Source organism: Impatiens glandulifera, chromosome 3, assembly GCF_907164915.1.
Source record: "Impatiens glandulifera chromosome 3, dImpGla2.1, whole genome shotgun sequence".
NCBI lineage: Eukaryota > Viridiplantae > Streptophyta > Magnoliopsida > Ericales > Balsaminaceae > Impatiens > Impatiens glandulifera.
In genome coordinates, this window is record NC_061864.1 from 4,197,409 (window position 1) to 4,267,735 (window position 70,327).

Sequence of the window (70,327 nt, forward strand, 5' to 3'; positions counted from 1 at the left end):
GGGGTGGTTTTGTTTTTAATTAGGGCAGAAAAGTAATATATAGGACTAAAGACGCGATTTACCATGGACGCGATTTAATCTGAATCGCGTGAGTTCATCACCGCGATTTAGATTAAATCGCGTGCATGGTAAATCGCGTACATTTAAAAACGCGAATTACCAATCACGCGTTTCATCTAAATCGCGGTGATGAACTCACGCGATTTAGATTAAATCGCGTGATTGGTAATTCGCGTCTTTGAGCGTAAGAAATGGCGCCGAAGGGGTATTTCCGACATTTCGCGGGGCAAAAGGGCCCTTTTTGCCAACTTTAGTAGGCGGGGGCCCTTTTTGGAATTTCCCCTGTTATGGGGGCCATTTCATCAAATTTCCCAATACAAGATAACCACTGTTTTGATACATGGGTTTGACCCAAATTAATATAAACGGTTGGATCGAATCCCAGACATTAACGTAGGTGGTGCCCCACGATTTTAAAGGTTTGACCATAAATAATAAACTGGTTGCATTGAGAGAATTAGAGTATAACTTATAAAAATGTAACAATTAATTTGAATTACCCAAAATATATAGGGGGGGTATAAACGTGAGGTGCATATATATTTTAAACCCCCAATTGCTAGTTCACGGGTGAATATGTGGCGAGATATTGCCAGATATGATTAAACAATTGGACCTTCCATTCTTCAGGATCATATAAAGATGGATCAACCAACGGACCTTTCTCTTCATTATTCTCCTCCTAGCTCAATCTCTCTCTCTCTATATATATATATCCCTTTTAGATTGATTGATAATAATAATAATAATTATTATCTCCAAAGGCAAAGGAGCTGGACAGAATTTAAAGGTTTAATCATTTCCCCCTAATAATGGAAAACAACCTCAACCAACAACAACAACAACTCCTTTCAACCGTCAAATCAAGATTCAAGCGTATCTGTGTCTTCTGCGGGAGCAGCCCCGGCCGAAACCCAACTTACCAACTTGCTGCGACTCAGCTTGGAACTGAATTGGTACTCTCTCTCTCTCTCTCACTACATATCAACTCTGTTCAAGAACAGAACAGAACAGAGTCGACTCAATCATCAACCCATTCCAAGATTGAATATTTTGTTAATTGCTTTTATGATTCATAGAGGATGGATGATGATTGATTGATTATCAGCCTATACTATTATTAATACTAGTTAATAATTAGTATACTAAGAAGAAAAAACATGCTTCTTTTTCTTCTTTAATCTGGTATGAGAGAAGAACATATATATATATATATATATATATATATATAAATATGCTAGCCAACTGAATTGGGAATTCAAATTTGACAGGTTGAGAGGAACATAGACTTGGTTTATGGTGGAGGAAGCATCGGTTTGATGGGTCTGGTTTCTCAAGCAGTATTTGATGGCGGTCGCCACGTCTTAGGGTATAATATGTTATGTTCTTTAATATTTAACTCTATGTAAATTTTGAACTTTTACTTATCTTCCCATATTTTTAATTTTAGGGTAATTCCAAGAACACTCATGCCGAGAGAGGTACAGAAATCCATGTTTTTTTTTTATATTTTATTTTAAATTAAATTAAAGAATATTTTATTGGGATTCGATTTTCAATTAATAAATTTAGAACCGCATAGACCATGTATATTCTCTCTCTCTCTCTCTCTCGACTTCCATAGATCATTGGGTCGGTCGTAGGAGAATCAAAACCACCCAGAAAAATGTCAGGTCTAGGTCTGATGAGATAAGAAGATAAGATAGGATCAGAACTTTTGTTATATATTAATAGAGAGATGAAAATTAATATCTATATTAATTAATTATTTAATTAATTGATCATTAGTTTGATTATATATATATATATATATATATATATGTATGGGGGTGTTTGGTCTTTATATATTAATGCATGCAGATCACCGGAGAGACGGTCGGAGAAGTTAGAGCCGTTTCAGGCATGCACCAAAGGAAGGCCGAAATGGCTCGTCAAGCCGATGCTTTTATTGCTTTGCCAGGTTTCATTTGTTAATCAAGTCTTGTTTGTTTGGATCATTAATTTAATTAATTAATTAATTATTAATATTGATTTCAATTTACAGGTGGTTATGGAACACTAGAAGAACTTCTCGAAGTTATTACTTGGGCTCAACTTGGAATCCACGATAAGCCGGTATATATATAACTAATTAGAAACTAATTATTATTTTTTTCAAATAATTAATTAATTAATTAAATTAAATAAAATGAAATGATTGTAGGTGGGGTTATTGAATGTGGATGGTTACTACAACTCTCTCTTGTCCTTCATAGACAATGCCGTTGATGAAGGCTTCATCACTCCATCTGCCCGCCACATCATTGTCTCTGCCCATACTGCCCGTGAACTCATTTCCAAGCTTGAGGTGACTAATTATTATTTAATTTAATTTATTTGAATTAAGTATTAATTAATTATTAACCATCGATCCTTAATTGTATGTAGGATTACGTTCCCATGCATAGCTCTCCCCTCAGTTGGGAGTTAGAGCAGCATATCGGCTACAGTACCAGGTCAGATATTATAGGCCGTTGATCTCGATCGATCAATTCCATCACAGCCGCAGATCTTAACTGCCTTCCTGCCTGCCTGCCTGCCTAGAGGAGGACAACAACAACAAGTATAGTACGTACGTACGTAGTAATCTAGACTTGAGCTGCACTGGATCCATTATTTAATTAATTATGACGTCGTACGCGACTAATTAATTAATTAATTAATTAATTAAGGAAAACAGGGCATATATACATATTATTATTATTGTTTACTTTACATTATATATTGTCAAACACTTAAATTGATGTTCATGAATGTATAGCTAGCTAGCTAGATAGGACTTGCATTTTTATTTTATAAAGTTGTGTATTATTATTATTATTATTAATCACATGCGTGAATCTTACTTTTATTAACAAATTAATTAAGGTACTCCAATTTAATTGTGTCACACTATTTCTGTCTAAATGATTCAACATCGTATCATGTCATATATAGTTTTAGTCCACCACGTGAGATGAACACGAGTCATTTTGGATCTTTCTTTGTCTCAACTCCCAAGAGGGAAAAATCTAATTTTTTATTCTTAAATAAAAATTATTTTAGTTGTTTTCTGCTGCCTCTGTCTGCCCCCCGTTTCCCACCACCAACTGATTTTATTCTTTTTCTAATTTAAAAAGAAACAATGAAAGAAGGAAAAAACACACACACACTTACAAGAAATATGCCGCAATAAATGGAGTCTTATTTTCTTTGCTTCCGCGTTACATTATTATTATTATTATAAGAATGATTTTTTCATGTAACTCAAGTCATAACAATATTGTCTAAAATATCACAAGTTTCAAGTTCTATTCTTGTCTTCAGTTAAAGCGGAGACTAAAATTCAATAAATAAAAAGAACAATCTTCGACATGTAAAGGAATATGATCATATTATTATTGAGAAAACAATTTTCAATTTATATATTTACTAATGTTCCAAATAAAATGGTGAAAACCTAACCAAATATAAGTTATCGACACAATTTACAGCACCTCAATGCAAAGTCATACATGAACAAAAGTTAGTCGAACTCAACATGATTGAATTAAAAAAAAAATGAAAATAGTTAAAAGCATGTAAAATTAATAATAACAGTTCTATTCAACACGGTTCCGAATGGAAGTGTTAAACAACAAAACTCTTCATCGGTATCAACAACAGAAATTAACCACAAGAGTTAATTTATTTGTAGTTACTTTACTTGAGTATATCAAAGGTCGCATTGATTAATGTGTATATTTATTGATCATTATATTATGTATTTAATCATGTATTGTAACCACACATTCTTATCAAGGAAAATAGCCAAAACTTATTTACGGCTAAAATAATTCTATCTATATTTTATTTCTTTCTTGGTATCAGAGCATCTCTTGGACTACTCCTTTCTTTTTCGATCCTATGGCTGATTCAAACAAAAATCAGTTGTTTCCTAACTTTCTTCAATCGATCTCTGTTAAACTTGATCAGCACAACTTTGTAATCTGGAAAAGTCAAGTTATACCGGTTCTTAAAGGCAACCGTCTTTTCCGATTTGTTACTGAATCCCACCCAGCCCCCTGTGCAACGATTACTTCTGTACAGGACGATGAAACTGTTGTTGACGATGACGAAGAGAAACCCACCGTCGTCGCAAATCCTGAGTTTGAAGCATGGGAGGAGAAAGATCAGCGAATCATAAGTTGGCTCCTCTCTACCTTATCAGATTCCATTCTTGCTCAAGTTGTTGGCGACGCATGTGAGACCTCTTCGCGTCTTTGGGCTACACTTGAAAGAATGTTCGCAACACAATCTAGAGCTCGTTTGGTTCAGTTGCGACTACAACTCCAGACTCAGAAGAAAGGTAATAAATCAATGAATGAATACCTTCAATCTATAAAATCTATAGCAGATTCGCTTGCAGCAATTGGTGAGAGAGTTTCTGAACTCGATTTGTTCACTCATACCTTGAGTGGCCTTGGACCAGAATACGAGGCCTTAGTGGTTGCTGTAACCACCCGTTTCGAACCGGTGAGTGTCGAGGAACTCACTGGACTTCTGCTCAACCACGAACAACGGCTAGAACTGGCACATTCTGTTGCCAACAATGCCTCAGCCAATATTACTTTCGGACGACATAAAGGAGGTGGAAGAAACTCTCGCGGGAATCCATCGCCGCGAGGAAGGGGATCAAATTCAGGATCCTCTGAATATTATATGGCTAAAAATTCTTATGTCAATGGACCTGAGTCCGAGTCCGGTGGATGCTGGAGCGGGACGCCTTTATATAGGTCCAACAATAACATAAATAATAATTCGAGTCGAGTTGGATCGAATTATGGGCCCAATAATCTTCAATTTGGAAACAATTTATTTTCTCGTGACGGGAACCGTCGTAGAAATAATAATGGTGGTAATCAACGTCCGAAATGTACCAATTGTGATCGAATTGGACATTCATCGGATAATTGTCGCTCTCACCAACAATGTCAACTTTGTAATGGTATTGGACATCTTGTCAATACTTGTCGGCGTAGGTTTGATCATAACTTTCAACCTTCGGCTCCGCCTGCAGCTATGATGGCCAGCCCATCAGTGATCTCAGATCCTGCTTGGTATCCAGACTCGGGTGCTACTGATCATATTACGGCTGACTTAGAAAATCACCAAACTCACTCGGCATATCAAGGTACTAAACGGATTTCAGTTGGTAACGGTAACCCTCTATCCATATCTCACATTGGCAATTCTATTATTAATAGTGGAAATCAAACTCTACATCTACGAAATATTTTGCATGTTCCACAAATTGTCAAGAATTTGATGAGTGTTGCTCGATTTACCGCTGATAATAATGTATTCTTTGAATTTCATCCTTCTTACTGTTTGGTAAAGGATCGCTCTACGAAGATGGAAGTTCTTCGAGGCAGACTTAAAGACGGGTTATACTATATTTCTCCATCAACAATCCCTAAACATGCTCTTACAACCTCTCGAGCTTCAACGTCTACTTGGCATCATCGTTTTGGACACCCTTGTGCTGCCACCACATCTTATGTTATTTCTCATTTTCAGTTACCTATGTTAGGAAACAAAAACTTTAATGTTTGTGAAGCATGCCAGATTGGAAAAGCTCACAAATTACCTTTTCCAATTTCTATATCAAAAACTTTTGCTCCACTTGATTTAATTCATTCTGATGTTTGGGGACCGGCTCCCGTTTTCTCTACAAATGGTTTTCGTTATATGGTTATTTTTGTTGATGACTATAGTCGGTATACGTGGTTATACCCACTTCAAAAGAAATCGGATGTGTTATCTATATTTGTGAAATTTAAGGCACTTGTTGAAAACCAATTCAACCGGAGTATAAAAATGCTTCAGACTGATTGGGGTGGAGAATATCGTAATCTTGGCTCATTGACAGAACTTCATGGTATACAGCATCGACTCTCGTGCCCATATACGAGCGAACAAAATGGAGTTGCTGAACGAAAATTACGGCATATCACTGAGATTAGCCTCACCTTAAGGGCACATGCATCAGTACCTCCTCAATATTGGGATGATGCGTCTCTCACTGCAATATATCTTATCAACCGACAACCATCACCTTCTCTAGATCATCGCTCTCCATATGAAATATTATTTCGGTGTGTGCCTGACTATATTTCTTTGAAGACTTTTGGGTGTGCTTGTTACCCTCTTATAAGACCCTACAACCAATACAAGATGGATTTTCGGTCCACCCGATGTATTTTTCTTGGGTATAGCTCGGTTCACAAAGGCTATAAATGACTCCACCTACCAACCGGTCGTATATACATCTCTCGACATGTTACCTTCAATGAACAAATATTTCCCTTTTCTACAATATCACCTTCGGCACCTACTCACACAACCCAACAACCATCGTTATCTATCCTCACATATTCTGTTCCATCTACAACCTCAACCGTTATTACTACACAACCTACCACACCTACCACACCTACCACATCTATCCCTCCTAATAATCCAATTAATCCAATCACTACCCCACCTCAATCTTTTTCTAACTCATCTACTCCCCACATTGGTTGAATCCACACCTATTCCTAGAAATCCTCTTCCTCGTACTTCACCTGTTCGTGCCCCTACATGCTCCATTCATCCCATGGTCACTCGAGCCAAAAACCGGATTCATTCCTTAAATATTAACTTTGCCTTTAGTGTTGAACCTACATGTGTTTCATCGGCTAATAAAGACCCTGCTTGGAGGGTTGCCATGACATCTGAGTATAATTCACTACTACATAACAACACATGGACTCTTGTTCCGCGAACTCAGGCTCGCAATGTGGTTGGATGCAAATGGGTTTTTAAACTTAAACGGAAAATTGATGGGTCAATTGAACGACACAAAGCACGACTTGTTGCAAAAGGTTTTCATCAACAATCTGGAATTGATTATGAGGAAACCTTTAGTCCGGTTGTCAAACCAACTACTATACGAACCATTCTCTCACTCGCTGTTACACGACAGTGGCCTATCCACCAACTTGATGTGAGTAATGCTTTTCTTCATGGCACATTACTTGAAGAAGTTTATATGGCTCAACCGCCTGGATTTATACATCCTGATTTTCCACATCATGTATGTCGTCTACAAAAGGCCATTTATGGACTAAAGCAAGCCCCGCGTACTTGGCACTCCACATTATGTAGGGCTTTATTATCCATTGGCTTTATTGAATCCAAATCCGATACATCGCTTTTTATTTATCACAAAGGCGATATTTTGGCTTATCTACTAGTTTATGTGGATGATATTATATTTACGGGAAACTCTTCACCCCATCTTATGTCTACGATATCTAAATTGTGTAAACTATTTCCTATTAAAGACATGGGTGATATTCATTATTTTCTTGGAGTTGAAGCTACTCGAACTCCCACCGGTTTGTTTCTTAGTCAAGTTAATTATATTTCCACAATCCTTAAGAGAGCTAATATGGTGGATGCAAAGCCACTTCACACTCCTGTTGCCACTGGGTCTTCTCTTTCCAAACATGATGGTGAACCCTTGAGTGACCCACTTCTCTATCGAAGCATTGTTGGCGCTCTTCAATATCTTACTCTCACACGTCCTGAGCTCGCCTTTGCAGTTAATCGAGCGTGTCAGTTTATGCACTCTCCCACCACTACTCATTGGGCAGCTGTAAAACGAATATTACGTTATCTTCGACATACACCGTATCATGGATTACAAATTCGGTCATCGTCACAACTTTCTCTTACAGCATATTCTGATGCTGATTGGGCCGGATGTCCTGATGATCGTCGATCCACCACTGGCTATTGTGTATTTCTTGGAGACAATCTCATTTCCTGGAATTCCAAAAAGCAACAGGTTGTTGCTCGTTCTAGTACAGAGTCTGAATATCGTGCCTTGGCTCATGCTACTGCTGAACTTTGTTGGCTCCAATCTCTTCTAGGAGAACTTCACGTCACTCTGAATCGTCCTCCTATTCTATGGTGTGACAACATTGGTGCTGCATTTCTCTCTGCAAACCCTGTCTTTCATGCTCGTACCAAACACATTGAGATTGATTTTCATTTTGTTCGTGAACGTGTTGCTCGTAAGACACTTATCATTCAATACATATCAACTCGTGATCAGATTGCAGATATCCTTACTAAAGGTCTTTCATCTAAATGCTTTTCACTTTTTCGTGACAAGCTCACAGTCTGTGCCACACCGTTTCGCTTGCGGGAGGATGTTAAACAACAAAACTCTTCATCGGTATCAACAACAGAAATTAACCACAAGAGTTAATTTATCTGTAGTTACTTTACTTGAGTATATCAAAGGTCGCATTGATTAATGTATGTATATTTATTGATCATTATATTATGTATTTAATCATGTATTGTAACCACACATTCTTATCAAGGAAAATAGCCAAAACTTATTTACGGCTAAAATAATTCTATCTATATTTTATTTCTTTCTGGAAGTTATTACAGATATATCCTCCTGTTAACTACGGCTAGCCATAGCCAACGACTTGAATAAATAATTTATCGGGATTCTTCATATGGAAGGAGAAAATCTTCTTGAGTTCATGAACAGCTAGCCCTGATTTCGAAACCGTGATGATCCCTTCCCTCCTCTTTGGAAGATTGATGGGTCATTTATACATTGTGTTATCACGGCTATCACAAACTTGACAGTGGATCATGGAATGCCTCCAGTTTCTGATTTTTAAGAACGGACTCTGGGATTCAACAACCATCGACACAAACGCGATGAAGATTTCTCACGTGAAACTATCTTGGAAAAAAATGAAGAATGCGGTATAAAGAATTGCACAGCATCCTGTGACTGTTTCCCGTAATGAGTGGATCTTTGATGAAAATGAGATCAAGAAGTTGTTGTCAAGCAAAATTGAGTTGGATAAGATGATCGGTGACCTGGAGCAAAACTTGACTATATGAGACTTCGAATGATTTTAAAGATAAGTTAGATAACTTTGCACGTACAAATTGCAGGTTATTGCATCGACTTGGTACACTCAATTAGGCAAAGTGAAAATGGAGAATTTGATGGAGGATGTGTAAGAATTTAGATGATTATGATGATAATAAGGATGATAATGCTAACAAGGATGATCATAATCCAATATTATTCAGGTTGTTTTATCAAATAATTACATTTGTTTATATAAGAGTTTCCCATAATGAGTGAATAAACGAGAGAATTTGAGTGAGGGAATAAGAAGGAGAATTTGGGTGAAGGGATAAGAGAATGATTTTTCAACCAATGAGGTTATGTTAAGTTATTTTTTCTCTTATTCTCTCCCCAAATTCCCGGGTTCAAATTTGCTGCTCCAAAGGACATGTTCTGTACTTTCACAAAAATTAATTCTTTTATAAAATAAGTCAAAAATAATGAAAAAAAAAAGAATGAAAAGTCCACCTATTTCCTAAAATGTTACAAAATGAAACATAAATTTTGACACTCTACATTTAATTTCCAAATTTCTTCTCTATCAGTACCCCTATATAGTAGGAAAGAAAATTGTTCCCAAAAATGGGAAAGTAACATGTTTTAAAGATGAGACATTTATAGCATTATTGATAACTTGTGAATAGTGGGTGGGACTGATCTCATGAGATTGTAGGACATAATTTAAATTAATTAAACAAATAAATAATTGAAGTTGAAAAGTACGAGTAGTAAGTACTACTATTTGGAGAGGGGGTGCAAGTGGGAAGTGATGGCCTGTTTGGTTAATTGTGACTTATTTGGATCTGTTCTATTATTATACTAAAAAGAGGTTGGTGTGTCTTTGTCGTAACTCGTACGTACGAAGAAGAAGAATACGATCCAGCTAGCCTTGCCAGGTCATGATCGAGGTACTGTAATTGTCTTAAAAGTGACAGCTCACTGGACAGCTCATCATATGCCCTTCTTATGTGTACTGCCGATCAGTCACCTTCCATCTTTTTCATCATCAGTATTATATATTAAACCTTAATTAATATGTTGTTTTTAAACTCTTCCTATATCCTTCTCCTCAACATAAATGCATGAATCAATGATGACAAAAGTATTAAACACACGAAAAAAAGTCACTACTTAGACTATATAACCATCCACAAAATAAACATAACATTGAAAACTAGTAGATGACATAATTGGAGCTAGTTTAAAGTGTGTCCAAATTAAGAGGTCGTGACCCTTCAAGTTAAAGACTTGAGGTTTTCAGACTAATTAAGTAAATGCTTTGATCAAGCATTATGGTAAGAGGAGGATTAGTGTTTGGAACTCAACATTAATTTATCTAATTCATAAGGCTCTTCTTGGAACCATTGATATAAAAGATTTTAGACCGATTAATCTTGTGTCGTCATTCAATAAGATTGTTTCTAAATATTTGACGAATATGTTACGTGGGGTTCTTGAACAGGTAATTTCAGCTAATGAAATTGTTTTTACCAAGAGTCAACAAATTTTTGACGCAACACTGATCGCAAATGAATTGACTCGGCAAACTATAAGGGAATAAATGTGCATTTATTAATAAGTTGGATATCAATAAAGTATATGATCACGTAAAATGAGAATTTTTATTTGATGTCATGGGTAGAATAGAAATTGGGGATAAGTGGATCGGTTATATTAGATTCAGTGTTTCGATGACCAAATTCTCTATGATTGTAATTGAATTTCCTAAAGAATTTTTTGAAAGTTTGAGAGGTATTAGACAAGGTGACCCGTTGTCTCCATTATTGTTGGTCAGTGTCATGGAAGCGTTTACTAAAATGTTGAAGTTTGCGAAACAAGCTGATCTCATGAGAGTAGAGAAATGATGTCTCATTTTTCCATTTATCTTATGCTATTCGTTGACGATACATTATGCATGATACATATCAAATGTAAAAATATCAAACATATGCGTGATATCGAGCATTTTCTGAATTGCGGGTCAATGTCGGTAAGTCTAATGATTTTTCTCGTACTCTATTTTCTATAGAAGGAATACATATTTGGTAAATATTATAGGCTTCGATATTGGAATATTTCCGTCTACTTATCTTGGTATGTCTCTTGGTGTTAAATCCCGCTCCAAAATCACTTGGAACCCAATTATCTTTAAAATGAAGAGAATGTTAGTTATCTAGAAGAGTAAGATGATTTTAAAAGGGGCCGTTTGATCCTCATCAAGACTATGCCCAATTTTATGATGTATTTGTTTCTTATTTTCAAGAGTGTGGTCATGAATATGGAAAAAATTGTGTGCAATTTTTTTTTGGATCCTCCATGTCTCCTTTAAAAATTTGGTGAGTTGGGCTAAAGTGAAGAGATTAAATGATCTAAGGGAGTTAGGAATTAGTGATTTAGATTAATTTAACAAAACTCTCTTATCAAAATGGTGCAACAAATTTTCTTCGGACCATATCTATTTATGGGTTGATATGATCAAATTCAAATATGTAAAGAATTGGTCTAGATGGTTCACCAAAGCTAGCCCCAAACAACTGGTTGTAGCGTGGAGAGACATCTCTACTATGTGGAAATCTTTTCGTGGGTAGTGCAGATTCTTGGTAGGATCAACTTTTGTAACGATATTTGGTGCAATGTTAGATGTCTTGCATTGTCATTCTCAATCCTCGCTTCGATCACGATCAATAGAAATGTTCCGGTCAAAGACATGTTTGATCAATATTCGAATAGTTTCGCGAGTAAAATCAAATACATGAGAAGACTTAATGATGGAGATATAACATTAAATTAAAGGATGTTGCTCTTAGTGGGTCGCAATTTGGTGATTCATTTTTCGCGTAATATCTTACGTTGGTAAGATATGTGTTCTTTTAAGGTTAATCATTGTTACACATTATTTGCGGAGATTGCCCCATATGACTTCCTATGAGAGAAGTTGTGAGATTTTAAATTTTCTTCAAAATTCTCATTTTTTTTGGATAGAGTGTGATGCATAGAGGGATCTTGATGGATTAAATATGCATGAAAATGGTGCATTATGGTTAGTCGTTTTTGAATGTATTGCGAAAAGTGGAGACAATACATCACTTGTTTTTGCATTGCAAATGAGTGACTGCGATTTGGAGTCTACTTTGAATATGATTGACATTGAGTAAGTAGTGTCTAAATCAATTATCGATTGTTGGGTGTTTGAATAGAAATCGCGAGCTCGATTGTTGGGTGTTTGAATAGAAATCGCGAGCTCGGTTGGATTGAGTCGATTAGTCACTATCCCGATTATTTTTTGGTAAACTATTTGGCTCGAATGAACTGAAGGACGTTCAGTAATTATGGTAGACCACTGTCTTTTATTCCACAATTCTATTATTATGATTATATCTCTTTTGGAAAACCAATGAAGGTGGTCGGTGAACTCATTGATGTTTTTGAGAATCTCCGAACTTGTTAATGTTATATTTTATGTTATGCTTGTTGAATGGTGAACATTTTTTATTTATGTTTTTATTATTTATTTTAAATGATTAATCTCATTGTGTTCGTATTTTATTATTATTTTTAATGTTAAACTATTGGTATTTATGTCTTATTGTATAGATTTTAAACAAAAACTATTAAGTACTTAGGTTTTAATGTTGATTAGTGCAATAATAAAGTTATTTAAAATTTATTATTATCAAAATTATAATTGTTTTTAAATTTGTTAAACGTAATCAAAATCGAATAATTTTGTTTATATTTGATATAATAAGTTTGATTAAATTAGATAAAATTCATTTTTAAGATAAAAAGTGAAGAAATAGTAATAATAAATATTTAAGTTAAGTTTTATACTAAAAAAATTATTTTGTCAAACCTTTTCACAAATGGAATATTTTTAACAAAGATAATTCTTTTTGTGACTTTTGATAAAAAAAAATAAAATAATTTAATTTAAAGTTTAATTTCAAATCTCCATTGGAATATCTTTTCTTAATTTATATGTGGAGTAATAGAAGATGACCTGACAATTAAAAAAGAAAAAAGTGTGAAAAAAAAAAAATCATTTATTTTTTTAGTCATTCAGAATCACTTCTCAAATTCTCTCGCAATGATTTCTCAATTTATATGTCTATAGAAAGGGGTGAATAGAAATATGAATTGAATTTATTAATAATAACTTACAAAATTAAATTAACTTCTAACTGTTTTGGGATATTTTATTAACCAAAATTAAAAAAAAAAAAAAAACATTTCACCACATTCCTAAGTTTGAGTTCAAAATTTCATAAGCTAAAAAATTCCAAACCTTAACTTTTATTTAGTTATAATGGTCATTTATATTGTTCATTGCATAATTTAATCATACTTAATTTTTAAACTTGGATCATTTAGATTTAGAAGAAGAAAAGTTTTTTTAAGCAAAATTAAATCACTTATTTGGATTATTGGATCAATTCACATCTTTTACATAAATATTTTAAAATGCTTTATTATTAGAGTGAGTGAGTGATGTTTATAGGTTAGTGAATTAACTCTAAAATAATTCACATCAAACAAGCCTTTAGTTTTCAAAAAATACATTTTTTTATAATTAATATTAGTAATTTAACTTACCATTTTTTAAAATAATAATATTATTTTATTATATATTTTATTTAAATACGTATTAATAAGTTATTTGAAAATAACCTAGTATTGGTTAAATCCAAATAAGAGAAACCCAAACGAGGCCTTAAAGGGAAGGCGTTTACATTTTCTGAGGTTTGAATAGAGGAGGGGGCTAAGCCAAGACTCTAGAGCGTGATTAGGGTTCGGAATATCATTGAAATCATCGCCGGCGATATTGACACTGCAATCCTTCTTCTTCTTCTCTCAATGTCGTTCGATCGCATGCCATTCATAGGTTTTTCTATCTCTCTCTCTTCATATATCTGTGATTCTGTATGCATTCTTCTCCTTTTGTCTACTAATCAAGGTTTAGGTTTCTTTAAATATAATCGATACCTTTCTTTTGCTTTCTTATGTATCAGTCAGTGCCGCATTCTTATCTGTGGCTTTACAAACGGAATGCCGGATTGGTTCTGTAACAAGTCTAGAATCTAGATAAAGCTTTTAGTAATATAAAAAAAAAGTTCACGGAAAAGCCCTTTGTGATTAACTAACAAAAAGTTATTAACTTTATGTATATGCGTTTTACCCGATTCTTTCATCCAAAAAAGGAAGAAGACGTCCAAATGAGATGTCATAATCCCCGGCCCTCCTTGGATCATGATCACAGGGACTGGTTCTATCTTTTGCATTCTTCTTGCTTGAGAGTTGAATGTATGTCTTCCATAGGTTTAAGTATTTTAAGTAAGACCATTTAGTGTTTTGAATCCGGTCTAAGGGATTAGTTTACTTGCTAGGATTGACTGATATCATAACATCTATACTTTTGTTTGATTTGTTTGAATGAATCTGTTCTTTTATTGCATTTATTGTGACATTTATATTTGTTACTGGTTGTTGAACAGTAGGCAACATGAATTTGCAAATGGAAAGTGAATCAAATGAGAAGCAAATTAAGCAAGAGAGATCAAGAACTAGATGGACAACATCTCAAGATAAGATATTTGCGGAATTGGTTGTCGGGCAGATTCAACTGGATAACAGACCAGACAGGGTTTTCGACAGGAAAACTTGGAGTATCATAAGAGACGAATTCAACAGGCGGACAGGTGTTAACTTCAACAACAACCAATTAAGGAAGCATCTTGACGTCCTTCGTGCACGCTACTACAGTATTAAATCTACCTTAAATCAGAACAACTTTGTTATGGAGGATCCAACCTCCATTAGTTTTGACCTGTGGGAAGACATTGGGGTATTTATATTTTCTTCTCTGAAATCTGCATTTTTCTAAAATTTTTGTTCCTTGTTTAGTATTTTGATTTGAGAAGAACTTCTGATGAGTTTGTAGTTCCAGGCACAACCGAAGCAAGAGCTGATCAAGATCAAGGACTGCCCTATTTACGATCAACTGTGCTTAATATTTGCTGATTCAGGTGTCGATGGGAAGTACGCTCAATCGAGTCACTACGAACCGCTTGCTATGTTAGAGAACGGTACTGAAGATCCCAAGAATAATAAGCCGGGAAGTGTTAACTCTGTTCAAAATACTATCGACACTATACTGGCAAGGAAAAGGAAATGGTCATCTGAGAACAGTTCCACTTTGGAGCAAACAAAGAAGGACCAAGAAACTAACGATGTCATGGCCAAGACTTTGAAGGATATGATAGCTGCTTCAAAGTCGAATTTTGTTGCATCGTTCAAACAAGACAGATATACCATAACTGAATGTATAAGATCATTGGATGGTATGGAGGAGAGGGTTGAGGGTCATTTATACTATGCAGCTTTGGACCTGTTTGATGAGCCTAGTCTAAGGGAGATGTTCCTTTCTCTGAAAAGCGATCAGATGCGGTTGGCATGGCTTCAGGGTAAATGCTATCATACTACTACTACAGCTAGGCTATGGAAATGATTGATTAATTGTTGATGATAGTCTTAGGTTTTCTAGTTGTAGAATCCTAGGTTGTCAAAAGAATGTATATAATTCTCTCTTTCTGACACATGGGTAAGTAAGATCCTCCTCCTCCTCCTCCTTATATGTTTTGTTTGTTGTAAACTGCATTTTTCCTTGTTCTTCCAGAATATAATTAATGGATGTTGGTAAAATCTGTTATTTGGTACTACAGAATTGGCTCAATAATTTGTATATGTATAGACAATTTTACAACACATATTTGGGGAGTGGGGGATTAGAGAAATGAGAAAAAATAAACAGAAGAGAAGAAATGGCTGATAATTGTTAACCCTCAACACAGCAGTAAAGGTGGATCTCCTTGCTCAATTGAAATTAGTCGTCGTCCTTGAATTCTCTGGCCAAATAAAACATGCTTACTGGTTTAGTTTCTTATAAAAATTTATAGCATAGAATATAAATAATCTGTGTGTGGGCACATACCTGCGATCTAGGTAGCGAGGTTGAATGCCGGTGCCCTGACAGGTGGTGCAGGTGAGAGAGCCACCAGCATCACAGTTGATGCATTTAGACACTTCTTTCTCACCTCCTCCAAGCTCTATTACTATACTGCCAGTTCCTGTGCAAAACCTGCATTTCTCTGGAGAGAAAACCAAGTAGTAGTAGTAGTAGTAAGTAAACAAAAGATTGGATTTTGATATCAATCAGGATGATTGGGAAAGATATGCTCACGAGCTCCAGAGCCATTGCAAGGGAAGCAGGGTTGAGTATTTTCTCTTTTGGACTGTGAAAAATAAAAACCCATGAGAGTTTTAGAACCATCATCACGTATTGGAATGAAGGAGAAGGGGTGGGGGTGGGGGATTTACCGCATTGTCAATTTGAGATTCATAGAAAATAGGAATTCCTATCCCAACTGCAACACTCACAACCCCAACAGAAATCGCCACTACCTGTTGTTGGGAAACAAAACAATATTTTATATATACTGACAATCAATCATTCATCTCAAGGACACTAACCAACCGTGTTTTGGTCGATTTCAGATCTGACGCAAAGATGGGAGCGCTGATTAACTGACGATTTCCTTGTAGAAGAAAGCCTCAGCGGGCTGCTGCTGGAGACGAAGGGAGAAGAAGAAGAAGAACTAAGGTGAGGAAGAGATATTATTAACATATCTTTTTCTTTCTTTCTTTCTTCCTTTTCCAGCCAGCTAGCTCTATCTTCTTAAAGCAAAATCTTAATTTCTTCTTACTTACTTACTTAGATTGTTTAGAGAAAGAAACAGGGATCAAAGGAAAGGAAGAAGATGACCACTCACCACTAGAGCAACGGGATCATGTGGGCTCTCTGTTTCTATCTTATTAACTCCAGCAAAGATTTTGCCACGCTGGCTTCAAATGTGCCCACAACTTAATCTCTTTTATTTTATTTTATTTTATTTTTAATTTTTAGGGAGCTAGTTCTACTTCTACCCAATTCAATTATGATAACTGTTTGTCATATAATCCATAGATTTTCATAGATTCCTTTGAAATATGTGAACAGACAACAGAGCTTGTTTCATATTGGGTTATTTGATTTTTCTTTGTTTTATAATAATAGTAGTAGATTATTTGAGTTTTTAATAAATAGAGTTACTCTAATATTTATTTATATTTAAAATTTAAAATAAAGTATGAGTATTTTAATATTTTACTTGATTAATTGAACAATTTAATGGTCTAAAAAAAATAAGACTGTAATCTGCTAGTTTTTGTTAAATAATAAATAAAACCCAATATCAAACAAGCTCTTAAGAGGTAGAATCTAAGTATTATTATTATTATTTATTTATTTTGCTGAAAGCCATAATGTTAAGTAGTACTATATTTAATAATTAGAGCTCGTTTGTGGGTTTTTAAGTTTTATATTTTTATTATTTTATTCAGTTTTTTTAGAAATTGGTTTTGTATCACATAATATTATATTATAATTATAATATTTGTTAAAACAAATTCTCATAAAGACAAGATCAAACAAGCTCACAAACCCATGATCAAGTGACGTAAGGTACACTTATCAGCTGAAATTACTACGTAATTTAGCCGTTATGCTTTGTTGTTCATAATTATAACGGGAATTTATTAATATAACGGACTTGTTTCAAAAACAAATTAGATATTATTGTATAGTTTTTAAAACATTATAATGCTTGAAAATGTTGTTGTATAACTTGATTTTAGTCATTACACATATAATTGTAATTAAATTATTAATCAATAAAGTTCTGATTTGAATTAAAAAAAGTGTAGAAGATTGAAGTTGAATCTCACAGCTCAAAGCGATAAATGATGGAGCTTTCAAAACAACAACGTGTCAAGTCTGACTTCACTCTCTCTCTCTCTCTCTCTCTCTCTCCATTTTACATTCTCCGTAGACTTACCAACGGTTCGCCGACACTCTGCGGCGGCGGCGCTACTCCTCGGCATTGGTATCTTCCAGAAGCGTCTTCTTCAACCACCGCATCACTGTAATAACTTACTACTGTCTTCTCTTCTTTCTCTCCCATCTCACCCTTGTGCATTGATTTGTTCTCTTGGCTGCGACTACTTTAAATTCTGGTGCTTTTAGTTCATTTTCACTTAAATCTGCATAATACAGTTCTAGGTTTAGCTGACATTTTGTACAGTTTTATATTTGATTGTTCATCTATCATGGGCAATTGGGCATTTAACATTTTGTTTCTGATCTGAGTTCACTGTCTGTCTTGAACTTTTTTAAGGAACCCATTATCTTGATTGGAAAATCCTCTACTTATTGCAGGTCCGATCTTTAACTGTCTTTTTAATTTCTCATTGTTCACTATTGTGTTTAACAAGCAGATAGATACTTCGTTTGAGGGGCTCCATTACCAGAATAGTCCACTTATGCTAAAACATTCAATTTACTGGCTTATTTGTTTCTGTTTTCATTGATTTAGGCATATAAAATGATTGGATCATTTCTCACCAGAGGGCTCGGGTAAGCAGTCGATAAACTTGTGATTACATTTCTTATAATGTTATTAGTCTTTAAAACTGCTCTGGGTTCTTTCTTGTATCTCCAGGATGGTGTTTGGTTATGCATACCCAGCTTATGAATGTTTCAAGTGTGTAGAGAAGAACAAACCAGACATTATGGAGCTTCGCTTTTGGTGCCAGTATTGGTATCAAATTTGAGCACTACTTAATCTGGTTTGAGTCTCATCTTGCCAAGTGCATCATCACTAAGGACATCATAATTTTGCGATTGTCAGGATTTTGGTAGCTGTTTTGACAGTTTCTGAGAGAATTGGCGATACTTTCATTTCATGGTTAGTCGTGCTATCTATCTATAAATGGTTTTGTTCCAATTTGTTTTTTCTTAATAATCGAGTTTTTACCATTTTGAAGGGTTCCAATGTATAGTGAAGCTAAATTGGCATTTTTCATATATTTGTGGTACCCCAAAACTAAGGTGTGTGTGTGTGTTCACTCCTCTGTGCAATAGTGATGACTATGGCATATATAAATTTTCGTGTTGTTTGGTTATAACAGGGTACAACATACGTCTATGACTCATTCTTTAAGCCATATGTAGCAAAGCATGAAACAGAAATTGATCGCAATTTATTAGAACTGAGGACTAGGGCTGGAGATGTTGCAGTTGTGTATTGGCAGAAAGCTGCTAACTATGGTCAAACCAGAGTGTTTGAGATTCTTCACTACTTTTCTGCACAATCATCTACACCAAGACAACAAACCACACAGGTATAGATATATAATCTCATTTAGCTGACATAATACGCATTAATGGTTTTGTTGAATGCTAAACCAAATGAAAACATCCGAATTTTAAGTACTTAAAGGTTCAGTTCAAGTTATCTTTTGTAGGTTCTTAATATATTATCGAGTCAAGTCATTAAAATTAGCATTGAACACTAAATTTTCAATTGTGTGTTAGCTTATACTGAACTGGCTCTTATGAACCAGCAGCAGACTACTTCTACTGGACAGAAACCAGGACCTAAGGTTCGCCAACAAGAACCCAAGGACAACCCGCCTTCTCCAACTTCCAGTAGAACATCTTCTTCTAGTAGTCATCATAAAGAAGAAGACGTATCGGTAGATAAGTTGATCCCTTCTCAAGTCGCTAGAACCAGTTCTCTCCCAGGAAGTTTAAATGTTCTAAAGAAAACACTAGTGGATAATTCGAAGCCTCCAAGAAAAGGTGAAGAATCTGAGGCAATGCAGATTGAACTAGTGGCCTCGTCGTCTTCTTCCTCTTCCACTTCTACTTCAGCAAACGAAAAAATGGACAAACCAATTGGGCAAGAGATGGTAGATAATAGTATCCGAGGCATGCGATCAAGATTGAGGAAAACACGCAGTAGCACATAATAATTGTATCCACTTTTTCTTTATGCTATAATAAAATTAGACCCATCTACTCAATTTGCATTATTTTGTTGTACTTGAAATTTGAAACACTTGTATTACTTTTATTGTAGTATTTATAGATGATGACAACAATTGCAGAGCGCCAACCCTACCCTACCTTGAAGTGGTGGGTGGACCAGTCAGATAATAAAGGAAATTAAAACAGAGCCAGCCACACAAAAGAGATAGAATTCTAATATGGTTTCATTTCATCCAAATAACGCAACGTAGACACTTGCCCTCCACAAGTAAATCAAAAGCTTTGTTAATGTCTTCAAACCCAACCTCATGCGTTACAAACGGATCCAGCTGAAGTTCCTGATCATGATTCATAACTTCATTAGCATTTTTTGTGATTGGAAAGAAAGAACTTATTGGTGATTTTTGTACCTTGTCCATGTAATGCTTTAGGAGAATGGGAATGTCCACTTTGGCCTTTAGTCCTCCGAACAAAGATCCCATTAGTGTTTTCCCACTATGAAGAACTTCATAACATGATAAGTTGATGTTTGTGCCCGCAGCAACACCTAACACAATCGTTTTCCCCCAACCCTTTCGACAGCTTGCGTAGGCTTCCTCAATCAATGAGGCCAGCCCCACGCATTCAAAGCAATAGTCTGCCCCTCCACCTGTCATCTCAATTATCACCTGCACCATAAGCACTTTCAAATTCGGTTCGAGCAGAGTTCAGTTTAGACCAAAAACTTACCTGGCTAACAGATTTATCCCCGCACTCAGAGGGGTTCACAAAATCAGTCACTCCAAAAGTCTTCCCTGAATCAACATGATGAAATCATTTCTTAACAACTTTGATCAACCAATTCATTAATTATTAAGAATGAATTTTATTTAATTACCTATTTCAAACTTTTTCCCATTCAAATCCACTCCTATAATTCTCGACGCACCACGCAATCTTGCTCCCTCCGCCACCTATAATATTTCTCCACATTTAGTTTGGAACAAGGAAGGAGAAAAGTGTATCATCAGTCAATAGTTACTTACAGCTAATCCAATTGCTCCCAAACCGAATACAGCAACAGTAGATCCTGCTTCGACATCAGCAGTTCTCCAAGCAGCTCCAACGCCTGAAACATCTTTAAGTATTAAAAAGGAACGAAACCAAACGAAAAAACTGAATTAGTCTAGAGTACGTACGTACCTGTGGAGATACCGCAGCTGAGGAGACATGCTCTGTTTGGTGGGACAGAAGGATCATCAATCTTGACTAAATGAGCCACATCCACCACTGTGTACTCACTAAAACTCGAAACAAAGAGGAAATGGTATAATGCATTTCCATTCACATCACTGAATCTGCTGGTCTCTTCCCTGTGCATCCATGGAGAGACTTTGAAAGGGAGTTTTGAGCAGAGGTTGCTCTTTTTCGACTTGCAATCTTCACATTCCCCGCAATCCGACAGGAAGGTAGGAATCACGTAATCTCCTTCACTTACCTCATCTACATCCTCACCAGTGCTCTCCACAACCCTTCAATTCAAACAAACACATAATACATCCAAATTCATGTTCATTGTTTAATATAAAGACAAGAAAGAAGATGAGATCATCAAAATATTTCAATACCCGACTGCTTCATGACCCAATATCCTCGGAAAACACCCAGGAGGATCCTTTATGATGAAAAGTTAAGTTATCAAAACAATCAAAGAGAGAACCATCTACCTTCAAGTTCAAGCCATGATAAAAAAAAACAGAGACATAATAAGTAAGAGAGAAAACCTTCATTTTCCAAAACAGTAAATCACTGTGACAGAGAGACGTGCAAATGATTCTGATGCGAACTTCACGTGTCTTCGGGGCCGCAACTATCACCTCTTCTATCAGCAGAGGCTCCCCTGGGGCGCGAGCAATTGCCGCTGCCGTGAAATTGAAATTCGTTACACAACTAGATTCTAAAAGAGAGAGCCGGGGATTGATTATTAATTACCTCTGCATCGGATGGGATTTCCAGCAATGGGTTTGGTGATTTGGGCCACCTCCATTGTTGATTCGATTGTTCCGAGCGAGCGAACAAAGTAGTAAGCTTTTTAAGGACGTTCGCTGCTCAAGTCATGTGACACACATCACCTCCTCCTGTTAAGCCATAATTATAGGATTATTATTATTATTAAGTTAACTTTCAGTTCAGACAACTTTCCATCGCTGAATCGCATGTCTCTAATCTCCTTTCGTCACGTCAAGTTTTTCTTTCTTTGTCTCCTTTTCTTACTCTTTTATCTTTTTTAACAAAAGTAATATTGACTTATTCAATCTTTTCTTTATCGATTCAAATTGGATGGTAAGTTTTTTCATTTTAAAAAAAAATGTATTTGGTATAAAATATTTAAAAATTCACTTTTTACCTTAAAAAAATTCACTTTTTACCTTAAAAAAATTCACTTTTTACCTTAAAAAAATTCACTTTTTACATAAAAAAAAAAAAAGTTTTATATCATTCAATTAAAGCTTTTATATTAAATAAAAATAAAATTACTTTTCACTTTTTATTTTTACAATAATCAAAATTTATAATTATGAGAAAATTATATTTTTTTTAAAATATATTAGGTAGGACTTGTTATATGGTTATTTAAATAAGGAATAATTAAATCTTTTTCACCAACTTTATATCAACTCTCCGATCATAATACTTTTTATAAAAGATTTTGGTTGGTATACTATTAATTAAAAGATTTTTTTTTTATCAATTTTAAAATTTAATGTTTTCAACTTTTTTGTTTTTTTAATTTATTTTTATTGAACTTTTTGTTTAATAATATTTTTTAAAAATAATATAATTACTTTTTTATTAAAAACTTTTTTTACTTAATAATCATAATATAAAATTTTATGTAAATAATGTACAATTATAATAATATTATAAATTAAAATAATTATTATTTATCAATTATCTCAAATAAATTAAAATAGAATAGAATAATTTTTATTTGTATATTATTTAATTATATATATTTTATCATATTTATGAATTTATTTTATATATATATATATAAATAATTAATAATTTTAAAATATTAATATATTAATATAAAATTAGATATAAATAATGTGTTAAATATATTAGTTATTCTAATTAAGTTTTTAACAAAATTTATAATTATATTAAATTTTTTAAAAATATAATTGAGAAGAAGACCATTACATTTAATAATTAATATTATAACCTATTTTAAAATAATTAAGTAAAATAAACTAATATAAATATAATTTAAATATTTTTTTATTAAAAAATAAAAAAATAAAGTTGGTATTCATTAATTATAATATTAATTAATATATTTTTATTGTGTATGTATTGGTTAAAAGCTATTTGACTGTTATTTTATATTCTACTAATTAAATAATGAAGTCGACATAACAGTTGACTGTTGAGATTGATTTAAATGTTCAACTTAGAGCGAGCTAAAATAGTGTTAGATTTTAGGTTCCAAAATGTCTTATATATTTTTAAGTTGACATAAGCAGAGCAATATCAAAATTTAAGTACAAAAATAACAAACTTGCATACAAAGTACTATAAACTGCTGTGATTTATAAGTGTTGATATATAATTTACTCATTCCTATTTATCAAGGATAAAAAAAAAATAGAAATACTATTATTGAGACCTAACTTATGCAATGGGTCCACCGATGAATTAATAATAAAAACAAAACAGAGCAACCTGGAAAGGGCTATCTGCTTTTTTCCATAAGCTTCTTTCTTTTTTTACTTTCTTTAAAACATGGTGTGGTCGGCAAAACATTTACAAAATCCATCATAACTCATGCAAAGACAATATCCCAAAATCTTGTTATGTAAGGGTTTTGCGGTCTGTTTAATATTGTTCATAGTGGCATGCATGCATGGAGATGAGGACAGGTCAATATTTTGGTTGTAATACAAAGTTAGCATGTTATAATTATGTTACTCATTCTACAAATGTCCAAAGATCCTAACCAGGAATGATTTAGACAAAGCGTCAACCAATAAAACTATAAACGGATAGCATTAAAAATAAAGTTTGTCTTTCCAAATTAGTAGATTTAACTTATAAATGTAATTTATATATATTGTACATGTGACCATAAAGGCTAAAGTAGATTGAGACCACATTTGATTCAGCGTTTAAACATTACTTATCGTGTTTGCGTAATAATGTGTTAGAGTATTAACGCAAAAATTATAATCAACACATTTTTTGTTTAAACGTAATTTTCTCTCATTCAGCGTTTAATTGTATAATCTCAGTATTTAATATTTTTTTATTCATTTTCTCGTCTATTCCATATTTTCTAATATATTTTATTTATTCTCTCTCATTTATTCAATCTATTTTTTATATTTTTTTAATAATTCTATCTCATTTTTTTCATTTCTTTCTAATTTTTTTTATATATTTATATAAAATTATTATAATAATAATAATAAAACATAAATATATATATATATATCTTCACCTTCTTCATTAAAATATTTTTAAAAAAATTAATTTATATTAAAAATTGAAGAAAAAAATTAAGTAAAACGACAAAATGACATGAAATGAAAAAGTTAAAAAAAATTAAAAAGGAGAAAAAACGGTATTTAATAAGTTGTTGATTTCGTAAGTTTTCGAGAAAAACTATTAACTCCTCGAAAGACTCTATTGGCATTCATATCAAACCTAACAAATGTCATTTATAAATTTTAAATAATAACATGCTAATACTCAAGAGTAATGGGAGATAGCATAAATTTGATGTTATGAATGGTGTTGGGAATGATGTGTCAACACGTGATTGAACTTAAATTTAATAAGAGAAAGCAATTTAATTTTTTAAGTTCTATCACGTGTTACCACATCATTTCCGACAACATTAATGACACTAAATTTTCGTTCTTTATCATTACTCAATATTATATATATATATTATATTATATTATATTATATTATATTCAAACTATATATTTAAAATTATATATTAATAATTATTTTATAAAAATTAATATATTAATATTTATTTTAAAATATATTATTTTTTAATTTAAATAATTTATTAATATTTAAAATAAAATTAATAATATATATATATTTTACATTATATATAATTTTAATTATTAAATAATATTATAAATATAAAAAATAAATAAGTTAGACGTATAAAAGTTGAATCAAACTTATAATCCAAGAGTTAATAATTAAATAAGCTTAATCATATAATAATAAACGTACCATTAACAAGTAATCCTAATGTGAATGGATTACCAAGGATTTTTATTCTTCTTAGCCTATATTGTTACTTCAATGAATTAGGTTGAGAATAATCTGAAACAAAATAAGATCGATCATGAGATATCTTTCTGTAATTTGTTGAAATCTTTCTTTGGTTGCGTGAAGATTAAGATTCTGAAATCTATCATTTTTTCTTAACATGTGTTATTTTGGATTATGCGAATCATGTTAATTGTTGTCTCCTTAATTTGATTGATCACATCTTAATTTCCAGCCTCCTCTAGCCACTATTACTATTGTTATTGTTTGTTCGATGAATATATAGTTTTGGCGAGCGAGTTGAATGAATTACCGATGTCAAATTAAACTCATGAACTCTGAATTAACTCCTTCAAAATTTAAAGTATAAAAGTCTATTTTTATTATATTCATTCATGCATGCACATTTAATAAAAATAAGAAGAAAAAAGAAGTTTTAAGCCATCTTTAAAATTGGAACATAAATTTGAGTATTTGTTTTTTCAATTTAGAAAGTTATATAGGTTGATCACCTCTAATCTAAGTCATGAACTTCACGTACTTAGCTTAAGGTACTGTTACAAGTGTGAATCAAACATTCAAACAATTATGAGCAATGCGCGCATGATCTGTTTTAATTTGTTAAATCAATCAAGGGTTGTGGAGGAGGATCAAGTAAGCCAAGGAGATTACGTGATCCCAACTTTCTTTCATGGAAGATTGTGGTACGTACGTGAATGTATATAAAGATTGCAAGTCCAAAAAGAGCAACCTTTGCCCAATTGGATGCATATGATGCCAAGAAAGTTGGGATCACGTAGTCCCACCAAACAGAGCGCATGTCTCCTCAGCTGCGGTGTCTCCACAGATACTCTAAACTAATTCAGAAGTTCATCTTTTGGATTGTCTTGTTTATAGATTTGATTATTAGCACGAGGGTTTTCAGGTGTTGGGAGCTGTTTTATTGCGTTATTTGAATGAAATGTAAGGAGTTGGAGGTGTCCCGTTTTTATTTTCATCATTCAGAGTTGAGTTTGTGTGGTATTTTGTTCGATGGCATCTTATTTAGTCATATCATACTTTTTATCCCGTCGTTTGCTGTTTATATATATCTGATTTTGTTTGTAATGTTTTTTCAAATCCGTCCCCGTTTGTAGAGGTAAAAAAGACGAAATTATTGAATTTTGAGTTGTTTTCATGTTTTCTATAATTAATTATTTGATTTATATTTAATATAAAAGTCCCTCTTAAATATTAATACATTTTAAATCTTTATAAAATAAAAAACCAAACATTAAAATATCTAAGTATAATTTTTATTGTGATTACAAAAATAAATAAATATATCAAACAACATTTATTATGTACTCTCACATTTGCATTTGTACCCATGTCTGATAAGATGTTATTTGAAATTTTAAACAAATTATTATTCCATCATCGATCACTTATTTTTATAAATCACTTTATAAACTAAAACACCAAATAAAACAAGCCAAAATGAAAAAGTGTTTTCCAACATTTATGATATTACTCATAATAGGGATAAAATAGAGGGTCACACAACAACAACAACAAAAAATAGATAGATAGAATTATTAGATAGTTTGATTTCATTTCATCCAAATAACGCAACGTAGACCCTTGCCTTCCAAGAGTAAATCAAAAGCTTTATTAATATCTTCAAACCCAACCTCATGGGTTACAAATGGATCTAGTTGAAGTTCCTGATCATCATGAATCATAATTCCATTCACGTTATTACTATTAAAAAAAAAAAAAGAAGTGGTATTTGTTGTAATTGAAAGAATCAATTTACCTTGTCCATGTAACGCTTAAGAAGAATGGGAATATCGATCTTGGCCTTTAGACCTCCGAAAAATGATCCAGTTAGTGTTTTCCCACTTTCGACGACTTCATAACACGATAAGTTGAAGGTTGTTCCCACAGAAACTCCTAATACAACCGTCTTTCCCCAACCCTTCCGGCAGCTTGCGTAGGCTTCCTCAATCAGCGATGCCAGTCCCACACACTCAAAACAATAGTCTGCCCCTCCATCCGTCATCTCATTTATCACCTGCACCGCACCATTAAGCCCTTTCAAATTCAGTTCCAAGAGTTCAGGTTCAGGTTAGAGTTTAAACTTTCATCAGCTTACCAAAAACTTACCTGGCTAACAGATTTATCCCCACACTCTTTGGGGTTCACAAAATCAGTCACTCCAAAAGTCTTCCCTGAATCATAATCAGACATGATGAAATAATTTCTTAACAACTTTGATCATTCAATTCATTCAATAATGAGAATGAAGTTTATTTAATTACCTATTTCAAACTTTTCCCCATTCATATCCACTCCTATAATCCTCGACGCCCCACACAATCTTGCTCCCTCGGCCACCTACAAAAGGGAGGTTGAAAAATGTCATTTCATCATGTTTTCTCAAAAGAAATTATATTATGATTGCGGGACTTACAGCTAATCCAATTGCCCCTAACCCGAATACAGCAACAGTAGACCCTGCTTCAACCTCTGCAGTTTTCCAAGCAGCTCCAACACCTGAAATGAAAGTTAATAACAAATCAAAAGATATATGAATTATTATGGGGGATTAAATTAAGTAGTTCCTACCAGTGGAAACACCGCAGCTAAGGAGACATGCTCTGTTTGGTGGGATAGAAGGATCAATCTTGACTAGATGAGCCACATCCACCACTGTGTACTCACTAAAACTGGAAACAAACACGGTATGAAACAATGGATTTCCATTCAAATCAGTGAATCTGCTGGTCTCTTCCCTATGCATCCAAGGGCTGATTGTGAAAGGGAGTTTTGAGCAAAGGTTGCTCTTTTTGGACTTGCAATCTTTACATTCACCGCAATCTGCCAAGAAAGTTGGGATCACGTAATCTCCTTGGCTTACTTCCTCCACATCCTCACCAGTACTCTCCACAATCCTTGATTGATTTAACAAAAACAGATCATATATATATGGCTCATAATTGTTTAGTAGTAAGTTATTCAAATGATGGAGATCAATACCCAACTGCTTCGTGACCCAATATCCTTGGAAAACACCCGGTAGGATCCTTAATTCATCATCAAATTCCATTAATTAATTGATTAATTGAACAGAGAGCTAGATCGAGAAAGAAGAAAAGAAAAGAACCTTCATTTTCCAGACAGTTATATCGCTGTGACAGAGAGATGTGCAAATGATTCTGATGCGAACTTCATGCCGTTTTGGGGGCGCGACCATGACCTCTTCTATCACCAGAGGCTCCCCTGCTGCTCGAGCGATTGCGGCTGCCATATTTACATTTATATTATGTATAAGGAGAGAAAGTCGCCGGAGAATAGTGCTGTTATAAGACTAGTTAACTAGGCCTAGCTAGGATTGCGATTACCTCTGCACCGGATGGGTTTGTTGCTTTGCAAGGATTCTTTTGCCACTATTTCCGCCATTGTTCTTCTGAGTAAGCTTTAGTTTCCCACTTCCCCTTTTAAGCAGTATACCATAAATGGTACTCGTTTACTCAATCATGCAAGCGGTTGGACTTTTGGTTTCTTAATAAATAGTATTTTTTATAAATTAATTTTATTATTATGTTTTTCTTAACTTAATAAACTAGACTTATCAAGCATGAAAGCAATCGATGTAATTGAGTCGAGTTTATAGATATAAATAAAATATTTTGGATACATAATTAAATTTGACAAAATCATTCTTTTTCTTTCTCTTCTTCTATTAATAGTGTGTGTAATTGGATGAGATATTTTATTTTAAATATAAATATATATATTCTACTTTTTAGATTAATATGTTTAAATTATTAATTTTTATTATTTAATATATTCATTATAAAAGGAAATGTTCTTTTATTAAATACCTCATGCTACATTTGGTTTGTCATACTAAAATGTACTTTTTAAAAATAAAAAAACAATTGGTATTTGTCATGATCAGTATTATTAAAGTCAAAGTTTGGGCTTAGTTGAAAAAAAATATTCTTATTTTGTATTTAATTTTTTTATGTTATCTTAAAATATATAATAGTTTTGTATTTAAATTAATAAAAATAATATATTTTAATTGTTTAAATGCTTTAAAAGTGGTACTAAAATTATGATTAAAATTTTGTAAAGTAGCTTTTTACTCTGATTATTATTCAGATTTGAATGTATATATATTTTTTAAAAAGTTTTGTGTAGATATACAATTTTGATTAAAAATATTAGTTAATTTTTTTTAAAAAAAAATCTATGTATATTGTAAAAGATAAAATCGTTTAAGCAAAATAAAAAAAAATGACATGAAAAGAAAATAAATAAAAATATAAAATATAATATATAAAACAAAAAATAAAAAATGTTATTCAATATGCGAACTCGTAATTCCTTGATAATAAACGATTAACCCCGATGAACTCTACCGGCTTTTCGAAATAATCTCAGAAAGTATGATATTATATTATGAATGATACGCATTTAACGACTATGATCAATGAAAATCGACAATTTCTCTTAAACCATATAGTAAACCAAAAATTAATTGGATTGGTAACTCATTGTGTAGATATGTCATATTAGTCGTGTCAATCCAAAACTAGACAAATATTATTTCTAAAAATATTTAATTTTTAATAAATAAAATATAAATTTTCAAATTTAATATTAAATTTTATAAAATTCTAATAAAAAAAACAATCAAATTAAGATTAAGGGGTTATTTTTCTTAAAGTTATTAAGAAAACTTGGTTATTTGAAAAATAAATATTGGTAATAATTTTGAGGATTCGTTGATTATTTTTTATAAAAAAAATTAAAAATTTAATATATATAATGATAAAATAAAAAATTAATAATTTAAAAGAAATAGTATTTTAATAATTTAATTAATGAAAAAAATAATGTAATAAATGAGAGATCAGTGTGATGTAATATATTTTGGTTATAGTTATATATCACAGACCTAAGGTCCAAGCAATCCAAAATTTGGGCATTAATTAAAAAACAAGTTAAACATATTTAATTATCAAAATTATATAAAGAGAAATGATTAGGTGAGAGATTTGGTGAGGGAATAAAAGCATCCCTATCCTTATACCCATACATAGGTACAAATATGTGGCACATCATCAGCCACATTAAAAATAAATTATACCTCTCAATTTATACTTCTATTCACCAACCATCTCAAGTACAATTGTGGTCCCACCATCCATATCATTTAATTCATACAATATTTTTTAATTTAATAATTCAAGTAATTTTGTTTTATTTTTAATTATATTAATTTGTTTAAATTAAAAAAAACACATGTTAACTTTTTAGAAAAAAAGGTCATATTTATTTTTAAATGTTTATTTTTTAAAATGTTTAAAAGTTTACTTTTTAAAAATTTTAAATGTTTATTTTTTTTTCCATAAAAAGTGGGGTGGGGACCACTTTTTTTTTTTTTTTGGTATTTTCTCATTTGTACCCGGTAGCAACTACTCATCTTTCTCCCTCCAAATTTGTACTCATCTCCCCATTAGTGTACTCAGGTACAAATTCTGTCCACATTAGATTTGTACCTACCGATGGGGATGCTCTAACTTGACATAATCTTATTCGCTGAAAAAATCAAATAATTTCTCTCTTTTCTCTTTTTCCTTCCACTTTTACATTGTCAAGTTATTCTCTCACCAAATTCTTTCACCAAATTCTCTCTTTATCACTCCTCGTATATAAAATAGTTCGAAAATTATTTTTATTTATGATTCTTTAGAATGATTTGCTTTTTTAATTTTAATTTTAATTAAAATAATACATAATTAAAAATTTATTAAAAAGATATTTTAATCAATAAAATAATATTTTTAAGATAATATTTAATAAATTATCTTAAAATTATGTAAATATTATAATAATCAATTATAATAGTCAATGTGTGAGCTGTAAGCCAACCACTTATCTTCATAAATGTTTGAAAATGATTTAATGATTTATTGGATGCAAAACCGGGTGGGTGGATTATCCCGTTTCCAAGTTTCCAAACAAGTATGCCCCCACTTAGGAACAGTCCACACTCCAGTCTCATGCGTGATGCGACCTCTTAAATTATTTATATTTTTATAATATTTCATCTTCGATTTTCATCCAGCAAATTATTAAGAAAAATTATTTTAAGTGTGTTGGGTAACTTTGAAGTTGGTATTGGAATTGAAATTAACATTGAAATTAAAATTGGAGGGTCTAATTTCAATTATTATGTTTGTTAAACACTTTAATATTAAGAATTGGAATTTTAATGGAATTCAATATAATATAATTTGAGAGTTCTCAATTCCAATCTTTTTAGGTCGGAATTGTAATTTCAAATTAACACGTTTTTCTCGTTTTTGACATGTTTAATACGTTTTTCACACATAAAATAATTTATGTTTTTTTTATTGAATAACTTATTTTGTATTTACAAAGTTCTGAAAAACTCAAATAATTAAAATATTAGCCCTTGTTTATTTAAGGTAAACTTACCTGAATCCAAACAAAGTAAAGGGATGGGAGTTTCTTCTCTATACTAATCAGATAAACTCAACCCAAATTATATTATTTTAAAAATAAAATAGTTAATGTAACAATTTAAGTATAAGAAATTAAATATTATTTAATTGTAATGAGTGGTTATCTGATTCTCTCCGTCCCTAATTCTCACTATCATATCTTATCCTTATTTCTATCCCTAATTATCATTCTTTATTTAAAACCTCTAGTTTTCTATTCCTCTCTAGAAATATCATGTAGTTATATTATTTTTTTCATTTTTCTTAATATGACAATGTCATACAAAAAAAATTAGATGACTTCAGATTTTAAAAAGACCGCTCACAAACGCATTTCCCGCATCACAATATATTTTATTTTATTTGAAATCTAGAATCCAATTAAATAATTTTATTTAATATCTTAATTTAATTGTTAATTTACTTCTCAATTTATTTTAGAATTAAAATTTTAATTTATGAATAGAATTATGAAAAATGTATAATGTCTCAAGTTTTAACGTCTTAAATTTATAAAATATGAATAGAATTATGAAAAATGTATAATGTCTCAAGTTTTAACGTCTTAAATTTAATTTTATAAATTAAGAAATATTAATATTTAATGTTAAGTTTAAATAACGAAAAGAGTAATATAAATGATAACAGCGAAAAAAGTTTCAAAAATATAAGTAGGATGTTTGTAAAAAAATAATGAAAAATAAATTATTAGTTGATTAAAATTTTAAACTGTTAAATAAAAAAATATTATTATATTAATATTTGTGATATAATTATAAAAAATTATATATATATATATTTTTTAAGTTTATAATAATTATAATTTTTTAAATAATGTTTTTGTACGGGCATCCCTATTCCCTACTCTAAACCTGCCGGGCCAATAATACATGATATATACCAACAATATCTTAGGTTATATATAAATTATAGATTATTCAATATACTAAACAGTCTTTTGAAAAGTTGATAAAATGACTTATAACCTTATTTATTACATTATTTAATATAATTTATTTCATATATATATTTATAATCACTTAACTTTGTTGATTTAATTTAAAATATGTTTAAAAAATTAAATTATTTAACTTATTTTAAACAAGTAAAAAAAGTAAACATGTTACTCTAAAAAATAAATACTAAAATATTAATTAATTAATTTTTTTATTTAAATTTAATAAAATTATTAGTATATATAGTGTATTAAATTTTGTATATTTGTTTCCTTACATAACAATAAAACAATAAATTTGTTCTTATTATTTATTTTATTATAAGATTGATTAAATATAATAGTTTTGAATTATAATTAAAAATAATAATATAATTTAGTTAGTTAAATATGTTAATAATATCTTGATTTAAAGTTTAAATCTTATTAGTGTATTTTTGGACTGACAGCCGTTGGATTATTTAAATAAATAAATAAAATTAAATATTATTTTATTTACTATCCTTCACTATATCATTTAATTTATTAAATATAAAATATTTTTTATTTTAAATTATTATTTTTTAAATTATTTATATATCATATCTTTAAGTATTATTACTGCTTTTTAAAATATTATTATATATTATTATTCAAATAATTCCAATCCAAATAAGATGTGAGACGTGCAAACTAAGTGTGCAAACTAAGTGTTGTCTTGTGAACACAACTTTATTTTCTAATATAATTAAATTATCTTGCTATAAAAAAGAAAGAATAACAAATTATATATATATATATATATATATATATATATTATATATATATATATATATATATATATATATATCAAATAAAATAAAAATAAACTATTTTTTAACAATATTTAAAAATTGAGGTTGTGTTTTTTATATAATTAAATTATTTGGATATAGAAAAGAAAGAATAACAATTTATATATATATATATATATATATATATATATATATATATATTTCAAATAAAATAAAAATAAACTATTTTTAATAATTTTTAAATAAAGATGAGGTTACATTATTTGCATATAATTAAAGAGAAATGATTAGGTGAGGGAATTTGGTAAGGGACATAATCTTATAATTTTATTCGCTGAAAAAATCAAATAATTTCTCTCTTTTCTCTCTTTCCTCCCACTTTTATATTTTCCAACCAATGAATATATATCACTCCCTCACCAAATTCCCTCTCTCTATCACTCCTCATAATTAAATTATCTGGATATAGAAAAGAAATAATAACAAATTATATATATATATATTATATAATAGTTTATAGAGAAAATTCAAATTTTTATTTAGTTATTATTTCAAATAAAATAAAAATAAAAAAACAATTTTTTAACAATTTTATATAAAAATAAAGTTATGTTTTTTTCATATAATTATTAAATTAGGAAAAAAACTCATTTAGATGTATATACTTGTACAACTCGCTCATTTAAACGTATATACTAATGAAAGATCATTAAACATACTATAAAAATTTGGCTCATCTAAACGTATGTACTAATAAAAGATTATCTAAACATACTATAAAACTAGGAAAATTTTCGTACTATGCACACGGATAAGGATAAAAATAAAATAAAATAAAAAATTATAATAATATTTATTCAATGTTTAAAATTATTAAAATAAAAAATATAACGCTCTCATTACACATTTTATTCACTTCGATAAAATAACTTATTTTCTCACATTTTTCATCATATATTTTTTCTGAATGAATATCTATTTTCATAACTTTACACTTTCACTTTGTCAATCAAATATTTGATTTATATTTTTTAATAATTAGCATCATTACTCACACTTTGGTCAATTAAATATTTGATTCATATTTCTTTAACCAGTTTCTAATGATACCAGTCTATTATCCCTCGACAAACCACATCTCAATCACATTTGGTTAAATGTTATACTTGTTTTTGTTAGTTTGCAAGTTCGAAACCTACAAATAACATTTTTAAATACATTTTTAACCGTTTTATGTTTATGGGCGGGTCAACCCTTAATCCGACCCAAATATCCATTTACTCTCATATAAATATCCAAATTAACCACAGCTCTCGACCCCTGGTAATCCGGACACTTTAAAAATTAAGCATCATTATATATATATAGATTAGTTAGTTAAAAATTTGAACTTTTAATGTCTCGCGTTCATCAAATTTGATGTTGAATCTTAAATATAAAGTGTTGTTAGCCTAGTTGTTAAAGAGTTGTACTTGTTTTGTTAGGTTGCAAGTTTGAAACTTACAAATAACATTTTTAAATTTATTTTTAACCGTTTTAAGTTTATCGGCGGGTCAACCCACAATCCGACCCAAGTATTCATTTACTCTCACATAAATATTCAAATTAACCACAACTCTCGACCCGACAATCCGGACACTTTAAAAATTAAGCATCATTATATATATAGATTAGTTAGTTAAAAATTTGAACTTTTAATGTCTCGCGTTCATCAAATTTGGTGTTGAATCTTAAATATAAAGTGTTGTTATCCTAGTTGGTTAAAGAGGTGTATTTATTTTGTTAGGTTGCAAGTTCGAAACCTACAAATAAAATTTTTAAATTTATTTTAACCGTTTTAAGTTTATGGGCGGGTCAACCCACAATCCGACCCAAATATCCATTTACTCTCACATAAATATTCAAATTAACCACAGCTTTCGACCCCGCAATCCGGACACTTTAAAAATTAAGCATCATTATATATATATATATATTAGTTAGTTAAAAATTTGAACTTTTAATGTCTCGTGTTAATCAAATTTGGTGTTGAATTTTAAATATAAAGTGTTGTTAGCCTAATTGGTTAAAAAGTTGTACTTGTTTTGTTAGGTTGTAAGTTCGAAACCTATAAATAATACTTTTAAATTTATTTTTAATCGTTTTAAGTTTATGGGCGGGTCAACCCATAATCCGACCCAAGTATCCATTTACTCTCACATAAATATCCAAATTAACCACAGCTCTCGACCCGGCAATCCGGACACTTTAAAAATTAAGCATCATTATATATATATATGTAATAGTTAGTTAAAAATTTGAACTTTTAATGTCTCGCATTCATCAAATTTGATGTTGAATCTTAAATATAAAGTGTTGTTAGCCTAGTTGGTTAAAGAGTTGTATTTGTTTTGTTAGGTTGCAAGTTTAAAACCTACAAATAACATTTTTAAATTTATTTTTAACCGTTTCAAGTTTATGGGCGGGTCAACCCACAATCTGACCCAAGTATCCATTTACTCTCACATAAATATCCAAATTAACCACAACTCTCGACCCGGCAATCCAGACACTTTAAAAATTAAGCATCATTATATATATATAGATTAGTTAGTTAAAAATTTGAACTTTTAATGTCTCGCGTTCATCAAATTTGGTGTTGAATCTTAAATATAAAGTGTTGTTAGCCTAGTTGGTTAAAGAGTTGTATTTGTTTTGTTAGGTTGCAAGTTCGAAACCTACAAATAACATTTTTAAATTTATGTTAAACGTTTTAAGTTTATGGGCGGGTCAACCCACAATCCGACCAAGTATCCATTTACTCTCACATAAATATCCAAATTAACCACAGTTTTCCACCCCGCAATCCAGACATTTTAAAAATTAAGCATCATTATATATATATATTAAATTAACCACAGTTTTCCACCCCGCAATCCAAACATTTTAAAAATTAAGCATCATTATATATATAGATTGACTCATTTAGACTCTTTTAGTAAATAATAGTTAATTTTTATTTATTAATTAAAAATTAATATAATTTCTCTCTCCTTCTTTTTTTATTAATAAATTAACTATCTATTTTTATTTTTTTCATAATTTTTTTATTATTTTTATATGAGTATTTATTATTTTAATTTTATTTTACATATATGAGCATTAATCATTAATTATTTTAATTTTAAATTTCTTCTCTTTTTTATGTTTTTTTATATTAATATTGATTATTAATTATTTTAAAATTGTTTGGTCCCAAATTATTAACTATTTAAAAATTATTTGGTCTTGAATATAAAAATGACTTATCATTTTAACAATAAAAATTCTTAACACAAAAATAAATTAATTAAGAATTAAGAATTGAATAATAATAATAACAAACAATGTTTTTTACTACTATTATAAGTCATTAATCAAAAAGTAAATAAAAAATTATTAATTTTATTTTTGTTAATATTAAAATAAATAAGAAATAAATATTTTAAAAAAATATTAAAGAAAACATAAAATTCATAAATAAATTATAAAAAAAAAATTTAAATAAGAATTTAAGAATTTTGAGAAAATAAAAATTAATAAAAAAAATAAAAAAAAAAAGAAACTAATATAAAAGTAATAAGAATTTAAGAATAAAATAAATTTAATTAGTTTAATTAATGAAAAATAAGGAAAGAGAAAATATATTAATATTTAATTAATAAATATATAAATAAAAAAATAAAAATAAATATATTTTATTAAAAAATGCTAAATAAGCTAATTTTTGATAATACGTAAGTTTTAATGACCTTTTATTAATACATCTCACAGGCCGGCCCTGGGAAGCCCTGAGATTTTGGGGTCCTATGCAAATTTAAATTTTGGCCTTAAAATAGTAAAAATAATAATAATAATTTTAATTAATTAAATAAAATATAAATAATTAATATATTATAATACTAGACTAAAAATAGACTAAAAGAGATAAAAAAAAGTTATTTTATAATATATATTTAATATTAAAGGAGAAAAAAAAGGAAAAAATAATATTAATAATATAATATTATTAAATATAAAAAAAATGGGGGCCCTATAAAAGTGGGAGGCCCTATGCAAGTGCATTGGTTGCCTTATAGGGGTCGGCCCTGTATGTGAGCTAGTTGTACAAATAAATACGAACTTTTTTCATCAAATTATCTAGTTTATAAAAAAAATAACAAATTATATATATGATAAATGATTTGGAAGGGAATTTGAAAAAAAGAATGAAAAAAGGAATACTAAATCTGATTAATTAAAAAATAATAAAATTTATCTCTTTATTATTTCTTGTTATACTTTTATCTTATTCCAAGCAAATAATGTGATGAAAACGTTCATTTCCCTATCATTCTTATTATATTTATTATATTAATGATATTATTTATTTTATATATAAATTAATTATCTAGTATATATAAATTAATAATTTATTTTATTATTTAATATATTAAATTATATTATTTAATTATATAATTCAATACATTGAATTTTATAATCAATAAAACAATATTTCTCTTATATATATATATATAATCATTTTATTATAATATATTAATAAATGTTAAATCGCAGTATAATTAAGTTATTAACCTCGAAACAAAACCTATAAATAACTAAAAAATAGCTAGAAAAACCAATTGTATAAATATTAGTAAAGGGTGGCCACAAGAAAATAAAAGCACACATAGAGTAGTAAGACCATTTTTACTTCAAAAATTTATTATTCAACTCAAAATATTGTATATGTGATTAAACACTAATTATTTTTAATTTAAAAATTAATTTTCAAAATCTCAAAAAAAAAAAAATCTTTTTATACATATTGTTAAACTTTTTTTTAATAATTACTTATATATTTATTAACTTTATAAATTAGCAAAGACAAAATGCAGAGAAAGAAAGGAAGGAAATCTAATATTTTTTCAAACCCATACCAATTAAAGAAAATGATGACAAAATTTATTATACATCAATAATTTATATTTATATAAAAACAAATTAAACATCATTAAATTAAATGAACGCAAATTATATTACACCAGAAAAAAAAATTACATCAAAACAAACATTATTAAAAAAAAAATAAACATAAAAAAATAAACTCAAATTTCATATTTAATATTATTAAAAAAACAACCATTAAATTAAATGTATATATAAATTATATATAAAAAAAAATATATAAAAATTCAATTTAAATAAAAGTTAAAGGATCAAATTAAAATTTTAAAATAAATTTTATAAAAAAAAGTTAAATATTCAAAATTCGAACTTTTTAAACTTTAGGAGCTTTTTAAATTTTAATTGCACATGCATTTAATGAATAGTAATTTCTGCATATTTTGGTTTTGAAGGGTGAGAAAATACTAATAATGGATTATGAGTTTGCATTTGTTAAATGAGATGACCCAAAAAAAATATATATAGGGACCGATTATTTATTTTTTATTAATATTAAAGAAATTCCTTTATTTGTTTTTACATTGCACAAACTAACTCCATTTCGTCTCCAATTGGGGTCTACGCCCTCTTTGTTTTAGCCATGGATAATTGGGTGGGCATGTCTTTTTATAAATAAAAAATATATACTTTCTGGCATGTCTTTTTATAAATAAAAATATATACTTTCTTAAAATCAACATTAAATTGAAATAATTTAAGTTGAATCAAATAAGACTAATAGAAAAAGCCCTAATTTTGATATTTTCATTGAAGCTTAATGAATTAGATAAATTTAATAATTCGCAGCTAGTGAAGTTTATTCGTTGTTAATAGCTAGCTACCAGCTAGAGCGTGACGACCGTACTAATCTCGTAGGCAAACAAACGGGACATCAGCTGTTCCTTGTCATCGCCATTTTTGATTCCCGATTATGGAGGGAGGAGGAGGAGGAGGAGGAGGAGGAGTCGTGGTGGTTAGACCCACAAAGAAAAACGAAGGCCGCCTTTGTTCCGTTTGCAACCAAAGAAGACCTGCCCTCAAGAGACCCAAAACCCTAGAACAGGTAATTATTGCACTCTCAGTTCGAATTACTTTCTTCCGACCGATGCTAACTAAATAATGCTCCACATTTGAAGATCTGCAAGGAGTGTTTTTATACTGTGTTCGAGGAGGAGATTCATAGAGTCATAGTCGACAACCAGCTGTTCAAGCCCGGGGAACGCATTGCAATTGGAGCTTCTGGGGGAAAAGGTTCTAAAATGGTTATCTTTAGAATTGTTAATGGATTCTGGCATGGCTTTGAATCATCATATACGTCTGATCCAAACGCATTCTTGGTTATTAATTGACGATTTCTTATATTTGATGGGCAGACTCCACTGTGCTTGCTTATGTTCTATCCGAGTTAAATCGTCGGCACAACTATGGTTTAGATCTCTTCCTATTGTCAGTGGATGAAGGCATCACGGGTTACAGAGATGATTCACTTGAAACCGTCAAAAGAAATGAAATCCAGGTGTAAATACCTTTCTTATGCAAACACCTCAATACCTGATTCCCAATCATTTTTCTTGCGATTTTTAAAACTAGGATAATAAGTTTTATTGAGTTTGGAGCCTAAATAATCAGCTGCGTGGTAGAAATTATTTTACTTATAGTTTCTCAATTAACTTTCTATTATTGTTTCCTTTCTGCCTTCACTAGTATGGGTTGCCACTGAAAGTTGTATCCTACAAGGAGTTATACGGATGGACAATGGACGAGATAGTAAAGCTGATAGGTTTAAAGAATAATTGCACCTTTTGTGGTGTTTTCCGTCGCCAGGTTAGTGCCGTTGGTTAGCGTGGCATCAGAATTGTAGTATATATTGTATCTTCCTACAAGTTTTCTTCCCATATACGAGTGTTGGTAGTAAAATCATGTAGGTAGTTTTTCTAATTGATAAGTGATTAACCTGTTACATTTTCTGTATTCATATATTGGAAGGCACTTGATCGTGGTGCAGCATTGTTGAAAGTAGACAAATTAGCTACAGGGCATAATGCTGATGATATTGCTGAAACAGTTCTCTTGAACATATTACGTGGTGATATTGCTAGGTATATGATATTTGAGGTTTCTCATTATTATTCTTGTTCTTTCTGCATATTTTCTTGGTTCAAACAATGTCATCCTTTTTGTTATATTACAGATTGAGCAGATGCACTTCCATAATCACTGGTGAAGATGGGCCCATTCCAAGATGCAAACCATTCAAGTACACCTACGAGAAGGAGATTGTTATATATCCTGCATTTGGAAAGTTGGTTTTCTGAAGTTTATTTACATTTTTGTTAATTATCGATGTTTTTAATTACAAAGCCTTAACTGGATTTTCACGTATGCCTACTTTAAGAGACTGGATTACTTCTCTACTGAATGTAAGTATTCAAGCACATCCTTTGAAGTTGTTCTCGTGTTTATGGTTACATGTACCTAGGTGTTTTAGTGCTGTTTGAGCCTTATTTGGGGAGAAGTGGATATCCCCAAAAAATAAAACTCTCAAAAGTCAATTTTATGAAATGATGTTATTTTGACCCCAGATTTTACTTAGTTATGTAAATGTATATTTTGAAATATTTATTTTTTACAAATACATTTCAAACAAAATTCACTTATCCTAGAAAACCCCAAAACAAACAAATTCATGTTCTATCATTTTGTTTGTTTTGGGTGTCAGTAGTTAGTAAGCATGCCAATGTTCTAGAAACTCTTCTCTATTTTCCACTCTCAATCCTTCTTCATTGGATGCGCGACCAACCATAACTGGATTGGTTATATCAAAGTTTAAGACTGTCAATGTTTGATAAAAGGATTTCATAAACCACTTCAAGGGTTGCTCACACCATATTGATATTCCTTTTCCCTCTATGTTCCTTAAATTTGTATACAAATGAAACTGCAGGCTTATATTCACCAAATGCCTACCGGGGGTTTGCCCGTGAGTTCATCAAGGACTTGGAAAGAATCAGGTGGTCTTCTTCATCCATCCTTCAAACTCAGCCATTGTTATCTCATTGATTTTGTATATGGGATTACTATAATCTATCTTAGTTTATTTATAAATGTAATTTTACCTTGTTGCCACAGACCAAGAGCCATACTTGACATAATCAGATCAGGTGAGAATTTTAGAATCTCAACTTCAACAAAAATGCCAGAGCAGGGGAACTGTGAAAAGTGTGGATACATCTCTAGTCAGGTATTTTATGTGACAAATTTTGCTGACATAAGGTTTATAGAAATATTGAGTAGAGTTGGTGCGTATATGATTTCAATACTTTACCTGCTCACTTTTACTTACTGGATTAGGTTCAAAATGTAAAACATACATTATTCATGGTGTTGATTTTGACCCATTTGTGTACAGAAATGGTGTAAAGCCTGTGTTTTGTTGGAGGGACTAAACCGGGGTTTGCCAAAAATGGGGATCAGTCGAAGTCGAGGCGTGAACAATGAACAGAATAAGGTGGTTGACGTGAGGACAAATGGGAGCAAGCGTATAGAGAGCAAGCTGTGTGGATCACTGGATTTCTAGTATGACCTGTGCGATTTGAGTATCTTCAAAATATTTATATCAAGGGAAATTTGACCAAGTTCATCTTTCAGTCTCTACTGAAATAATTATTTTTTTTTTTTTTTTGCTGTTTTAGCCACTTGTGAGTGGTGGCAAATGAAGAACCCTCATTTTTAGTATCATCATACATGTTAGTTTAGTAGGTCTGAAGTGTTGCTACTAATTGATGTTAGTTTTGCTTTACTCCTAAGATTAGGCCTTGTTTGTTTGTCTGTCTTCATTTTAAATGTCACTACAACACCCTGTATTATGATATTATTGTGTACACAACTAACTACAAGGTTATGTACAAGACTAACAATGATTGCCATCTAAGTGGCAATGACCAATGTGGGTAAATGAATAAGTATTGAAAAACAATAATTTGAGACATGCATGTATAGATGAATAGTGAAATTTCCAATTGATAAGAACCGAAGACAAGAGCATGTGGGAGGTGGAAGAGAGTGGGTCTTATTATTTATTTATTTATTTTTTTTAGGAAAAAGCACACTCTTGTAGGCTCCACTGCCGACACTTACAATCTTTAGAATTTTTACAAGTAAATTTGATAACACCATCTCTCTTTCTATCTTTCTTTCTTTCCTTTTAGTTTTCCCTCCTTCCTTCCAGTTAACTTATCGTCTTGGACCCTCCTCTCTCTCTTTAATCTTTTCTTTTCTTTTGAGGCCCCGCCTTCTGCAGTCTGCACTGTGCTATGCAGTCGTCTGCCCCCTATCCAGCACTTTTACAAATGCACTAACTCTCTCCAGTCTTCTCTCCCATTGATCACTTTCAACCCTGACCATTTCCACACCCGCTCTGCATCTCACATTCATTCTTTCTCTCATTTGCTCAACCAAAATGCCACTCAATCTACCTCTGCTTCTCCTCTTTCTTTCCATTGCCGTGGTCAGAGCCGATGATCCCTACAGGTTTTTCACCTGGAATGTTACTTATGGTGATATCTATCCGCTCGGTGTTCGTCAACAGGTCCGTTTATCAACCATTTACTTATTATATTCTATTCATTGAACTAACAACTAATCTATCTTTTCCCAGGGAATTCTCATCAATGGCCAATTCCCTGGTCCTGATATATACTCCATGACCAATGACAATCTCATCATCAACGTCTTCAACAGCTTGGACGATCCTTTTCTCCTCTCCTGGTAAAAACCATACTGTTTGTTCACCTAAGATTTGCTAGAATGATGAAAACATGTATGTGGGTTTGATTAATTTGTTGTGAAAGAGCAGGAATGGAATTCAGAACAGGAGGAATTCGTTTGAAGATGGAGTTAACGGGACAACATGTCCAATACCTCCAGGGAAGAACTTCACATACATTTTCCAGGTGAAGGATCAAATTGGAAGCTATTACTACTTCCCATCACTCGCATTCCACAAGGCTGCAGGTGGTTTTGGTGGCCTCCGCATCCTCAGCCGCCCAAGAATTCCAGTGCCCTTTCCAGATCCTTCCGGGGATTATACGGTCTTAATTGGAGATTGGTATAAGTCTAATCATACGGTAATCTAATCTAATCTAATCTTCTTCTTTATCTTAAATTTTAAAAAAAAAGTACGTACTATTACTATTTCACAACCAAAATAAATATAGTGGGTCACAATTTGGTATTAGATTGTCGGTGGTGGTGGACGACTTAGTACTTAGTAGTGCCACCGTTTTTATCTGATTGTAAATAAATGTCTCACGTTTTCTGACATTACTGTATTCAATTGCCGACAGTAACTAATCAAGTTTTTATAAAAAAAACTATCTAAATAAAGGGTTACCTTTATTTTTTTAAATAACATAAAAGAAGATCTATAATGGGTATGATTCGTATGAATTCAATTATATATACAACTAAAAGTCTAAAATGTCTGATTTTTCATAAAAATTGAGTAAAAACAAGGTATTGTTTTATTTGAGATTATTTGAATAATCAAATAATTATTTTTTAAATAACTTTGTTTGCTCCTAAAGTTATTTGGAATATTAAAATATTATTATTGAATATTTTTAAATATTAATAGTAAAAAGAATTTAATAAAATATAAAAATTTGAATTATTTTAAATGATTTGATTGATGATGGATGAATAAATTATTGATTGAATAATAAGTTATTTAATAATTTTAAATATTTCAAAATCAAATAAGATTTATAATATCTTGAAATTATGATTTTGTCAATTTATTTTTTAAAATTGTTAAATTAAAAAAAATGATAGTGTTTTTGTTTTCATTTGATATCAAAGGATATTGAATTAGATGAAATTTTTGTAGGTAAAAAATGTATGAGAAAAATAATTTTTTCATAAATTTTTAGATCAAGTTATAAAAAAAAATCATTTTTTTGATAAATTAAATTTGTTTTGTAACAAATAAGCTTGGTTGATTTAAGGTGATTTTATTACTCAAGTTGTTATTTTTAAATAACTCTTTGTTTGAGTTTGGGTTATTTGGATTTGATTTAATATAGTTTATTTGAGATTAATTTTTTTTTTAAATTATAGAATCATTAATTTACTTTTTAATTATATTATTTAATGAACTAAAATGAAATCATGATATATTTATACCTAGATATCTTAATTTTTAATAACTTATCTCAAACAAGATTAATCACTTGGTTATTTAAATAAATATAGATCAAACAAGTATAGATATATAATGAATATTTTTTTTTAATTAATGAGAATTAGCTTAACCCCTATAACCATGGCCTCCGAACACTTACCGATTGAATTAATATCGTGACTCTTATGATCTCTTAAGTCGACTCTGTTACTCTACTATTTTGGTGTGTAAATATATAATGAATATTAAAAGAGATAGAGACATCTTAAGTTAATAATTTGACAAATGCAATTATGTTGATGTGATATTTGAATCTGAAAACATGTTGGTAAATTGGGACAATGGACACAGCCCCCACTCTTGTCCCATATTATTTTATTTGATCTGGTCTGGTCAACCTACATTTAGTCAGCACTCGGCAGAACTAGTACTACTACCACCGGCCCCTGGACCATGGGGCTTACATAGCTTTGTTGTCTTGAACCCATAATAGTTAAATCAAAGCCCCGAGTTATATATATTATCTTCATTTCTTTTACACAGGATCTAAAAGCTATTCTTGATGGAGGCAATAAGTTACCATTTGTTGATGGCATCCTTGTTAATGGTCGAGGACCTAATGGTACCTCTTTCACGGTTGAACAAGGTAAATTAATAAATTTATTCATGTATGTAAATAACAGAAGAACAGAACCTAATAATAATAATTATTACAGGAAAAACATACAGACTTAGGATATCAAATATTGGGCTCCAAAACTCGCTCAACTTCAGGATTCAAGACCACAGGATGAAGCTAATAGAAGTGGAAGGAACACACACTCTTCAAGAATCCTATTCATCCTTAGACGTTCATCTCGGCCAATCCTACTCTGTCCTCATAACAGCAGATCAACCCCCTCGAGACTACTTCATCGTCGTCTCAACCCGATTCACCACTCCCGTCCTCACAACCACAGTCAAGCTTCGCTACTCCAACTCAAACGGACCACCACAAGGCCCTCTCCCGGGTGGTCCAACCATCCAGATTGACTGGTCTCTTAACCAAGCTCGATCCATTAGGACTAACCTTACCGCCAGTGGGCCCAGACCAAACCCACAAGGTTCATACCACTATGGTCTAATACCAGTCACCAAGACAATCAGGCTGGCCAGCTCAGCTGGCCAAGTAAACGGGAAACAGAGGTATGCGGTAAATAGTGTTTCTTTTGTTCCACTTGACACGCCGTTGAAGATAGTGGATTACTTTAAGCTTGGAGGTTTTCGAGTTGGAAGCATATCGGATTACCCAACTGGGCAGGGTATTTACACTGACACGTCAGTTATGGCTGCGGATTATAGAGCATTTGTTGAAATCGTGTTTGAAAACCCTGAAGACATCGTTCAGAGTTGGCACCTTTCTGGATATTCATTCTTTGTAGTTGGGTAAGTATATAAATATAATATACAATCTTAATAATTAGTTCATACTATAATAATAAATATATTATTAATTTACAGGATGGATGGAGGTTCGTGGTCTTCTGGAAGTAGGGACCAGTACAACCTTAGAGATGGAGTGGGTCGTTATACTGTCCAGGTAATTTTGATTGAGAATAACAACAAAATTCATCATGAATTGTTTTAATTACATTAACAAGAACAATGACAACAAACAAACAAACAAACAGGTATACCCGAATTCATGGACAGCGATTTATGTTGCACTCGATAATGTTGGAATGTGGAACGTGAGATCGGAGATGTGGGCAAGACAATACCTAGGTCAACAGTTTTACTTGAGGGTTTACACAGATTCAACATCTCTTAGGGATGAATATCCTATTCCCAGAAATGCACTTCTATGTGGTAGGGCAGCTGGGAGACGCACAAGGCCATAATGTATTATTATTAATTTATTGTGTCTTCTCAACACAAGTAAACCTATCTTACCTATTTGCTTTCGGAGAAAGTGATTTGTATTATTTATCAATCGGATTTATTTCCATTAGTAGTAATTAGTTAATTAATGACCTTAACTTAAGGTCATGTTTTCTTACCTTTCATTCATATGCAAAATTTGTACTATGGTAATTTCAGTTATGAGAGTTGGCTATGTGTGTTTTGTATTCTTTAAAATTAAATTTTTTTTTTGTGGTATTTGAATTCTTTTACAATTGTAATTATTTCATATATTGGTTTTTATATTTTCTTTAAAATATTAGTTAATGAACTAAAAATGAATGTGTATTTTTCAGAGGATAAACTTTTTGAGATAATAAAGTTATTGATGAATTAAATCTTACAATAATTGAGGAAGGGAGTCTCAAAATCATGAGTTTAAAAAAAACTCATTTTTTTATTAAGGCGATATCGAACCCAATTATATATATATATATATATATATATATATATATATATATATAAATTTTAAGAACAAAAGTATTAAATAAATATTTCCATTCAACAAATATTTTAACAAATTAACAAGGCTGTTTCTTACTTTATATCGTCTGGTTTAGGTTTTGATGTTTATTTTTCAATTCGTTTTTTTAGGAGGTTAATATAGATACAGATGATGAATATGACAAATGAGATTATTATAACTTCATGAAAAAAACAATAGGCGGAAATTTGATTATTAACATTTATTTTTCAATTCATATTAAAAAACATTCTTAAAATTACAGTCTTAGAACTAATTTGATAAAAGAGTTTTTAAAATAAAGCTCAATTTTTTTCATAATCCCAAACATTTTATAATTATCATATCAAATAATTTTATCATTTAAATATCAAATTATTTTCTCTAAACCATTATCAAATTATTTTCTCCAAACCATTATCAAATTATTTTCTCCAAACCGTTATTCTCTCACACCTATCCTTTAAAGTCAAATAAAATCATTATTCTAATTTTACCAAACAAAAATTTTTAAGATAAAACTCAAAAAAACCATTTCCTCAAACAAACCCTTACTTAGATAATCTATATATGTTTGTAATTGGGTATTATAAACAGAACATACATAAATATAAACCGATTATATTGTATAACTGTGATGTAATTAACATTAAAATTAAGCAAATAACATCACTATAACCAAAAAATACAAAATTTACTTTGTTATATTATTTATTCAAAGCTGAAAGGGTGTTTTTCAAATAACTGAAAGGGTGTTTTTCAAATTTAATATAAATAAAACAGTAATTCAATATATTAACAACAAATTTAACTAATAGAAAGTATTGAAAATATTTATAAAATCTACAATACAATTGTCAAGACATCAGATGTGCAAAACAACTCCAGCCAAACCGATTTAAACAAATAAAAATAAATGGTATTGTGAGATTCGCCCACTGAATAGAGAAGAGACTCTGGAGGTACCCATCTTCTGAAGAACAAATTTGAACTTGGTCCTAATGTAGAGGCAATTCTGTGGGAAACTTAAGAAAAATATAACACATATTTTTTGAAAATGTAAACTTCTCATTAATCACAAAAAAATGATAAATCAAAACGTGAAATAGACCATAGAAGGAAAGAAATAACAATAATACTAAAATTAGGGCAAAGATTAGTGATTCATGGTTTAATTTTAATGTCAAATATGAAGGATGAAATACTAAAACAACCATAACAAACTGAATAATATTGCATTCATTTTAGAATTTAACAAATATACTGATTCAAACTAGACCTGATCAGTTTTGTTGATGTCTAATCAGCAATGCAAATAAGCCACACAATATATAAAATGTAAAACTAAACAGATTAGGCATCAAATAAGCAGAATCAAACAGAAATGACTTGTAAGACTCTTTAGAATTAAAATGATTTAGAGTAGAAGCTATATACAAAGAATAGAAAACCAAAATGAAGAAACAACAACAACAATAGATAATAGAAGAAGAAAATAGATTCTAAATAAGCTATTTACAACAATATATATAACTAGGAAGGGATAAATGGTATTATTGGTTAAATAAATAAATGAATAGAGTAGTACTGTTGAGTGGAGTTGCAACTCACAACAGCTAGCTAACTTAGATAAGATTGCTAGCTAGGGTTACCGCCGAATACAGCCCCCAAAAAATCAATAGAACATGATGCTGGGAGATTTAACAGAAGATTAATAATGAAAAACACAATAAAGTTGAGGGGTTTGGTACTTACAAGATATATATATATATATATATGTTTGATTTGTGATCATGCAGAGAAAGTTGTTGAATGATCATGAGGGTTTGACAAAGAAATACTAACAGAACTCAGTTGGCAGTATGCCCACCTCCTCCTCCTCCTTCTTTAATTAGCTAAGAAATTATAAAGGAGGTGGACAGAATGCCAATAAGTCCTGATAGAAACTCTTTGCTAATCCGCCATGAATAACCTCTTCCTCTTGTTCTAGAAACTACCCAGGTCTAGAATGAATATAAGATGATGGGATACGGTCAAAGAAGAAGAAGAAGGTGAGGGGGTATTTAAGAAGAAGAAGAAGGTGAGGTGGAGAGATTTAAGATGAGAGAGAGAGAGAGAGTGGTGATGATGGATGGATGGTCCAAGTGGTAATTAATATCTGAGCAGGTGGTGGTGTGGTGGTTACTGACAAGACTTTGGAGGAAGGAAGGAAAGAAGAAGGAGTAGTAGAAATTGATATGATCAGATCATCAGATGGAGATGGGAGATAAGAGATGGGATAGTTCATTCCTTTGGGACATATTTAGAAGTAAAGAATCAAAGCCCCCCCCCCCCCTCCCCTACTATGATCATCATCATCAAAATCTCTCATCGTTTCCGATGAAAACAGGCCAAGATCTTCTCTTTTTCTCTCTCTCTCTCTGTATTTTCTTTTCTGTTCCTCTCCTTAACATAAATAAATAAATAAATAAATAAATAAATAAATAAATAAAGCCTACCATACGAATCGAATCGCCTCCCCTCTCCCTCTCCTTTAGGGCTTTCTCTAGGGCTTGTTTGACACACTCTACCCTCAAAATTTCAAATTATCTTCTATGCTAACTTCTTATTCCCTTTGGGTTATTTAATCATCTTTTATTAACGAGCTTATTTGTTACTTCTTCTTTTTTTATCTAAAAAAAATATTTCATTTAATTTTTTAACTAATTCAATAAACTAAATGAAAACAAAAATTATTTATATTTTATATATATTAATTTTATTTTTTTAATTATTGTAATGGTGATATTGACAACTCAAATTATACAGTGTGTTCAATGTTTACTTAAAATTTATATATCATCATTGACGCTAGACAATACATTAGGTCTAGTTCTTAGTTATTAAAATAATTAATAATATTATTGGATATAGATAACTAGTTTTTATCAATAACCTAAATAATCTTTTAAAATATTGATTACGGCCGGGACACCACTGCAAAACAATCGCACTATGAAATATGTGTATTTCCTTCCAACTTCCAAGTATATATATCATCATTGATCATCGACACATTGCAATGTTTACCCAAAATTCAAGGGAGGTTTTACCTTTTTAATGTTAGAATTTTACTTAGGACTAGTTTGATTCATTCTACAAGTGTGAATATGTCACATAATTTGTTATTAAAATAATTTTAACGAATAAGTTACGCAAATAAATTAAATATATATATAATTAAATAATCTGAAATAAATAAATATAAATATAAATAGAGCTAAACGTATCAAACAAATCAAATGTTAGCTATGTGAATGACCTAAAACTAGTCATTATTACTCCTATTTGAATAAGATTTGTTTGTTTGAATGAAATGGTAAAATTTAAATTAATTAAGTAAAAACTTTAAAGAATATTAAAATGCAATATAGATAATTTAATTGATATGATTATTGAAATAATATATATATAAAGATGGATAAATTAGAGTTTGTTCAAGTATGTTTTTTTTAACAATTCCGAGAGAGAAAAAATTAATGAGGGTGGATGATTTTATAAAAGTGATTAGGAAACCTTTTTTCCGAGTCTTTTGGCAAACGTTCATCTTGAATTAGAATCGAATTCTCCTCATTATTAGTAATCTCGAATCGAGCCTCATTATTATTTTATTTTTTTTTTGTAAAAAGACATAAAAAATATTGACGTATATATAAAAATAAAATAAATAATAATAATTTAAAATATAAATTATTTTAAAATTTTAGTTAATGAATTGAATGATTTAATAAATGAGAGAGTTAAAATAAAATTTAATTTTAGTTGTGTTATTAAAATAATTCGAACCAAATATTCATAAAAGTTTATAAAAGGCATTGTTCTATTTAGATTTTTTAAATAATTTATTCAAAATAACTTCTCAACAATTATTAAATTTTATTTATATATATCAATATCCTTTAATCCATTCTTTAAGATCATCGACCATAATAATTTTTTATTTTTTTTTTTAAAACCCAATTGCCTAAATGAAAGAATAAAAAAGCACATGAGGGAGAGAGAGAGTAACAAGTGATTGAAGGTCAAGTAATTAGATTTGAGTAGAGCTTTTTAAGGAAGAAAGGAGTAAAAAAATAGTTTGACCAGTGTTATCTCTTATCATACAATAATAATAATAATAATAATAATAATAATAATAATATTACACAGGAGGTAGAGAGTCATTGATCTATTTCCAATGAGAAGAGAAGTGTAATCCTTCCTTTTTGTCGACCGATGCGTCGCTCTCATCATGGCTGCGACCCACGCTTTTGATCACTACGTAGTACTGTTGTTTGGCTGTACGTAATTAATAATAATAATAATATTATTATTAAATGCATTTCTTTTGCTTGCAAACTGTACGTGGCCAATGGCGCCCTTTGTCCTCATTTAGAAAGAGTCTCACTAAGGGATGGAAGTAAATATAATTCATTATAACAACTCTCCCTATCCCCCACATAATTTAATGAACATCCCAAATATACATGCTCTTCTCATTTAATTAAATTAAACCCTTTTAAATAATAATAATATTAATACATACTCTTGCTCTATTATTAATGCAGCTGGTCAATATTATTATTAATAATAATAAATGAACGGTATGTGACGTTTCTTCTCTCTTTCAGATCTCCAGTAAAGTAAAGGAAGGAAGGAGAAAGAAGAGAGTCAGAGAGTCATGATTGAATCATTGGGAGTCCACCTACATATAATTATGCCTCTCCTTTCTTCCCTTCCCTTCCACTTTATATTAATTATATTAATAATTTGATTTGAGATATTTGATGATAATATTTTAGTTTCTTTGTGTTTATTAATTTAAATTTTGATAAGGTAAAAAATATATATATATATATATATAATATTTTAATATTTTTTTTAATAAATTAAGTGATGTAATTTATTAAAATAAAAAAATAAAATAAAATAATATTTAATTCATCGTGAAAACCTACCTAACAATCTTGTATATAACCCCTGACCCCATCTTTTAAAATTGTTTTGTTAGAAAAATAATCTTAATTATTAAAAGTATCCATGAAAGTGATTAATTAAATTATTTAATTAATGATATAAAAATGATCTCTTTGACAGTGCTATTAGAGAGGTCACTCTTTTGATTGTGAGTTTTTTTTTTTTTTATCAAAAACTAATCCCACTACTTTATTTGAATAAATTTAATTAAACTTTAAATAAAAAATGATATTAGCTTAAAATACATTATTTATTTTATTTATTTCACATATGAAAAGAAATCAAAGATTTGTAAATAATAACATAAATTATAAAGGAGAAAGCAAATTAATATTTACTTAGAATATAAAAAATTATTATTATAAAGATAAGTAAATTAGTTAAAAGAATAGGAAAGTATTTGCAGAAAGTATGATTGTTCCAAGTTTGAAATATAAATAAATATATAAAAATAAATTGTTCCAAGTAATGAAGGCCATGCATGCCATGCATTTTTTTCAGACAATACTAATTATTCGGGCCACTCTGCCAACTAATCTTATATGGGGAACAACATTAATTAATTAATTAATTAACAACACCATAAAATATCGGTTAGCATAGCACATCATGATAAATATATTTATACTTTATTTTTTTCATAATTGTAATTGAAATTTATTTTAATGGCATTCACATCATGATACTATCTATGTCATAATTTATTGTGCTTCAAATCAAATATATATTAATTTTATTTATTTTCAATCATCATCTAACTCAACTCATAAAATTTAAATTTTAAATACATCAAAAATATTATACTAGTTCAACCCATTAAAAATTAAAATAAATTATTTTTTCAGTAAACAATATATTTTTAAAAAAAAAAAATTCTAAATAACCCAACATCAAACAAACTATTAAGTGTGTGTCTTGATCATATTTTCTAATGGGTAGTTTTATTTATGTGATCAACTTGCAAATTAAATACATGCTCACTAAGTCCAAGATTATTGTTCAAATAAAGAAATTACATTATCAAATGAATTGACTCATGCAAAATGATCAATACCAAATGTTAAGTTAGATATATATATATATATATATATATATATATATATATATACATATATATATATATATGTGGTTTAATTTCCTTTTCCCTCTATAGTTAAAATGATTATTAATAATTGATGAATTAAACTAGTGATTGTCAACCCACCACATAATGATGACACTTAATATGACGTGAATAATCGATATTGAGTCCCGGAAATTACAAAGATGAATCAAAGTGGAAGTTTCCCATAGTGCCTTTTAACTATTTATTTTATATTTTCACATATATATATATATAAATCAAGTCAATCTTGGATATTTGAAACAACTATTTGACTTTGGATCCTCATATATGGACCCCCTTAATTTATTTATTAATTTATTTAGAGAAGTAGGATTTAGGCCCTCATGGAACAACCCATCACTTTAATTAACAATTAATTAATTAAGAAAATATCAAACTTGACTCATTTATTCTCTTAGACAAATCTAAACCCTAAATCTTTTAAGTAGTCCACCCTTTCATTTTGATCTAGATTGCCTAGCTAGAGAGACGTCTAATTAAGTGGGCTTGGCGGGTGGTAGAATTATTAGCTAGTAGGAGGACAAATGAATTGAGAGAGAAAGTGGCAGACAAGTTTTAATTTCATCTGTCAACGAGTGAGAGAGCACCCATCTTAATTAGGTTCACATTCTTAATTTACCAACTTTAATCATCATTATAATTAGACTTCAAATTAATCATTATTATTGCTCAAATTACAAATTATTCTTCTAAATTCCTAATAAATTAAAAAAACATGTGATTGAAATGAACTCCCAACTACCCAAAAGATCATTAATTTTATGGTTTTCCGTTTAGGCTAAGAAAGAGTATATATAGGCATGGGCATGAGATAAGAAACCACTTTGAGACAGTAAGTGTTATAATGCATGCGCCATTAATTAACAAACTGAACCCACCAAGGCACGAACTCCTTCCATTCAGGGATTTTCTTGTTACATTCAGATTTTTTATTTTATGTGTACTATATATTATTATTTGTTCACATTTAATGAATTATGACGCTGCCTTGCCTTACACGTAAAATTTAGACAAATATATATATAACTAATGTGAATAAGATTTTAATTAAATGGGCTCAATGATTTTTGCGAATAATTAATAAGTTTTACGTCATCAAATAGCACGACAATATTTAGCAAATAAGTTAATGAATTAAACTAACCTTAAGTCTCTGATGCGTTGTATCTGCTAGCTAGTGTTAGTTATCAATCACATCAATTCATTTAAGGTTAATTAATATAGTGTTTCATTTGATTGTAGATAAAAAATTGCACCATGACCCATTAACAAAAGGCTATATAGTGTTATCATTTAAAGGGTTAAAAAAATAATATCCGTGCATGTGCCTCCTTCCTTTCTAGCACAAAACTCAAGAGTAGAGGTAAAAATATAGATTATATTATAAATTGAACAACTAATGAGACTATGGTGAATTGTTTTTGAATAATTATTGTATAACAAGGTTGGTTATCTTTTCTAATATATATACATATTGAAAACACTTCATTCCCCCACCCCACCCTTTTGGTTATTAAAAATACTAGGAGAATTTTCTTGCATGCGAGGTAAACGAAACGAATATATAAATGATAATTAAGACAAAATTTTAAATTTTAAAATTTTTATAAAAAAAATTGAATTACAATATATTATTATCAATAAATGACCCTATTCTATCGTTACTTAATCAAATACAATAATCATAAAATTTCATCTTTATTAAAATTTGTTATATAAATAATAATACATTTAATTCAGTTCTTTTTTTATTTATAATTTTACACATAAATTATAAAAAAATTAATAATTATTTAAATTCTATTACATAAATTTTACTATTATATTGTGTTTGACATAAATTTCATATTATCATAATTGTTAGACACTAATTATATAAAATATATAAGTTTGAGAAATTTGAATAGTATATATATATGTTATTCTTTTACTTATTTTTTTTAATATTGTATGAAATCTATAATCTCACATTTATTATAAAATTTTCTTTTATAGAAATTTTGTTGAGACTGAGACAACTGAAATAAAATCTTGCAAATATAATCAATATTTTTGTTTTAAAAATTTAGTTTTTTAGTTTTATTGATTTATTTTCATTTCTTCATTTTTTTTAACGTAAATTATCACATCTTCTTAAATTAAAAAAAAAAAATATTAGAAAAAAAAATATTTGAACGAAATATATGTTTAGCTTCTATTATATCCTCTCAAAAATTTTAAAAACAGTTTATTATTATTTAAAAGTCAAAATAATATTAAAAATATATGTGCAATGTTTATTAAAAATAATACTAACTATTTTTATATTTACACCATAAAATTCTTGTTTCAAAACTATATATATCTATACATAAATGCTATTATATATATAATTATTATTTTTAAATTAAACAATAACATTGATTATTATTTTTATTAAAAATAATAATAATAATTAAATTTTATAATATTTTGTGTAAAATATTTATAATAATATTATAAAATAAAATAACAAAAATTTATCCATTATTTAAAACATGTCAAAATATATAGTTAAATATATTAATTATTGTTTGAATATATATATAATATTTATTATATTTTTTTTATTAATTATAAATAATTAAAATATTCATATTATTCTTTAAAATACAATTTTACTTGTAATTTTATTATAAAATATCTAACAGTGTTATAAAAAAATAAAAGAAATAATGTTTAACAAAAATTATATTTTTTAATTTTGAAAAATCTTATTAAATTCTTTTTTAAAATTAATATTTTTTTCTTCAAAAATAAATTTAGACTTATTGACATCTCATTGATAATATTGTTGTTTCTTTTTACCATTTTATAATGAACTCTTATTATTGTTTATTATTAATCTTCAAGATTTTTACGGTATTATTTTACTTATTAGCTTTTTATTATAAAGTAAAAATTTTATTTAAAAAAAATCATATTCATTCGTATTTAAAAATTAATTAATTTTTATTTTTCACCCAAATTAAGTTTCAACCTAGCTACTAATTTTTTACCTTACTTTAAATATTCTCCAATTGACATTATTATTAATTTCGTTACCTTACTTTGACATTATTATTAATTTGGTTACCTTACTTTATAATATTTTGTACGTCTTTTATCATATTTTATTACTAAATTTTGTAGAAAAAAATTGTAAAAAAACTAATATTCATTCAGCTTTATAAAATGATATTGATATTTTTTTTGACACTCCAGAATAAATTCAGAATTTATTAATCTCGTGACGTCATTTCAAACATTTCTCAATTAACCTTATATTACTCGTTATTTCACTTCGAGCACTAATATCCGAGTTATTTAAGATGTTGGTTAATTAATAATTTTGTATTATAAATTATCTTATCATTTTATAAAAAAATAAATTATAGAATAATATGATTAAACAAAAATATAGTTAAATTTTTAATTTTAAAAAAACTAATAAACTATAAAAAAAAACTTCGGACTTATTTTAGACAATGTAAAATTTAAACAATCTATAATTATCTTTAATTAGACTTCATTTTAAGCATTATGTACCGATCATATCCTTATTTTTGGCATTCTCTAATCGACCTCTCGTATTATTAATCTCGTGATTAACACTCACTCTGTCAATTCGAACAATAATTTTTCTAACCCTCGAATTCCGACTCACCTATACTATTATATCTTATATTTCAAATATAATATTGATAATGATTAAATAAAATTATAGTTCAATTTTTAATTTAAAAACAACTAATATTCTACCAAAATAAATTTCTAACTTACTAATATTTGTAACATCGCTTTAAGTATCTAATTAATATATAATTAGTCTTCACTTCGATCATTTTGTACCGATCTTACCTTTACATTTGACATTATCTAATCAACCTCGCATATTACTAATTTTGTGACTAACACTAAATAAAATTTATTTAAAAATTTAATTTAAAAATAACTAATATTCCACCAAAATAAATTTGAACATACTAATATTGTTATCTAATTTTAAGAATTATCTAATTGATCTCTCATTATAGATATTCCTTCGAATAATTTTTACAAATACTTCTGATTTTCCAATTAACCACAAGTTCACACATGCATTTGTCATCTTATTCTTACTTTTGACATTCTCTATCAACCACAAATTCACACATATTTATGTAAGAACTCACATATATCATCATATCCCTATTTATAATCTTTCCAATGACCACAATCATCATTTGTATTTATGTAGTGATTCAAATATGTCATCACATCAAGTATACATCCATCCATTCTTAATATGAATAATCATTCTCCCAATCTTTTAATTTTGCAATTCACATCAATATGCACAATTACTTTCAATTTAATATCTATAAATTCGCATCATCACTTGACACTCAAACTCTGATCTAAAACACTTAACTACTAGACCACGTGTGATTGTTGAATTAAAATTAAAATTGTTTATATATATATATTTAATCATTGTTAATTATTAATATATAATGAATAAACAAAATTAATTAATTGTATAAATAACATATATATATTTTTTTGAACTTATCATTTGTTAGAGACTAAATAGTAACGTTTTAATTATGAAGCAATTTTTTTATTATTTATTACCTAGTTTGTGAATACTCAAAGTTATGAGGATTTTTTTTTTTTCCGTTTACCACTACGTAAGATTTTCGATGTTATAACTTTTGCAAGATATAATTATTTAAAAGTTATATATAAATGTAAGTAAGTAGCATTAATAAAAGAGGTAAGAGTACTGGCATGGCTAGTCTCTCTGATGCGTTCAATCTCGTTGACATCTGATATCATGAGAGAGGAAAAAGCGAGGCTTTTGAGAAGAGAATACAAAACAATTCACCAAATATTTATTAATTAACAGCTCATGAAATGCAATTGTTTTCAATAAATAAATGATGATATATTATATATGTAGTAGGAGTAGGTCACGTGAGAAAGACAGACAAAACAGACAACGACGAGGAAAATAACTATATAAGGCCCAGAAATGTAATTAATTAATAATTTATATATTCAAGAAAAGAATGATGAAGAATATGGCTATACCTACCTACCTATGATCATGATGCTCGTATATGGCTTTGTGCTTTGCCTTCACAATATTCAATATTTTTTATTATTTTAATTTCATTTAATTATGCCCATCTAAGAAAATGCTAAATAAGATTAGTACGAGAAAAAAAAATAATGATACTTAATTATTTTAAAGAGAGGATAATTATTTTGTTTGATAAGAAGACTTAAATGATATTGAATTATTAATACATATAAATAAAATAAAAAATAATAATTTAAAATGGATGGTATTTTAATATTTTAATTAATAAAATGAGTAATATGATTGTTAATAAATTATTTATTAAAAAATAAATTTTATTTAGATTATTTTAAAAACCCAAAAGAGAAAAGGGCTCAGTTTTAAATAAAAATTCTTGAAATAAATTTAAAACCAAAGATCAAACAAGTTTTTAAATGATTTAACGTGGATCGTTAAATTTAATTTATTTAAATAATTAATGGAGTTTATTGAAATAATGAATAGGTCAAGGAGAGATGCAACTCTATCTCCTATTTGAATTTAATTAGAATTAATTCTTCTAAAAAAAAATAACCACAGAATGTTTGGTTCATAAAACACTCCTAGTACAAGCCAATTTTTTAAAAATAAAATTCACTTATTATATATATAAATGTATATATATATATATTTCAATCAACAAATTTTAAATAAAATATTTTATAAATTTTAAATATAAAAATTATTATATAAGTTTAACCAATTAAAAATTTAAATAACTTTTTTTAAACAATTTTTTACAGAGTAACTTTTGAGACATCCTCTCCCGTTTTAGATGTGCTCACTAACTAACTGTACAGTCTGTCTGCTTAGTGAAAAACCTGAGATAGTTTGGCGGCCCAGTTTGAGGAAGCATCTTTTATATGGGCCTTTTTGTTTTACAAATGTATATGGATTTGCCAAATAAATGTTATTTGATAAAAAAATATTTATCATCTAAAAAGTTGTTTTGTATTTTGATCCAATAAAAAAAAATATTATATGATCCAAAATTTGTATAAAACCTTCTTCTTTCATATATTTTAATTAATTAATTATTTTTTATCTAATTCAATTACATTTGTTAAATAATGAAAATTACTTTGATTTTCCCTTTAATTTATAATTACAACTATCACAAATTATAAAAATACTGCAATACTTTTGTGATATAATTATTTAATATATCTTTATTAATATTATTTCTAAATATAATGTTTAACAATTTATTTGAATTATTTTGTAAAGTACAAGGACTTTATTTAGTGTTTTACATGAATCATAACGGAGCAAAATTCATCGAAGCCTCTTCTAGGGTTTTGTGGGGGAAGAAACATTTGTAAAGACAGAATGGTCAGTTACTTTGGAAACCATTTCTGAATCAATGGAAAACCCTCGTCCTTCCTCCTCAGTTGAACCAGAACCCAAAAAGCTCAAAATGTCCACCACCACCACCGACGAAGACGACGACGACGTATTCCGCAACACTGAAGTCACTGCCGATGGCTCCGTTTCCGAAAGGAAGCAACGATATAAACGCCGCAAAATCGCGATATTCTTCGCCTACTGTGGAGTCGGCTATCAAGGTATGCAAAAGAATCCAGGAGCCAAAACCATTGAAGGCGACCTTGAAGAGGCTCTGTTTTCAGCTGGCGCTGTTCCTGAACAAGACCGTGGAATGCCCAAACGTTACGATTGGGCACGGTCCGCTAGAACCGATAAAGGTGTTAGTGCTGTCGGACAAGTCGTATCGGGACGCTTTTACATTGATCCTCCTGGTTTGATCGATCGACTCAACTCTCTACTCCCTTCACAGTTTCAAATCTTCGGATTCAAGCGGGTTACGGGATCTTTCAATGCGAAGAAGTTCTGCGATCGGAGGAGGTATGTTTATCTTGTACCCGTTTTTGCACTTGATCCGAGTTGCCACAGGGATAGAGAGAGCGTGAAGGCTAGTTTAGGATCCGGGAATGAGTTGGTTAAGTGTTTAGAATGTTCAGATAGAGGACGTAAAGTTATAGGATTGATGGGAAAGCGTACCTTCGAGTTGAGTGGTAACATTTCAACTGAAACTGAAGGCATTTCATTAGACACTGGTGCTGCAGGTCAGGAAATTGAGGGGTTTGTTGAGAAAGAGCACATTAATGAGAATGGCAACAATTCAGATGCATTTGTCTACGGTGAACGAGAGAAGGAGATGTTTAATCGAGTTCTAAAGCGTTATGAAGGAACGCATAACTTCCACAACTTCACAACTAGAATAAAAGCTGAAGATCCAGCAGCCAAACGCTACATCATTTCCTTCGAGGCAAACACTACAGTCAATGTGGAAGGGATTGAATTTGTCAAGTGTGAAGTAGTGGGGCAGAGCTTCATGCTTCACCAGATTCGAAAAATGGTGGGTCTTGCTGTTGCAATCATGAGGGGATGTGCCCCTGAATCTTTAATTGAAACAGCATTCAACCCGTAAGTAGTTTGCTTCTGTCCATTCATTGTTCATATTTTCACACCATTGTTGTTGTTGTTGTTGTTTCTGCTTGAAGGAGTTATTCTATTTTTGTTCTTCAATTGTAGGAAACTTAGCATTACTGTGCCGACAGCACCTGAGGTTGGGTTATATTTGGACGAGTGTTTCTTTTCATCGTATAACAAGAAATGGAAGGACACCCATGAAGAGGTGTCGATGACTTCTTATGCAGAGGTGGCTCAGGATTTCAAGATGAAGCATATTTACCCTCATATAGCTTTAACTGAGGATAAGGAAGGTGTAGTTGCACTTTGGTTGCATTCACTTAATCGCCGCAATTACCCTGATTTGTACGCTTCAGACTATGTCAGGAATGGCGACGATCCAAAACATGTTGAAACAGCTGCGGCTGATGTTGAAGAATCAACAGCTGTTGTTGAAGCAGCTGCGGCTGATGTTGAAACAGCTGCGGCTGTTGTTGAAGAATCGACGGCTGTTGTTGAAGCAGTTGCGGGCTGATGTAACATAAATAAATCACAGGCAAGAAACTATATTATTCTGGTTTTAATTTATGAAATGATTGATTTTCAATAGTTGCAATGAGTTATAGACCATGGCCGAGCTCAAATAGGGTTTTTAGAGCATTTTGGCATCTGTATTTGCCAGACTTGGATTTTCTGGGTATCTTGTTGTTACTAGCTATCTCATTCTTGTTGTGTAATGAACCAATCTACAAATTAATTTATCTAACAAAAACAAAGAAGATAATTCTCTTATATTGCCAGAAACATAATTTAATTTCTTTACACCAACTATTTTTGGTTTTGGCAAAATAGAGCATCTCACAAATAAACTTTTGGCCTGAATTTGTATGAGTTATGTAAAAGTTGAGGTGTTAAAAATATTATATTTATTTAATTTTAAATTAAAGAGAACTAGTATCTCAAAATCATTAAATAAAGGAAGAATAGATGTCAATAAACCGTGTTCACAAGTGTTAATTTGTTTTGCGTGGTCAATTAATTGCCAAAATCTGGACGCTACCTGAAGAAGAAGAAGAAAGAAGCTACGGCTCTGGGAGCTCGACAAGAAATGGCGGTTGACTGGTCGGAGCTTCCACCGGAGATGATCTCCGCTATCGCCGATCAACTCAAACTCCACATTGATTATATCCGATTCCGAGCTGTCTGCAAGTCATGGCGACTCTCAACCAAAACCATCCCTATCCATCTCCCTTCCCAGTTACCATGGCTAATGCTCCCTCAAAACGGAGCTTACCAAACCCGTCGCCGCGGATTCTTCTCCATCTCCTCCAACAAACTCCACTTCCTCAACCTTCCTGAAGCCTCCCACCGTCGACGCAGCTGCGGTTCCTCCCATGGCTGGCTCGTCATCCTCGACGAGTCTCCTTCCATCTTCCTTCTAAATCCCCTCACAAGGGAACGAATCAATTTACCGCCTCTTTCAGTCTTCCCAAACGTAGTCGATTTCGATTTCTACCGCGTCGGTCGCGAGTATATCCTACAGTACGCTGCCGGCGGCGATACTTATGCCCGAAGTTTAAAGCACATGCGCGATTATTTCATCAAGAAGGTAATTCTTTCCACTAATCCGTCGAATGATTCTGATTTCATCGCGTTAGCAATTTTGAACCAATCAGGCGATCTTGCGTTCTGTAAGAAAGGCGACCAGTCATGGAGGATTATAGAAAACGCACAATCCTACTGTGAAGATGTTATATATCGCGGCGGCGACGGATTGTTTTATGCGGTGGATAATTTCGGGAAAATTGCTGTTTGTGATCTTCACGGAGATTCGCCTAGGGTTTCATTTATTGAATTGTCGAGGCAGAGACGCGGCGATATGCAGTATTTGGTGGAATCTTCCGGTGAATTGTTGCTTGTTACTCGTTATCTAGACTATTTATTCATCGACAATCAGTTCGGGATGGAGTTCAAAACAGTGGAATTTAAAGTGCACAAGCTTGATATCAGTGGCCCCCCGAAATGGGATAGAGTTGAGAGCTTGGGCAACCTGATGTTGTTCTTGGGCGAGAATTCATCAATGGCATTCTCAGCATCTGATTTCCATGGATGCAAGGGGAACAGCATATACTTCACTGATGATTATTCGGACTTGAGCTTTGATGGTTGTGTAGGGAATCAAGACATTGGAATTTACAACTTCGATGATGATACTCTGGAACAGTTGCCCTGTTATCCCTACAATTCAAACTTCCGGCTAAGGTGGCCTCCTCCCATCTGGATTAGTCCAAATCCATGTTAAGCCAGACAGACAGACAGGTAAGTTCAATCAATCAATCTCAAGTGTGAATTTGTGCCTTTGAGTGATTATGACCATGAATTGGACTTTGTATTTATTTATTTATTTATTTAGTTGTACTGCTGTAATAAGAAGTTCATGAATCCTGTGAATATTCATGTCAAATGAACTGGTTATGATTGAAGAAAGCTAATAAGGAAGATTGTATGTGTCAACTTAAATAATACACTTTTGTCTGCACTGGTTTTATATTGCCACTTCTTAAAAATACCATATATATATAGGAAACGTGTTTGATAGCCGGTTATTGAACCAACATAGAAGAAGATGAAGATGGTTAATCAGGTGGCGGCGGGGGGAGGAGCGTTCTGCATGTCCACCACCTTCTTCCACGAATCTCTGGCGGAAACTTCTTCCCACCACCTCCAAACATTCTTCCTGGACGTGAACATCTCTCCCCTGTCCGTTCTCATCAGCAAATACTGCACATTCGGGAGGTGAGAAAGATCTGCCAGTGTAAACTCCTCCCCGGCCAGGAACCGAGTCTCTCCCAGCCTGGTCTCGTAAATGTCCAGCACCTTGGCCAGCTTCTGCTCGTTCTGCTTTATGGCTCCTTGGTCTTGCTCGATCTTCATCATAGGGGCAAAGGCCAGCTGGAAGACGAGAACAGAGCTGGGTGGATTGAAGCTCTGGGCTTCTGCTTCCACCCATTGGTCTATTGAAGCTTTCTCCACTAGGTTCAATCCATAGAGACCCCTGTTTCCTTGATTGGAGAATTTCTCACTTACGTATCGACAAATAGCCCTGGATTCTGAAGTCACTTTTAGATTAGATTAGATTAGATGGAGAAAAAGAAAGAATGAGATCAAGAGAGAGTAGTTTGTTTACCAAAGAGAGAGATGGTTTCGTCTTGAAAGGCTGGAACTTGCCCAAAAGGCTAATTAATAAAACAAGATAATTATGAATATGATGAATAGAATGATGAAGTTGAATAGTTGTTGTTAGAACCTGGATGTTAAGGTAGTCTGTTTTCTTGTGTTCTCCTTTGGCCATATTGACGGGGACGAGGTGAAAGGCGACGTCTTTCTCTAGTAGACAGGCCAGTACACGGGAGACGGCAGTGGAGAGCGGTGGGCCGTACACTTTCACCGGTGGTGCCGCCATCGCCATTGTCAACGAAGAAGATTGTGGTGGTGCTGGTTTCTGCAACTCTTCCTCTCCTTCTTGTTATCCTTTTACTTTACTTTTCTTTATTTTTTTTCTTTTAATTATTCTCCTTACTTTATTCTTCCACTAGTCCTAGCTAGACATTTTGTATCATGAGTCTCAGGCTATTAATTTTTCTACAAAAATATTTTTTAAATCATATTTTATTCAAATTATTTATATTTTTTAAATAGTTACTTGATATTATCTAATAATTTATTTTAATAAACAAAATTAAGATTATTATTATTATTATACAAAGACTAAATAATATAATTATAATGATGAAAGAGGTCTCACAATAATAGATTTCTCAAGTTATGAATTCACAATAAATATGATACATGATTTTTAGTTGGTTAAACCATATTTTTCAATAGGTATGCTCCATTCTTTTCGTTATATTTTGTTTATGTTTTTTTTAGATCATAAGATTTGATAAATGAGATCTTTTTATTGATCCACCTGTTCTGGTCCTCTCACATATACGATAGGAGTGGTAAAACGGTAATAATTAAAAAAAAAATTATCATATAAAACTCACAAAACATGTGTGCAGAGGATCTCATTTGAAAGATTTTGGGGCATTTGTTGCCTTCCCTTGGGGCGACACGACACGAGGGAACACCTCTTGAATTATGAAATAATGTGCATAATGTGTGCCACATGTGGTCACTTCCAGGGACGGACCCATGATTTCGAATTAAGGTAGGCTTAAAAAAATTTTAAAGTGGATTTAAAATATTAACAAGAAAGTTTTGAAAAAGACAAGTATATAAAAATAAAGTTTTACCATTTTTTTTTAATGATTAGATAAAAAAGTAATGAATTATATTAAATTTTTTAAGAAATTAAATGTAATATCATATTTCTACCGTAATTTTTTTTTTCTAGGTGAGTTTTAGCCCACCCGAGCCCCTACATAAATTCGTCCCTAGTCATTTTTAAAGTCCTCCAACGGAGTTTGAGATTATGAATGAGATAGCGCAAATAAAAATAAAAGGAGGCAAAATGGAGAAAGCAAGGGTGATCTTGCTTGGCTCGATGACTGCTCATTCGGGGTAGAGTTGAATACTAACTTTGAGGCAACAGTAAACACGTGAATCTTGTCAATAAAGCCTAGGAGTTTTGTTATCAAGATATTTTTTTAGGTTTTTCACTATTTTCCAAGATTTTTTGATAATTCGTTCTCCACATAAAAAAAATGAACTTTTATAAGAAAAAAAGAAATACATTTTAAATATCTTGAGGTTAACTTTTGAGTTTGGACTATTGTTCAATGGTTTCTACACCCGTGTTTAGATAATGCAAATAAAGTTTTATTGTCTTTTACTAGAGCAAAACATAGCAAGCAGTAAATTGTTTGTATCGAAGGCTAGTGGATATTTTGGGGACCTAACCAAGCAATCTTTAATGCAATCTGCACATGTGATAAATGGGCCAGAAATGGGACTTATATATAACTAGTTGATATTTTTTTAGCAGCATCGCAGTAACCTTATCCGGTAAAAGTATTTATTTTCCACAATATAATTGAGCAAATAATTAAATAATATATATTAAGCGGATTAAAAATAACATGATCACACTTATTTTAGAATAGTTTCACCACGTCTTCCCTTTACAATTAAACTCTTTTTTGTTGCCTACTTTTTAGTGTAGAACCTAATCTGCAATACATTAACAAAATAAAACTATTATAATAACAAACTTAACAAATATCTAAATTCTTGTAATTAGATTAAAATAAAAGTGTTCAATGTCACTCCAAGAAAATATTTTTGAGTTATGTGAATTATTATTGAAATTTTCTGAATTGAATTGACAAGTCGAGAGCTATGATTAATTTGAATATATATATGAGAGTAAATGAATACTTAGATTGTGAGTTCACCCGTCCATAAATTTAAAACGGTTAAAAGTAAAATAAAAAATGTTATATGTATGTTTCAAACTTGTAACATAACAAAAACAAGTACGACAATTTAACCAACTATACTAATAAGACTTTATATTTTAAATTCAACACCAAAATTAATAAACGTGAGACATATTAACCATATAAGTTCAATTTTTTAATTAACTAATAATAATAATAATAATGCTTAATTTCAAAGTGTCAGGATTGTCGGGTCGAGAGTTGTGGTTTAAAGTAAATGAATACTTGGGTTGGATTGTGGATTCACTCGCACATAAACTTATATTTATAACGGTTACAAATAAAATAATTTTTTTATATGTATGTTTCAAACTTGCAACCTAACAAAATAAGTACAACCCCTTAAGTAATTATTATTGAGATGTGGTTTGTTGATGGATAATAAACTAATAACAATTGAAAGTGGTTAAAAAATATAAATCAAATTTTTAATTGACCAAAATATGAGGTCACGATGTTAAATTTTAAAAAATATGAATCAAATATTTGATTGATCAAAAAGTAAAATTATAAAGTCACGAGATTATAGTTTCATTAAGAAAAAAATATGTGATGAGATATGTGAGAAAATGAGTTGTTTTACTGAAATGAATAAAATTTGAAATGAGAGTGTTTTATTTTAGTATTTTAATATATTATTCGTAATTATTAAAAATTTTAAACATTGAATATATATTATTATAATCTTTTTTTATTAATTTTATTAATTATTTTTATATATTTTTATTCATTTATATCGCACGAACATCTTCCTTTCTTATATTAAAGCTGATATTTTAATATCATTAATTAATAATAATGTTATTAGAGTTGAATTCAAATGAATTTAATGTATTTGATTATTTAAAATCAATTTAATGCACACATTTGATCTTGTGATTTTATTTATTCACTAATCTTAATTTAAGTTAGTGCACTAATATATTTGATTTCTATTTGAATTCAAAGTGATACTACTAATTCCACTATTATGGGTTTGGATTGAATATCATTTCTATTAGAATATTAAATAAATTAATTTATTGAACATATCTTTCATTTGAAATTTATTGTTTGTCCATTTATAACTAATTAATTAACTCAATAGCATTTGGTTACTATTTCCTTTTGTATTTGCTATTAAATATAGTAGCATCTTTTTCGTGCATTTGCACGAGTAATAATATAAAAAACCGTGAAAAAAATATTACGGTAAAATTTTATGGGCGGGTCAACTCACCATCTGATCCAAGTATCAATTTACTCTCACATATATCCAAATTAACCACAGTTCTCGACCCGGCAATTCGAACACTTTAAAAATTAAGCATTATATTATATATATATATATATTAGTTAGTTAAAAAGTTGAACTTATATTGTTAAAATGTTACGCGTTTATAAAATTTTGGGTTGAATTTAAAATATAAAGTGTTATTAGCCTAATTAGTTAAAAGGTTATACTTCTTTTGTTAGGTTGCAAGTTTGAACCATACCTATAGCATTTTTAATTTTATTTTTAACCGTTTTAAGTTTATGGACGGGTCAACCCACAATCCGACCCAAGTATCAATTTACTCTCACATATATCCAAATTAACCACAGCTCTCGACCCGACAATCCGGACACTTTAAAAATTAAGCATCATTATATATATATATATATATATAGATTAGTTAGTTAAAAAGTTGAACTTATATTGTTAAAATGTCACGCGTTTATCAAATTTTGGGTTGAATTTAAAATATAAAGTATTATTAGCCTAGTTGGTTAAAAGGTTGTACTTGTTTTTGTTAGGTTGCAAGTTCGAATCATACCTATAGCATTTTTAATTTTATTTTTAACCGTTTTAAGTTTATGGGCAAGTCAACCCACAATCCGACCCAAATATCTATTTACTCTCACATATATTCAAATTAACCACCGTTCTCGACTTGGCAATCCGGACACTTTAAAAATTAAGTATCATTATATATATATATATGAATTAGTTACAATATTTTATTTATTCTTTTAATGAAAGTTAATAACATCTGTTATAAATGAGAAATCTTATTATATTTTACACATGATTTTTCAAGTGGGGCAAGCTCTATTATTTGTTTTTGTGAAGTCTTTCTAAAAACTGTTTTTACTGCTATTGTTACTGTAACAATGATTTAAATGGAAAAAAAAATCACAATTTCTTTTTTTATTATTTCCAATGACTTGGACTTGTTCAATGAATAAGTTGTGAGGATTTACAAAGGGACGGATCTATGTAAGGGTTCGGGTGAGTTGAAGCCCATTCAGAAAAATAAAATTAATATTTTTTTTTAAATTTCAATAAAATTCAATATTTGTTTATTTAATTATAAAAAACAGTAAAACTTATTTTTATTTACTTGTTTTATTGAAAATTACTTGTTATCTCACTCTAATTTTTTTTAAACTCACTTCACCACCGAATCATAGGTTCGTCTTTGGATTTACCTACTTTTAAACCGAACAAATTTAAAGAATCCAACATTTTAAAAATGATTATATTAAAGAAGGTTATCATTTAAAAAAAAAAAATCATTTAAGGAGCGGATAAATCATCCCAAAATACATCTGTGTGGATGAGAAAGGATTGGATGCAAATAGTTAACCATCAATAATAACACCATTCAAAAAAAACACAAACATAAACAAAATTTCCATTTCTGGACAAGAATAACATACCCTGACAAATATGGTTCTTAAAATCGTAAAAATAAATAAATATATATATAAATAAATAAATGAAAATAGAGTAAAAAATAAAGCTTTATTTTTTAAAAAAATTAACCATAATTAAACATTACCTCACAAAATTTCATTAACATTAAGTATATCGTTTAATTAATTAATCAAAATACTAAAATACATTTTATTTTTTTTATAAATATTTTTTTATCATTATATATTAATACATTTAAATATTTTTATTGAAAAAATAATCTCCTCAAATTCATGATCTATCAACATTTTTTAAATAAACTCTTACCAAACAAGAATAAAAATATTATTTTATTTCTTTTCCTTTTGACTAGCTATTTTCTTTCTTTTCTACTTATAATTCTTATATTTTTAAGCTACACGTTAATTTTTTTATTAGTGATTATATTGTTTAGTTGATTGGGTTGATTCGGTCAGGGTAGACGTTAGTTTATATGGTTCATATATATATCAGTAATTAATGAGTGTTTAATTGTGTTTAGTATAATCTATTCATTTAGTATATGATGTTAAACGGATGGTTAAAAGAAATTTGGGGTGTGTTTTAAAAAATAACGATTTTGTAAATAAAAATAAATTTTACCATTTTTTTAATAATTAAATAAAAAAATATTAAAGTATATTGAAAATTTTAAGAAATTAGATGGTATATTCAAATTTGAAAGTTTTTTTTTTACCCCTACCCGAACCCTTACATCTTACATCCCCAGATGTTACTAGGTTGTCATAATATAATTAGAAAATATAAATATTCTTAATTAGATACTAATTAATGAAATATATATCCAGATAAAATAAATATTTATAAATATATATATATATATATTTATAAATAGAGATTAATTTAAAAAAATATATCATTATTCATTTTTAAAATATATTAATTAATTATTTTTTATTTATAAAATATATATTATAAAAATAGAAGGAGAGATAAATAATTAGTAAGAATAAAAGAGAGAAACTAATTTGGTTTGCATTTTCATGGTTAGTCGATCCTTTGGCTATGTTTGCATTTTTTAAGACCGAAAATTAGCTAAGTTTTGGATGAATTGATTCAAGGGGATGGTTGACCTCTGGTTTTAATTATTGATTGGGTCGTGTCTAGGTACTGCATGTTATTAAAAAAAAATATATGTAACAAAATTAATTAACATTAGATAACAAAATTGTTATAAATATCCAACAATGTTGAAGAAATCTCGACAACTAATTAATCGATCACCTACTTACATCTCCAATCCTATTCACATACTAATAATACATTTTCATCCTCCAACCCATCACCATCACATCACCGCAAACTCATAATTAGTTTTCAACAATTTCTCCTTTTTAAAAATGCAAATATGCATAGCTAATATTCATAAATCGCATGTGTAATTAAAATTTGAAAAGTTTCTTAAGTTTAAAACTTTTTAATTTGAATATTTAACCTTTTTTTATATAATTTATTTTAAATATTTAATTTGA

General features: G+C 30.0%; 11 protein-coding genes across 12 annotated transcripts; 7 read left to right on the plus strand and 4 right to left on the minus strand.

Moving 5' to 3' along the window:
* The first annotated feature begins 782 nt into the window (after nt 1-782).
* Nucleotides 783-2,976, plus strand: LOC124929533 (cytokinin riboside 5'-monophosphate phosphoribohydrolase LOG1-like). The gene is made up of 8 exons (XM_047469921.1): nt 783-1,016; nt 1,332-1,429; nt 1,511-1,541; nt 1,921-2,020; nt 2,105-2,175; nt 2,264-2,407; nt 2,488-2,620; nt 2,678-2,976. Exons 1-7 carry the CDS (start codon nt 873-875, stop codon nt 2,575-2,577), a joined length of 678 nt encoding a protein of 225 aa, XP_047325877.1. The 5' UTR covers nt 783-872; the 3' UTR covers nt 2,578-2,620; nt 2,678-2,976.
* A 10,792-nt stretch (nt 2,977-13,768) lies between these two features.
* LOC124932934 (L10-interacting MYB domain-containing protein-like) lies at nt 13,769-15,704 on the plus strand. Of its 2 annotated transcripts, none has more exons than XM_047473647.1 (3): nt 13,769-13,937; nt 14,548-14,897; nt 15,000-15,704. In XM_047473647.1, exons 1-3 carry the CDS (start codon nt 13,910-13,912, stop codon nt 15,558-15,560), a joined length of 939 nt encoding a protein of 312 aa, XP_047329603.1. In that variant the 5' UTR covers nt 13,769-13,909; the 3' UTR covers nt 15,561-15,704. The 2 variants fall into 2 exon arrangements, with proteins under 2 accessions (XP_047329603.1, XP_047329602.1); XM_047473646.1 differs by having other exon boundaries at nt 13,773-13,937; nt 14,994-15,704.
* A 72-nt stretch (nt 15,705-15,776) lies between these two features.
* LOC124932936 (protein SPA, chloroplastic) lies at nt 15,777-16,891 on the minus strand. The gene is made up of 5 exons (XM_047473648.1): nt 16,587-16,891; nt 16,430-16,513; nt 16,293-16,344; nt 16,044-16,200; nt 15,777-15,957 (listed from the first exon to the last, which is right to left on the minus strand). Exons 1-5 carry the CDS (start codon nt 16,734-16,736, stop codon nt 15,936-15,938), a joined length of 465 nt encoding a protein of 154 aa, XP_047329604.1. The 5' UTR covers nt 16,737-16,891; the 3' UTR covers nt 15,777-15,935.
* A 997-nt stretch (nt 16,892-17,888) lies between these two features.
* Nucleotides 17,889-20,162, plus strand: LOC124929121 (putative HVA22-like protein g). The gene is made up of 7 exons (XM_047469397.1): nt 17,889-18,072; nt 18,523-18,563; nt 18,649-18,747; nt 18,838-18,894; nt 18,974-19,037; nt 19,118-19,330; nt 19,553-20,162. The coding sequence occupies exons 2-7, from the start codon at nt 18,532-18,534 to the stop codon at nt 19,958-19,960; spliced, it is 873 nt and encodes a 290-aa protein (XP_047325353.1). The 5' UTR covers nt 17,889-18,072; nt 18,523-18,531; the 3' UTR covers nt 19,961-20,162.
* Nucleotides 20,035-22,117, minus strand: LOC124929119 (alcohol dehydrogenase-like 7). The gene is made up of 9 exons (XM_047469395.1): nt 21,951-22,117; nt 21,743-21,879; nt 21,587-21,633; nt 21,162-21,490; nt 21,005-21,087; nt 20,857-20,932; nt 20,709-20,773; nt 20,390-20,647; nt 20,035-20,317 (listed from the first exon to the last, which is right to left on the minus strand). Exons 1-9 carry the CDS (start codon nt 22,003-22,005, stop codon nt 20,204-20,206), a joined length of 1,164 nt encoding a protein of 387 aa, XP_047325351.1. The 5' UTR covers nt 22,006-22,117; the 3' UTR covers nt 20,035-20,203.
* A 4,619-nt stretch (nt 22,118-26,736) lies between these two features.
* Nucleotides 26,737-28,777, minus strand: LOC124929120 (alcohol dehydrogenase-like 7). The gene is made up of 9 exons (XM_047469396.1): nt 28,643-28,777; nt 28,405-28,541; nt 28,278-28,324; nt 27,867-28,192; nt 27,712-27,794; nt 27,560-27,635; nt 27,405-27,469; nt 27,055-27,312; nt 26,737-26,962 (listed from the first exon to the last, which is right to left on the minus strand). The coding sequence occupies exons 1-9, from the start codon at nt 28,698-28,700 to the stop codon at nt 26,849-26,851; spliced, it is 1,164 nt and encodes a 387-aa protein (XP_047325352.1). The 5' UTR covers nt 28,701-28,777; the 3' UTR covers nt 26,737-26,848.
* Nucleotides 28,778-39,291: 10,514 nt separating this feature from the next.
* On the plus strand, nt 39,292-42,321 carry LOC124928887 (cytoplasmic tRNA 2-thiolation protein 1). The gene is made up of 10 exons (XM_047469137.1): nt 39,292-39,515; nt 39,589-39,703; nt 39,826-39,968; nt 40,157-40,276; nt 40,439-40,551; nt 40,644-40,736; nt 40,832-40,872; nt 41,397-41,463; nt 41,582-41,693; nt 41,862-42,321. The coding sequence occupies exons 1-10, from the start codon at nt 39,384-39,386 to the stop codon at nt 42,027-42,029; spliced, it is 1,104 nt and encodes a 367-aa protein (XP_047325093.1). The 5' UTR covers nt 39,292-39,383; the 3' UTR covers nt 42,030-42,321.
* Nucleotides 42,322-42,668: 347 nt separating this feature from the next.
* LOC124928886 (L-ascorbate oxidase homolog) lies at nt 42,669-46,772 on the plus strand. Its single transcript, XM_047469135.1, has 7 exons — nt 42,669-43,040; nt 43,110-43,219; nt 43,308-43,578; nt 45,177-45,279; nt 45,350-46,058; nt 46,134-46,212; nt 46,304-46,772. The coding sequence occupies exons 1-7, from the start codon at nt 42,912-42,914 to the stop codon at nt 46,511-46,513; spliced, it is 1,611 nt and encodes a 536-aa protein (XP_047325091.1). The 5' UTR covers nt 42,669-42,911; the 3' UTR covers nt 46,514-46,772.
* Nucleotides 46,773-59,535: 12,763 nt separating this feature from the next.
* LOC124933003 (tRNA pseudouridine synthase A) lies at nt 59,536-61,452 on the plus strand. The gene is made up of 2 exons (XM_047473727.1): nt 59,536-60,707; nt 60,816-61,452. Exons 1-2 carry the CDS (start codon nt 59,626-59,628, stop codon nt 61,225-61,227), a joined length of 1,494 nt encoding a protein of 497 aa, XP_047329683.1. The 5' UTR covers nt 59,536-59,625; the 3' UTR covers nt 61,228-61,452.
* A 264-nt stretch (nt 61,453-61,716) lies between these two features.
* On the plus strand, nt 61,717-63,248 carry LOC124933004 (F-box protein SKIP23-like). The gene has a single exon (XM_047473728.1). The coding sequence runs from the start codon at nt 61,801-61,803 to the stop codon at nt 62,992-62,994; it is 1,194 nt and encodes a 397-aa protein (XP_047329684.1). The 5' UTR covers nt 61,717-61,800; the 3' UTR covers nt 62,995-63,248.
* On the minus strand, nt 63,146-64,260 carry LOC124933005 (glutathione S-transferase PARB-like). Its single transcript, XM_047473729.1, has 3 exons — nt 64,000-64,260; nt 63,880-63,928; nt 63,146-63,802 (listed from the first exon to the last, which is right to left on the minus strand). Exons 1-3 carry the CDS (start codon nt 64,159-64,161, stop codon nt 63,333-63,335), a joined length of 681 nt encoding a protein of 226 aa, XP_047329685.1. The 5' UTR covers nt 64,162-64,260; the 3' UTR covers nt 63,146-63,332.
* Between the last annotated feature and the right edge of the window lie 6,067 nt (nt 64,261-70,327).

Coding starts and splice junctions, on each gene's coding strand:
- LOC124929533 (XM_047469921.1), top strand. CDS start 873: ATGGAAAACAACCTCAACCAACAACAACAACAACTCCTTTCAACCGTC. Junction 1,017..1,331: donor CTCAGCTTGGAACTGAATTG/GTACTCTCTCTC, acceptor CAAATTTGACAG/GTTGAGAGGAACATAGACTT. Junction 2,408..2,487: donor AACTCATTTCCAAGCTTGAG/GTGACTAATTAT, acceptor AATTGTATGTAG/GATTACGTTCCCATGCATAG.
- LOC124932934 (XM_047473646.1), top strand. CDS start 13,910: ATGTCGTTCGATCGCATGCCATTCATAG. Junction 13,938..14,547: donor CGATCGCATGCCATTCATAG/GTTTTTCTATCT, acceptor GTTGTTGAACAG/TAGGCAACATGAATTTGCAA. Junction 14,898..14,993: donor ACCTGTGGGAAGACATTGGG/GTATTTATATTT, acceptor ATGAGTTTGTAG/TTCCAGGCACAACCGAAGCA.
- LOC124932936 (XM_047473648.1), bottom strand. CDS start 16,736: ATGTTAATAATATCTCTTCCTCACCTTAGTTCTTCTTCTTCTTCTCCC. Junction 16,514..16,586: donor CTGAAATCGACCAAAACACG/GTTGGTTAGTGT, acceptor TCCCAACAACAG/GTAGTGGCGATTTCTGTTGG. Junction 15,958..16,043: donor CCTCGCTACCTAGATCGCAG/GTATGTGCCCAC, acceptor TTATTTGGCCAG/AGAATTCAAGGACGACGACT.
- LOC124929121 (XM_047469397.1), top strand. CDS start 18,532: ATGATTGGATCATTTCTCACCAGAGGGCTCGG. Junction 18,895..18,973: donor GGCGATACTTTCATTTCATG/GTTAGTCGTGCT, acceptor ACCATTTTGAAG/GGTTCCAATGTATAGTGAAG. Junction 19,038..19,117: donor TGTGGTACCCCAAAACTAAG/GTGTGTGTGTGT, acceptor TGGTTATAACAG/GGTACAACATACGTCTATGA.
- LOC124929119 (XM_047469395.1), bottom strand. CDS start 22,005: ATGGAGGTGGCCCAAATCACCAAACCCATTGCTGGAAATCCCATCCGA. Junction 21,880..21,950: donor AAATCCCATCCGATGCAGAG/GTAATTAATAAT, acceptor ATTTCACGGCAG/CGGCAATTGCTCGCGCCCCA. Junction 20,318..20,389: donor TAAAGCATTACATGGACAAG/GTACAAAAATCA, acceptor AATCATGATCAG/GAACTTCAGCTGGATCCGTT.
- LOC124929120 (XM_047469396.1), bottom strand. CDS start 28,700: ATGGCGGAAATAGTGGCAAAAGAATCCTTGCAAAGCAACAAACCCATC. Junction 28,542..28,642: donor CAAACCCATCCGGTGCAGAG/GTAATCGCAATC, acceptor TAAATATGGCAG/CCGCAATCGCTCGAGCAGCA. Junction 27,795..27,866: donor TAGCTGCGGTGTTTCCACTG/GTAGGAACTACT, acceptor CTTTCATTTCAG/GTGTTGGAGCTGCTTGGAAA.
- LOC124928887 (XM_047469137.1), top strand. CDS start 39,384: ATGGAGGGAGGAGGAGGAGGAGGAGGAGGAGGAGTCGTGGTGGTTAGA. Junction 40,277..40,438: donor GTGGTGTTTTCCGTCGCCAG/GTTAGTGCCGTT, acceptor ATATATTGGAAG/GCACTTGATCGTGGTGCAGC. Junction 40,552..40,643: donor TTACGTGGTGATATTGCTAG/GTATATGATATT, acceptor GTTATATTACAG/ATTGAGCAGATGCACTTCCA.
- LOC124928886 (XM_047469135.1), top strand. CDS start 42,912: ATGCCACTCAATCTACCTCTGCTTCTCCTCTTTCTTTCCATTGCCGTG. Junction 45,280..45,349: donor CTCTTTCACGGTTGAACAAG/GTAAATTAATAA, acceptor TAATTATTACAG/GAAAAACATACAGACTTAGG. Junction 46,059..46,133: donor TATTCATTCTTTGTAGTTGG/GTAAGTATATAA, acceptor ATTAATTTACAG/GATGGATGGAGGTTCGTGGT.
- LOC124933003 (XM_047473727.1), top strand. CDS start 59,626: ATGGAAAACCCTCGTCCTTCCTCCTCAGTTGAACCAGAACCCAAAAAG. Junction 60,708..60,815: donor ATTGAAACAGCATTCAACCC/GTAAGTAGTTTG, acceptor CTTCAATTGTAG/GAAACTTAGCATTACTGTGC.
- LOC124933004 (XM_047473728.1), top strand. CDS start 61,801: ATGGCGGTTGACTGGTCGGAGCTTCCACCGGAGATGATCTCCGCTATC.
- LOC124933005 (XM_047473729.1), bottom strand. CDS start 64,161: ATGGCGATGGCGGCACCACCGGTGAAAGTGTACGGCCCACCGCTCTCC. Junction 63,929..63,999: donor CAGACTACCTTAACATCCAG/GTTCTAACAACA, acceptor TTTATTAATTAG/CCTTTTGGGCAAGTTCCAGC. Junction 63,803..63,879: donor CGAAACCATCTCTCTCTTTG/GTAAACAAACTA, acceptor AAGTGACTTCAG/AATCCAGGGCTATTTGTCGA.